This window comes from Adiantum capillus-veneris, chromosome 11 (assembly GCF_014529385.1).
Source record: "Adiantum capillus-veneris isolate H3 chromosome 11, ASM1452938v2, whole genome shotgun sequence".
In the NCBI taxonomy this organism is placed as follows: Eukaryota; Viridiplantae; Streptophyta; class Polypodiopsida; order Polypodiales; family Pteridaceae; genus Adiantum; species Adiantum capillus-veneris.
The window spans coordinates 158,089,087-158,161,175 of NC_140941.1; the positions used below are offsets into that span (position 1 = coordinate 158,089,087).

General features: G+C 43.4%; 1 protein-coding gene across 3 annotated transcripts; it reads right to left on the bottom strand.

Annotated features, from left to right (window-relative positions):
• Nucleotides 1-9,332: 9,332 nt before the first annotated feature.
• On the bottom strand, nt 9,333-44,820 carry POLD3 (DNA-directed DNA polymerase). Of its 3 annotated transcripts, none has more exons than XM_086524145.1 (9): nt 44,770-44,820; nt 44,220-44,307; nt 12,262-12,317; nt 12,049-12,173; nt 11,678-11,837; nt 11,151-11,587; nt 10,538-11,065; nt 10,288-10,405; nt 9,333-10,217 (listed from the first exon to the last, which is right to left on the bottom strand). In XM_086524145.1, exons 2-9 carry the CDS (start codon nt 44,283-44,285, stop codon nt 10,082-10,084), a joined length of 1,626 nt encoding a protein of 541 aa, XP_086380271.1. In that variant the 5' UTR covers nt 44,286-44,307; nt 44,770-44,820; the 3' UTR covers nt 9,333-10,081. The 3 variants fall into 3 exon arrangements, with proteins under 3 accessions (XP_086380271.1, XP_086380269.1, XP_086380270.1); XM_086524143.1 differs by lacking the exon at nt 44,770-44,820 and adding an exon at nt 44,407-44,725 and having other exon boundaries at nt 44,220-44,321; XM_086524144.1 differs by lacking the exon at nt 44,770-44,820 and adding an exon at nt 44,407-44,723.
• Nucleotides 44,821-72,089: the final 27,269 nt, after the last annotated feature.

A 72,089-nucleotide genomic window follows, 5' to 3' on the forward strand; every position in this document is an offset into this window, starting at 1 on the left:
TGTGTGTGCGCGCGCGCGCACGCGCATGCACGTGCATCTGTCTCTCTCTCTCTCTCTCCATTTAAGTGTTTGGAAAAAATCATTTTTAAGTTTTTACACTATTTCTCCTTTTCCCCTTGCTCTCAACCACCATTTTTAAAATTGAAAATCGCATGATATTAAGCTGAGACACATTTCTCCCGAATACAGACCATTAACATGTCAAATGTGTTCTAATAATCACTCAATTTATTATAGCAAAAAATGTTGCCTTCTTGAGACCATCGTGAAGTCTTCTCCTTATTTTCTACACCACTCAAATGGAGAATCAGACTTTATTCAAAAGAAGGAGATTTTTCTCCATATTTTCTTCTACCAAGGGATTCTTTCTAAGGGGGGCATCTTCACTTATCGCGACTTCTTGAGCTCACTTCATCCGTCGTTCCTCTTCTTTGTGCAAAAGTGGCAGTCAAGCTTATTGGCGCTACTGAGTCAGGCTCTTAGTTCATGGTTTCTTCACCTCGCACTTGTTACACCCAAAGGTGCATTGAGGGAGAGATCCAAACGTCCCCCATCTTCAACCAAAACCGAAAAATTCTAAGAGGGGGTAGTAGTCAACAAAAGGGGGTTCATTTCATCAAACTCAAGAAGTCTCTAGAGAGAGATCTTTAAGAAAATGGTCTTTGATAATTGTTGCTCGTAACATGATAAAAAATGTGAAAAAGGGTAAAACTTGTGTTGTAATAGGATATGATGAAGCAAAATACCATCATGTCTTCTTTATTTGAAGCTTTCAAGAGATTCTTTTGCCTAAAGTAAGTATGTAGTGGCAACAGACTTGAGTTGGGCTAAACTGTTGAGAGAGAGAGCACAAAAATAGAACCCCAAAGTGTGTAGAATACACACATGAGATGATGTATATATAGAGGGGACCTGGGTGCCATATATAGAGAAGCCATATATTGAGTAGCTTCACATATAAGCTCAACACCCCCGCTCAAATAAGGGTCCCTAACTGTGGATGAAAAAACCCATGGAGGATCAAGGGAAAAACCCACAGCTCTATATACACCCACCGTTATATTATAAAAATCATTGAATATACAAATGTTCATGAGGAGCTATATCACTCCTTTTACAATGAATATTTTATGAGAAGCTACATCACTCCTTTTACAATGAATGTTTTATGAGGAGTTACATTACTCCTATCCTATCAAATACAATAATGAATACAAAAGTTCTATAAAGAGGTGTAAAGACTATCGATTAGCTTGTAATAATCAGAAGTGTCTCCGTGAATCTGTTGTGTAGCTTGTCATCACTATCGCATCACCAAACATATCTTCATGTTGTCATCAATATGGCATCACCAAACATGTCTTCATAAATCTTTTATCGTCACCAAGTTTGTCTTCATGAAATCAATTCTTTGATCAATCCTACATAGATCATAGACTCAAAAAACATAGTCGTGAAAATTATTAGCATCGTTAGTGAAATAATTACGTTCACAATGCCATAAGAGATGGTTCGCGACGCCACTCTTTTGACGACATATATACGCACGACAACATATGTGGACATCAAGTATGAACATAAAAAGTACAAGATGCATGATACGTGATGCAAATGACATGTGTATATACTACATAAAATGGCATTTATCAATGTAGTGATATCAATGAGTATCATCAAAGTATTAACAAAATATCATCATTGTATCAACGAAAAGCATCATAGAATAATCATTGTATCAACGAAACAACATCATGGTATCACCGAAAATAAGCATGGTATCAACGAAACAATATCATGATATCACGAGAATAACCATGGTATCAACGAAAAAACATCATGGTATCACGGAGAATAACCATGGTATCAACGAAACAACATCATGATATCACCAAGAATAATCATTGTATCAACGAAACAACATCATGGCATCACCGAGAATAACCATGGTATCAACGAAACAACATCATGGTATCACCGAGAATAAGCATGGTATCAAAGAAACAATATCATGATATCACCGAGAATAACCATAGTATCAACAAAAAAACATCATGGTATCACCGAAAATAACCATGGTATCAATGAAACAACATCATGATATCACCGAGAATAATCATTGTATCAACGAAACAACATCATGGCATCACCAAGAATAACCATGGTATCAACGAAACAACATCATAGTATCACCGAGAATAACCATGGTATCAACGAAACATCATCATGGTATCAACGGAAATCACCATGGAATCAACGAAATATCATCATGGTATCACCGAGAATAACCATGGTAACAACGAAATATCATCATGGCAACACCGAGAATAACCATGGTATCAACGAAAATCACCATGACCAAAGTACTAACAAAACATCATCATGGTACCATCAAAATCACTATGGTATCAACGAGAAATTATCAATAAAACGACGTAAACTATATCTCTAGAAGAATAATTATACAAGAATCAATGAACGAGTATATCATATAACAAAAGATCATGTACCAACATTAGCTCAATAGAATTTGGACGATCATCATCAACGGCTCGACTGAATCGGAATGATATGTAACTGGCTTCTGCAGCAAAGTTATGTCAGTAACAAATATATGATTGATGAAGAAAAAATATAATTGAGAAGATTTCAATTATGAGGAAAATCAAAAGCAAAAAGTAAAATTTTGCTTTTCAAACATATTCGCAGTCCGAGACGATAACCCAAAATCGGTGCAAAATTTAGAGAAACTTTCTTCAGCAATGTTGTAGACCACATCGATTCCGATAGCTTGAGCGAATAGTTTCTGTAAAATCTTTCTCAATTAAGAGAAAAATCAAAAATCAAAAAACGAAAGTTGCTTTTCAGGCATGTACGCAGTCCGCCAACGATAACTCAAAATCAATACAGAATTTGGAAAAAACTTTCTTTTGCAAAGTTATAGACCACATCAATTTCCGTGCCTTCGCGGGCTGTTTCTGCAAAATCTTTCTTAACTAGGAGAAAAATCGAAAACAAAAAGCGAAAGTTGCTTTTTAGACATGTACGCAATCCGCCAACGATAACTCAAAATCGGTACAGAATTTGAAAAAAAATTATTCTGCCAAGTTGTAGACCACATCGATTCCAATGCCGGCACAGGCTAGTTTTTGCAAAATCGTTTTCAATCAGGAGAAAAATCAAAAACAAAAAGCGAAGTTGCTTTTCAGGTATGTATGCAGTCTGCGACGAACGATAAGTCAAAATTGGTGCAGAATTTGAAAAAACTTTCTTCTGCAAAGTTGTAGACCACATCGATTCCGGTGCTTGTCTCAAGTTGTTTCTGCAAAATCATTTTCAATTAAGAGAAAAATCAAAAAGATAAAAACGAAAGTTGTTTTTCAGGTATGTACGCAGCCCACGAGAACGATAACTCAAAATCAGTGCAGAATTTGAAAAAACTTTCTTCTGCAAAGTTGTAGACCACATCGATTCTAGTCCCTTTGGCGGGTAGTTTCTGCAGAATCTTTTCCAATTAGCAGAAAAATCGAAAACAAAATACGAAAGTTGCTTTTCGGACATGTACGCTGTCCGAGAACGATAACTCAAAATCGGTGCAGAATTTGAAAAAAAAAATCCTCTGCAAAGTTATAGATCACATCGATTCTGTTGCCCTCCTCGAGTAGTTTCTTCAAAATCGTTTTCAATCAGGAGAAAAATCGACAACAAAAATGTCCTACTCTAATACCATGTTGAGAGAGAGAGAGAGAGAGAGAGAGAGAGAGAGCACAGAAATAGAACCCCAAAGTGTGTAGAATACACACATGAGTTGATGTATATATAGAGGGGACCTGGGTGCCATATATAGAGAAGCCATATATTGAGTAGCTTCACATATAAGCTCAACATAAACAATAGTTGGAGGAGGTTAGGAAGGCAAGATTACTATCTAGAGAGATCTTCCTTTCTTCAGCCCGATGCAGCTAACCAAGTACACTTCTATAGGGCCGGCCTGAAAATCAAAAAGAGTCAGGGCCGGGTCACTCGCTAAGAGACGGGGATGGGAATATGATACAAGAGCAAATGAAATGGCTAAGTTGATGCTTGGTCGCTTAAGACAAGTCATTGGCCAACCAGAGGTCCGATCTCAGCAAGTGGATGAGGCCAGAGCGTCCTTGCTCACGAGTGTCAACAAGAAGATTCCCTAGTCTTAAGCCAATCTTCTCAAGTTGGCCTTTTCAGAAGATGAGTACTCGCTTGTGTTGCAAGCTCTAGGCAAAGAGAAGTCCTCTGGTTGGGATGGGTTGACTATTGAGTTCTTCAGGGAATTTAAGGGTGAACTCAAGTCTCCTATCACTCGAATGGCTAACCACCAAGCCTTGGTCCAAGGGTCATTGGATACAAGTGTCAAGAGAGGCCTCATCAAGCCTATACCTAAACAGGTTTGGTGTTTGGAACTTAAGCACTGGTGGCCCATTACTATGATGTCTATGGTATATAAAATCATTGCCAAAGCGATCGCCCTAAGAATCGCCCCCCTTCTCAACAGAGTCATTTCCCACATCAACACAGATTTATCAAAGGAAAGTCTATATATGACAACATCTTGGCAGCAATGGTTGGCATTGAATATGCAACCTTTACCAAGCAAGAGTGCATTTTGCTACAGCTCGACCTAGACAAGGCGTATGATAGGATTACATGGTCCTTCATAGAAGATGTCATGAACGCACTAGGCTTTGGGCCTCGCCTCTACCGTCTAGTTCACACTCTAGGTGCTGGTAGCCAGTCAGAACTCCTCTTCAATGATAGAAGTGTGGGCTCCTTCGAAGTCAAAATATCTATCAAGCAGGGGTGCCCCTCACCCCCTTTTTATTCTCCATCAGCTCGCATCCTCTGATGACGATGCTCAAAGCTAGTGCCGCACGAGGGAAAATCCAAGGTTTGACCTTGCCTGGCAACAACCAGTTTCTAGATAATCTATTCGCAAATGACTCCCCCCTTTTCTTGAAGGCTTGCCCTCAGATAGTCAGGAAGGCTCTGGAGATTGTGCAAACATTTTTCGTTGCCTCAGTGTCGAAATGCAACATTGAGAAGTCCAGGATAATCTCCGTGTCCGAAAACAATTCTTTTGACCTTTCTTTATGGACAGGTGAGATTGTTTCGAAAGGAAAAATAGTCGAACATTTAGGAGCTCCCTTGGGGGTAGTGTTGTGCACAAACAAAGATTTCAGTGGGTTATGGAAAAGGTCAGAAGTAGAATGAGAAGATGGGAGTATGTTCTACTTCCATTCTCAAATCGGGTGAAAGTGATCAATTCGTTTATGATTTTTAAGATTGCCTTCACTAGCCCGCTGCTCAAGATAGCCAAATGTAACTCAAAAGAGTTCTTGAAACCGGTGAAAAGATTATGTGGGAAAACAACACCGAACGATCGACACCGTGGCAATGGGAAAAATGGGAGACAGTTGCTCGATTGGCAGATCCTCAACAGACAGGGCCAATGGAGACAGGTGGCCAGAGCTGATGTCAGTAGATAGACGCAAAGTACTTGAGTTGTGGAGCATGCCGGTCCTTTCATATCATCAATTGGAGCTCTTAAGTGCAAGTTATAGTCAGTCGAAGATTTGTCGAGGGCCGGGTGTGTGCCCACCACTTGGTCACATTGAAAGGCGTGATGCCTCTTGTAGTAGAGATTTGAAACTACACTTTGCTCCTCAAGCAATCAAGCCATTAATCTACTATCTAACATCTTTCATTTATGCACAATTCCATCCACAACAACCTCTTGAAGCTCTCCATCGCTCTATACACTTTGCCTTCGCACCTCCTCATCGTGATGTAGATCTAAAGCATAGTGTGTTGCTAGGGTTTATCTCTTGAAAGGAATCACTTTCCTCACCACGTTTTGTGCTTCTCCTTTCCCATTTAGCTCTTAAATCATCTTCACTCACACTATCACTATATCTTCCCTTTGGAGATCGTATCTCTCCTTAAGCAATGAGTTCGTGGTGCACGCTAGTCACAGACATTAGTTTGAGGCCAATAATGGTTTTTTCTGCATTGTTTAGCAAGAACATTAAACTTCTTTCCCATTTGTAATCTGCTAAATAGCTTCATCATATGCTTGTCTTTTTGTTATTTCTTTCCAATTTACAAGAGGTGACATCTTTGTATGGATCTTCACTTCGCTGTATGTACAAACCTTGTTTTTTTTCTTTGTGCAGCCTCATGCTACCTTCCTTTTCATGGCTTCTCTAAGTTCTCAATGACCTGTTGGGGTCAGTCCAACTTGGGGGTCTTGTATGTGTGAACATGATGTGGAGAGCCTTATTTATAGGCTTAGAAGACCTAGTGAGAACTCTCTTTTCATTTTCTCTCCCTCTCTTCTATTCTCTGTGCACTCTCCATTGCCATGTCTGTGCGAAAAGCACTTTGCTTCCGTTGCGAGCCCTACAACTGGTATCAAAGCTTAGGGGCAAGCTCTTGGATGTATTGAGTAAGCAGAAGCATAAGTCCTCGCTCTTATCACCATCCCTCGTCTACTCATCATCATCGTGATGATGCTCGAGTGGTCACGTCGAACTGACCAGCCAGGTACGATGGTGGGCTGCCAGAGAAGTGTCCCAAGTATGGGGGTCGGTCTGTGCCATACCAAATGCTACCGAAGCTAGAGGCCTTCTTGGGAGGAATCGTCAGCATGCGGGCCTCCCCGGCTCCCACATTTCAGGAGAGCTCATTCACGGCTTCAGTTGGCAGTTTAGCAGTGGAGATGGAGGAGTCGAGATGGGCATGATGGTTATGACAGTGGTAAGGATTTGGAAAAATATTAGCACCCAGGAGGGTGAAGCGAGAAAGGCTGAGAAAAGAAAGAGGCTTTGCAGAAGCTAAAGCTGGACCCATCGGCAGATGGCATCGACGAGGGAGGTAAGGGTTGAGCAGATGCACAAGAGGTTGATGTGGTGCAAGAGCGCCACGGTGACAATAGGTAGAAACGGCGGCACGCCTGCAGACGGTAGGGATGATGCCAGCACACACATCAGCAATGACGAAGGCGTTGACACGGCAGCTGCTTTGCCAGCGAATTATATTTCTCGAGCATTATCACTTTTTTTTGTATTATTATATTATTTTTCATAAAAAATATTCTTTTATTTAAGAGGTAGTTCACCTGATCTCATTTATAAAGCTCATCTAATGATGGTCGAGCACATGAAATGTGTGGCAAGTGAGGTTAACGGATAAACCTAGACCCGAGGTTTGGGAGTAAACCAAAAACCCCGTGTGATGGTAGCTCGGGAGTAGCACCAGGTTGTGAGAAAACCTAAAACTCACAGCTGGCGAGTATACCAAAAACTCGTGGTGTCATGAGTGTAAAAATTTGTTCAAGGGGGTGCATGATTATGCCAAGTCTAGTTGAAGGGGGCGATTGTTAGGATCAGCCCAACTTGGACGCTTTGTTTGTGTGAACATGATGTAGAGAGCCTTATTTATAGGCTTAGAAGATCTAATGAGAACTCTCTTTTCATTTGCTCCACTCGTGTGTTATCCCCTCTCTCCCTCTCCTCTTCTCTGCGCGCACTCTCCATTGCCATGTCTGTGTGAGAAGCAATTTGCTTCCGTTGTGAGCCCTACACGACCTAGGAATGCAAAAAAAAAAAAGACAATGGTTGCTAGATTGTTATAGATTATAAAACGATGCACATGGGTAGCAATGCAGCCAAACTGAAAAGCTCCACAGGGTCTCTAGAAGAAACTTTTTGCTTCTTAACCACACCATTGGAAGGGGAGAATCCTTGAGTTCAAGAAAAACCAAGATGACAAGCAGCTAGTGAAGGTACAACATGTGTATAGCATCTCAATGGAAGCTTAACTTGTCCTTGAGTTCAAGAACCAAGATGACAAACAGCTAGTGAAGGTACAACATGTGTATAGCATCTCCATGGAAGCTTCATTTGTCTTTACCTCAACCAAGGTTTCCTACACATTGTAGATGCCCTACGTCTGGATGCTTCTTTGATCAAGCCCAGGTTGGCATGCAACTGGCACCCAACTAACAATTTTCTAGTCTTCCTTTTACTAGGTGAAGACTTACAAACGAAAGCAAAATGTAAAGCTAATGTGGCCCTTAAATGAAGGGACCCATTTGCTAACTAGACAAAGGCACCCAAAAAAAAAAGCCCCTACCTTCTCCTCTGGGGTGTGTTTTAACATGTTAAAAAGGGGCATGAAAACTGACCGGTATTAAAATCTAAGAGTCCCCAAAACTATGAAAGCAATATACGATGATTTTGTTCAAAAAAAAAGAAAAAACGTGAGCACTAATTGATCAATGTTAGACTCTTAAGTTCTGGAATTTAAAAGTCTCAATGACCTATGACAACAAATTGCAGTGATGTTGTGAGCACTGATGGCACTATTGAATGGAGACAATGGACCGAAAATTTTCAACAAGAATACCACTCTAGAACTCATCGGGAAAACATGTATTGAGAGAAGGGAACCAGTTTGCAAACATGTGTAGATCTTTGACCTCTTATGTGCAGGATTGGGCACAGAAAAAGGCGACCTCAGGATTATATACAACGCGAAACATCCATGAGAATGGAGAAGGTTACAACTTCATCAAGGATGTTCCATAGTTATCATTCCCATTGAGAGTCCAAAATGATGATATGCAAACATTTTTCGTGTGTTTTAAAGAGTGGGCCTGTTAGAATTCTTTGATGGCACCGTAGAAAAATGTGTGAATGCATATGACAAAGGGAAAGGGAAAGGGCAAAGGGGAGGCGAGGGGAGGAGGCTTCAAGAAATAATAACAAAAGCTAGGAGAAAGGTCTTGGTTTTTTCAACCTCAAGGTTCAATTCCAGATTTAACATTAGAGAACAAACAATAATTTGAAGGTATCCATTTAGCCATTATCACCTTATTTCCAAAGCTTAAAACCCAACCAAACACTAAAGCCTTCCGCACTAAAGGCCAAAAACGTAGTGAAGGTCAAGTTGGCAATCTAAAACCCGTCTCCAAGACCCATGAAAGATATGTGGTGACATTGTTTAAGGGTTCAGAAATGAAAACCTTGAGCACTAGAATTTACAAGTCTCAATGACCTAGGAAAGCGAACTGCAGTGATTTTCTTTAAGGGTTCAAAATTGAAAAACGTGAACACCAATGGCACTGTAGAATGAAAGACAATGGGCTGGAAATTTTCATTGAGCTGACCACTCTGGGACTCAGCGACAAAACATGTATATAGACCAGGGAGCATGTTTGCAAACATGTGTAGACCTTGGACCTCTTTAGTGCAAGAAAGGGCTTAAAGTTGAAAAAGGTGAGCACCAATGGCACTGTAGAATGAAGACAATGGGCTGGAAATTTTCATTGAGCTGACCACTCTGGGACTCAACGCAAAACATGTATATAGACCAGGGAGCATGTTTGCAAACATGTGTAGACCTTGGACCTCTTTAGTGCAAGAAAGGGCTTAAAGTGGCAGTCTATGTGTCTCCTTACGCAGCAAAAAGGCAAATCGAGGAGTTATATACAATGCGCATCGTTGACTGGGGTTACAACCTTCATCAAGGATGGTCCATAGTTATCACACACTGTGGGTCCATAGTTGTCACACTATGAACCAAACCATTGAAAAATGTCCTTAGTTGGGCTTAACAAAGGGTTAACACAGGGTTTGGTGTCTTAATAAAGGATGTAAGGGTATCTTCCTAGGCTGAACTCCACTCAAAACTTGATTAGGTTATTCTCAAACTAGTTTGATAGCTTCAAACTTGTATGCACACACCCAGCTATTAACTATCTCCAATTTACACACAACATTTCTGTCTTGGCTGGTTACATGAGGATTTATCAGGCCTGGAGTAGCCATACATCGTTTCACTGTTAGCGGCTGGACGTTCTGGCGAGTGCTGATGAAGAATATAAGTAGATGTGGGCTTGTTACCAACAAATGTGGGCAGTCTTCATCACTATCATGAAATGGACATGAAACTATGAAGCCATAACACGACTCTGAAATGCAAGTACAGCTCATCTTGTATGTAATAGAATCAAATCAATGTCCCATTTCCTCTACACTACACAGACCCATCAATTCTTCTTCTTGAAGAACGAAGAAATTCTCCCTTGCTGAGCATCTTTTGATGCCGCTTTTCCAGATGACCGGCCTCCGGGAGCTTTATTACCTGGATTTTGAACTGCAGCATTTGAAGCCTTGCCACTTGACCTGTACAACGTTTCAACAGCTCAGATAAGGTATTCTTGAAGCATACCTTACATCAAAAGGAGAGACTTACTTCATGCTGGGGATTTTCGTGGATGCCATCTGAACTTCAACATGAGCATTGGCACTCTTGTCTTCCTTCTTGCTATCATTTTCAACTGGATTCTCGAATTCCCAGACTACCTCGGTCACTGCAAAGAGTCCAGGAATTTATATGTCAAATTTTTACGGACCTCTTCTGTCTGCTTCAAAATTCTATCCAGAACGTTCCAAACAAGTATCCAAACGAGGGTGCAGTGCGCATGTGCTTTCTAAAATTTTACCTTCCCGGCCGCGCTCATCCATCTTAGTCTTGAGCACTTTCCTTTTCTTTGGTTCAGGTGCAGCAGCTGATGCTCCTTTAGTTGTGGTCCGAGCTGGACCACTTGTTTGGTTGTCTGCATCTAACTTTTTCTTTCCATTAGTAACCGTTCGAGCTGGCTCACTTGCTTGATTGTCTGCATCTAACTTTTTCTTTCCATTTTTCTTCTCTTTGTCTCTAACAGTGCAAATTGTATCCTCTTTCTCCTCCTTCAGATGTGCTTCAGATGCATGTGACCTCTTTCCATTCTTGTCAGGTAAAACTGAGGTTTCCTTTTTCTCTTTAGGCACCTCTGGAGAAGACAAACTAACGAAAGTCTCATCTGCATTGTCTTCATCTGAAATGTCATCATCAACAACCATTCGCCTAGTTCGTTTGCCTTTACTCTTCAGGTCGCCTCTCCGTAGGCGTGCAAAATTTGCAGCATCCTCATCGTCGCTACTTTCATTGATACAGGGATCATGCACCACTTCTGGAATCTCCATGGTACCTGTAACGAGAAATCTTTCTCTGATAAACCTATAACAAAAGGCACTGGACTGAAGGCAAAGCTTCAGGAGGGCATAGGCAACTACCTGTGTTTGCGGCTGCTTCTACTTGAGCTTCAATCTGCATTGCCTTCGACTTCGTGGATGCACGTCCCCATAAGTTTGCCAGGGAACCCGTGTCCCCAGTCTTTTTCTTGGTAGCAGCAACCCCTTTAGGTCCAGCCAAGGTTTCAGAGCCTTTCGAAGCTGTTCCCATGTCTGAGACACTATTCCCCGGTGCATTTTGCATAGACTGTCCAGATGTGGAAGCTGGAACTGCCAATACCTCAGCTTTCACAGTGGAAGGCTGTGTGGGAGGGGGACTAGGTGGTGGAACAGCTACTTTTGTTGCACTTGTTGATGGAGCAGCTACCTTACTTGCACTCACAGATTGAGCTACCTTGAATGATGCTGTCCGGATACCGCCAGTAAAACATGTGTCTGTTACCTTTCGAGTGACCAAACCACACGAGACCGCACTGAACCTGCACAAATAATAAAGTCAGACGCCTGAATAAATGTGATAACAGTAGACATAACAGAAACCTATCACAATACCAAGTTTAAAACTATACCGATTGTCTCGAAGGCAGTTATTGAGCTCGGAAGGCTGTTTGAATAACTCTTCCGATTGAACATACTCTGCACTCCATAATTCAGCTGGATCTTTTGGTATACATGGCTGAATACTGTAAACATGAATGGAAACATGACCGTTGAGCATATCCTTTGCCTCTGCAAACAGAAAGCTAAGTCATAACACAGAAGAGAGAAAAGAAACCGTAAAGGTAGAAAGACCAATAGTCTTACGACATTTCATGGGCATAGGACTGTCCACAAGAAACAGAAGAGGAAGAAAAGAGCAATCATCTAACAGCATTCATTGGTAATAGGACATAATAAAAATATTGCTCGCAGATGAATAACATGGGAGATTGTAGTACACCTTGCAATTTAGCCTTGGGCACGAGTTTCACAGAATAGCAGTTGCAATCTGATTTGGACCATCCTGATACAGCATAGACTATATCTAAGTCACCACCATGTTGCTCAGCAACAATTTGAAGCAACCTGGGCAATCATCAACCAATCATCAGCACGCACACTTGACGAGCACCATTGTCAATACAAAAGCTTAGCAGTATGAAACACCAAATACCTCTTGGACTCGTTTGAGCTTATTGAAAATTTTCTGCTCAACCACTTGTATGAGACCTGATTAGAAGAAAAAGTCCAAACTTACAAGGTCTGATTATCTCAAAAAATTCTTTAGAATGTAGCCAGTGGAAAGCTCACATCAATTCAATTAATAAAGCCGAGCTAACCACCTGTATACCAGTTGCAAGCACATTTGAGGAGTTCAAGCTTACAAGGAAAAATTAGGAAATAAAAGTGAATAGTATATTGCTTCATGGGGTCAAACTCAAAATAAGAAGCGAGTTCGCATATGTGAAAGTCATTGTGATTGCCAACCCTATTTGACACCACTACAACAGCTTTTAGCTAATGATGTAGAAACAAAGGGAGTTCATTGTATATACACCTATAGGGCAGCCCCCACTGCATGCCTAAACAAACCTTCCCAGCATGTACAACTCTGTCAAGGAGCATGTGAGAACAGGAGACCCAAGTCTCTTCAGTGCTTTGGACTTCCTTGGGGACCCGCAAGATGCAGGGGATCAGCCAACCCTGAGCTCCGCTTGGTTGGCAATACATTAGCTCTCCTACTCTCTTGATCATAGGGCTTTCTACCTTTAAAGTTGTCTACACTCACCCTCAGTAACCTCACAACAAATATATCCCTCAAACTGGCAAATGTCATCTCCTAGCTAGTGCAAGTAGAGAGTCACTCCGACCTGCGGTCTCGTGGCATTGTCCGTGTGGATCATGCTTTTACGGATTGGAGGTAAGGGGCAGCTCAGACGCTTTTGGCAGCCCACATTGCTTAGTCTGGCTTCCCCTCTTGTTAGAGGACGAGTGCAGCGCAGACATCTTGGTCTGCCCATCCCTCTTCCCAAAGAACGACCACAAAGTACTGTTCAGCCTCGGTCTCCCTCATCTTGGAGGACACTCTACTTACTACAGACAGGACACCACCCGATGGTGGTCCCATTTGGCCTATTGGTGATTGCTGCAACAAGGTAGAGAGTGCAGTGCAGAATGCCTATTCGGATGATCCTGGAGTGGCATTAGCCGCATTGTCTCATGGGGTTTTAGGTTCACCGACGACACTTTTCTATGCTCTCACTTGACGGTTCCTGGGCTTTATCCTACTATCACAATTGGACATTCGCAAGCCTACGACCGTTGGGTCTATTCACAAGAGTTGTTTCCACACACAGTTCACGGCCTTTTCTTGGTGTAGAGCACACACTTAGCAATGATGGAGTGCAGCAATTCCTTACACTTCGGATCTATTTAGAGATTTGCTGGCGGCTGGAGTTGCCTCCTCTAGTGGACATCACAACTATCACCAGCAAGCCACTAGGGAGGCAGTGAAAACACTACAACAAAACCAAACTGAACCAAAGCATTGAACACTTGACTTCAAAAAGAAAACATCACGATAAACAAAGCGACACGAATGGCAGAGTTACGCTCCCAAAAGCGTCAACTAGGCACCCTTCAGAGTATTTCTTTCTTCCATAAAGATCAAAGTCAGAGTTAACTCCTTGTAGAGCAACGCCTCCCCTTCAGAGTAGCAGTCCACTGGGTGATCTGCAATAATGGCACCCCTGGCCTTTCTTTAATAGGCACAAACCCAAAGGCAATCCCCAAAAGCGACTTTGAATATCACACTTATTTTTACAAGTGCAAAAGCACCAAAGGTCAACTCGTCATCCCGTCATCCCGTGAATGCACCAAGGTTTCTGCCGTGTTTCATGTTGCTGTCAACTCGAGCTTGGCTCTTCTATTCCGCTCCATCTCCATTATCTCTTTTTCCGGTTTGTAAGGTCACAACACATCATTGTGACATACCCACCCTTACAAGAAGAGCAGTCGCCCTCAATTATGCATGCAAAACCAACATAAAACCAATTCTTTGGTAGACACCGACTCCATGCAAACATGCTAATGACCATCCTCCGTAAGACAATACATTCAAAACACTTGCATCCGCACATATCCTAGTTCACACTAGATTTCAGATAACACTCTACAATCACATGGTTTACATTGAGCACTCAGATGCAAACTATCAATCTAGTCCTCTGTCACAAGACGGGCCACGTGCCAATAGAAAAGAGCATACTTAAACAGACTTTTAGCACTTCAATAACAATTGAATTGAGAGAGAGAGAGAGAGAGAGAGAGAGAGAGAGAGAGAGACGACACACGACATAGAGTGGCAGAATTCCACCCCAGAGAGTATTGGCCCCAAACCTTGGCGCCCCTTTCGGTATTTCTTTATATTGCACCAACACAATACAAGCCGATACTCCAGACTCTGCACCTTCTCTAAGAAGCATGCCAGAGAATGAGCCCTAACCTCATATTTAAAGGAGCTAGGCCCCAAAAGCAGTTTACAGTAAAAAGCCTTCAAACTTAAAAGCATTTGGTCCAAAAGCAAAGCCAAAAAGCTACCAACATAAATCACGGAAATCAGTACAACCTGCCACGTCATCAACCAATGCAAAACGCGAAAATCCGTATAGCCTGCCACGTCATCATGTCAACGCAATTTTTGAAATTTTGCCACGTCATCAGTTTGTGTGTGTGTGTGTGTGTGTGTGTGTGCAGGTCCTGCTTTATTTTAATCCTTTGTCACTTGGGGCCCCATCGAACAAGGTCCCCATAAGTTGGTAGGACTTCTTCTTCTGTTACTTGTTCTTCTTAGGGTTTAGGCCCCTCGGCCGACATCTGCAAGTTGGCTCCCTTCTTCAGGGCTTTGACACGTCAACAGTTTGTTACATCTCCCCTTCTTGAAAGAGAGTAATCGTCCGTGATTATAGCATATTTGCAAACCAACTCAAGTTAGCTCAAAAAATTTCAAGGGACAATCAATTTGCTCTTTTTATTAAGGAGTTAGCTTCTCCTTTCTGCTCTTTTGATCAAGGAGTTAGCTTCTCCTTTCAACTGTTTTGATCAAGGAGTTAGCTTCTCCTTTCTGCTCTTTTGATCAAGGAGTTAGCTTCTCCTTTCGTCCAGATCGGAACTCTTGATATTCCGGCGTAGTAAAATTAGCCATCACACCATACTGATCTTCCACGGTGTCTTGATGCACTAAAAAATTACATACCCAAGCAATCTCATCCAATTAGGAATATTCAGTAGCTGGCACATCACAATGCAACACAAATGCTTACATATGCATGTTACAAGACATAGAAACATAAAGTCACCGATGAACACTCCCCTCGCAAATAACCATCCAAGTCCGGGCCATAAGCTGTTCAACAACTCCCTCATCACTCCTCCCGCAAATAACCTAAAAAGGTCCGGGCCATGAGATATGGCCTTTTACAACCAAACGCCCCCAGACCGCAGCTTGCGTCGTTTGGAGGTGCTGAGAGTAACCACTGCTCAGACTTCTTAATACTCCTCTCGCATAACCGTCCAGATCCGGGCCGAGAGTCACAACAGCAATACTCTCCACGTAAATAACCACAAGAGTCCGGGCCATGAGTAAAAAAAACAGCACTTTCCAATCATTCAACACTCCCCCCGCAAATAACCACAAGGGTCCGGGCCATGAGTATGAACAAGCATTCTCAACATCTTTTCTCACTACTCCACCCAGGAGTAAAATCACCAATCATTGAAACCAGTATTAAAACCAGAGTCAAACAGTTCAAATCGGCACCAAAACAGGTTCAAAACAGATACCATCCATTCCAAACAAGATCATCAAACAAGATAAAACAGAAGTCAAACTTAAAAGCAATCTCGACATCAATCGAGTCCGAAAAGTCGATTGACTTTCTATCCTGGAACTTGCACCAAAAATTAGGATTAGGTTCATTCTGTAAGGTCATAGCCGAGCACAGCATGGTCCATCAGCTCTTAGACAGACAGTGTTTCTTTGGCGGCGATGGTAGTCCCAAGATAGCAATCACACTCGACCTCCAAGGTCATCTACTCGTGAAGAGACATCTACTGAGAGATGTCGAGAAATTTCAAGTTATAATCTGCTAGGGTTTCCATGGCAAGCATTTTAGGATACCCCACTCTACCAAAAGTTGCACTCCAAAGGAAGATGTCAGAAACCATATAACTTCGCACAAAAAAAAAAAAAAAAAATTCTTGAAAGCTTGTCAAGAACTTGATAGCTCTAGACATCAACATCTGCATGGCACTGCTTTTGAGAAAAACAGCGACTTGAAACAAATCTGGATCCTTCTCTTGCAAGTGATCTTAATTGGCTTATGCCCTGTAAGACATGAGAGGTGAAGATGGGAGCGCGCCCGATGCGCGATGAAGTAAGGATGGGAGTGGCTAATAAGTCCAGGTTGGAGGGCGAAGATCCCTCAAATAAAATTCCAGTAGCTCTGTCTGCCCTTTTGTAGGACTGGTATGCTTTCAGAAAAGCACACGCCTGATGCTCTGATACCACTGTCAGAAGACGGGCACCATGTGCCAATAGAAAAGAGCATACTTGAACAGACTTTTAGCACTTCAATAACAACTGAACTGAGAGAGAGAGAGAGAGACGAGACGCGACATGGAGTGGCAAAATTCCACCCCAGAGAGTATTGGCCCCAAACCTTGGCGCCCCTTTTGGTATTTCTTTATATTGCACCAACACAGTACATGCCGGTACTCCAAACTCTGCACCTTCTCCAAGAAGCATGCAAGAGAATGAGCCCTAACCTCATATTTAAAGGCCCTAGGCCCCAAAAGCAGTTTATAGTAAAAAGCCTTCAAACTTAAAAGCATATGGTCTAAAAGCAAAGCCAAAAAGCTACAAGCATAGATCACAAAAATCCGTACAGCCTGCCACGTCATTGGCCAGTACAAAACGCGAAAATCTGTACAACCTGCCACGTCATCATGCCAGCACAATTTTCGTAATTCTGCCACAACATCAGTTTGTGTGTGTGTGTGCAAGTCCTGCTTTATTTTAATCCTTTGTCACTTGGGGCCCCATCGAACGGGGTCCCCATAAGTTGGTAGGACTTCTTCTTCTGTTACTTGTTCTTCTTAGGGTTTAAACCCCTCGGCCGACATCTACATGTTGGCTCCCTTCTGCAGGGCTTTGACACGTCAGCAGTTTGTTACATCCTCTCATCTAATCCAAAACTCTCAATGCACTATGATCAATATATAGTCATCTCATCCTTTCAGAACTTTTGATGCACTAAGATCAATATGTGGTGATCTCATCCAAAAAGCAATGTTGATGCACAAGCCTCAAGGATCACGTTCATAAACCACATTCACATCTTTATCCCCTTCAAGACCTTGGACACAAACTGTGATTAATGAATCATTTAGCCATCACATTCAAATCAAACCAATCTCTAGCAGATGTCGAGATGCACTAAATTCACCATATCAATCCTCAGTATCACCCCTATCAATTACTAGAGACAACATTTCACCTCTTATACTCAAACAAACATGCATAATTGAAAGAGTAAGCATCTCAGTTGCTAGCATGCAAATAAGTTTCTAGGAAAAATACCATCAACCTCTTATACTCAAACACACATGCATAATTGGAAGAGTAAGCATCTCAGTTGCTAGCATGCAAAGAAGTTTCTAGGAAAAATACCATCAACCTACAGTATCCATGATTAACCTTGAACGAAATAACCATAAATTATACTCCCTTTGAGCAACATATGCTCAACCAGACTCAACTATTGAACACCTAAGAGCTCTACAAACAGAAACTCTTTAAGATCTATAGATTGCAAGGCAAAGATAATTCACCATATGAGAACTATCTACCAAGTCTCCCTGCTTCAATCCAAACTTCCAGAAACTCCACAAGTCCTATTTGCAGAAGACGAGAAGATCCCTCTATGAATCTTTACAAAAGTTCTAAATCTGCCAAGTCAAGTAGCTCACTACCAAGCCTGCATCTAGTGCACACAATCAATGAACTATGTCCAACTTATGATCTACACCTTCTCAAAAAGATCTTGCAAACAGCAACTTTTCGACTTGCACAAACTTAGAAATTCTGCTCATCCCTCTTTGAATCTGTTTGAAAAGTTCTCACAGCACTACAACTTTTCAAGAGATTCTACCAATCCCTTGTATCTTCTAAGACACAGAATCCGTTCTTGTTCATCTACATTGCATGCACAGTCTTTAGAGAAGACAAGAGCTTTCCCAGTCACTTTACATGGAATGGATATGTTCATGTTTTTGTGTTGCTAGTGGTTTCAAGAATTTTCAGCCTCGGAGATTCTTGAAGAAGGTAGACGCGTGACTATAGACGAAGTGGAAGCATTGAAGATGACTTTGTGTCACTTTCGACGCGGCCCAAAGAAGAAAGCATTGCAAACCTTTATGAAGTTCAAGTATCGCACGACCCATGCATCAGAGCGGGCCAACGAAGAGTCCTTTCCAAGATTTCGGATGCTATTGGCGACCTCCCTCGACGCCATACAGTTCGGTAACAGTACCTCACTTTGAAAAGGAGGGGATGTCACGTGACACATCCAACCCTATGTGTCCATGGACAAGCTACAGCATGACAAGGGTTCAGATCAGTCAAGTCAATCTAGAATAGGAAGTGATCTGGCACTTTTGTGAGTCTGTTCGCAGACTGTGCATGCCCAGACACTTAGAGTAGATACATATCCTCTGGTTGCACACAGCATGATCATCAACATTACCATCAAAATCCATCAAGGGAATTTTCCAATGTATTAAACCTATTTTTCCTGTTTTTTGACATTTTTCACTTATTATTTTTAAGTGACTTTTGTTGGAAAGTAGGTAGGGCAATTTTGCTAAGTTGTATAAATAGAAACCTAGCGCTAGCACTTTCTGGCAGAAGAGACAACAGAAACTAAGTTCAACAGGCACCTTCTCAGCAAGACCCCTAACAAGCCTAGCGTTTTTGCATCAACAGCAAGACCTAGCATTTTGCACCAGGAACAGCAAACATTTCCTTCAATTTGCAGATCAACCCAATGTTTTGCACTTGCAACAGCCTAGCAACAGCAGGATATAGCAGATCAGCCCTAGCGTTAGCAGATTCTTCCCGAATGACACCAAATCAGCCTAGTGTTTTTGGAGCAACATAACAGCCAACGTTTTTGCAGTTCTGTCACAACAAGACAACAAGACCAGCGTTTTCAGTTTTCAGCATAGACAATCCGCAGAACAAGTCCCGAACCTCACAAATCTCACATTCCCGCAGCAGATCCTCGCCGCACGATCAGATCCAACGTAGTTTGCAGTTTCAACCCAAAAAATGAAGATTTCAGCATCTGTGTTTTCAGCGCGTCGTCGTCGCATCGTCGCCGACATAGAGTCAGAATTCAGCAGATAAAGATTTGCAGATTTCAGCCCGTCTCGTCGTCGACATCGTCGGCAAGTCCAAAGCATTGTAGAGATTTGTGCAATCATAAGTAGACCGCTCTCGCCATAGAGAGTGGGGCCCTTGGAGGAGGGTTTGACAACTTCCCGGTGTCGTATTCTCTTCTCTCTTTATCTCTCAGTCTCAGCACCTTCACGTACAGTGTCTATTCACTTTGTTTGTGATCACTTGCACTCTCTCATTAAGGAAACGGAAGGCTCTCCCTTCCCTAAGTAAAAAGGAACCTTGAGCACAGTTCAGAGCACTCATCTTGAGCAAAGTTCAACATTCACTTCCGCTGCACCTTACACTTTTCTATCTTCAAATAACTTTGGAGCAAAAAACCCTTTTACTGAGTCTTAAATTGCGTTCCCCTCAACGTCCTATTCCATTTCGCCAGTTTCTGCAACTTCATCTAAAAACTTATGTTGCCACAATCAATCTATCCTCATATTGCTTGTAGGACACCTTTGCAAGAGGGGGCGCCCATTTTGAGTGTGAGGCTGATTTTTGCTCATTCAATGACCTACAATGTGTGTGTGAGTAGTGGGTGCAGGTTGATAGCTTTAATGGAAAGCTTGCCTTCTCCTCTGTCTCATGTAGCGCGATGATTTGCTCTCACGCATCTCTCTCCCCCCTTTGGCACATACGATAATGCCCCACTAGTTGGACTAATTAGATGAATATGTGCAGTTCAGAGTGTTTATGCGTGTTTGCCAAGGCAAGAGCCTTCTGAACAGGAACCGGATTAGCTAACTACTAATCCCCCACAAGTATGCACAGTTCCATCGCGAAAGATTGCGAGTTTGGAGAGTTTTCTCGCGTGAAAACTCGTCCAATTCACAGGGGAAATATCCCATTGCGTGCGGGCTTGGGACACGCATAGGCGTGTTCGCTCCGCTAAAAACAATCCAAAACAAAGAATTACAACCTGCTATGTTTTTCTGCAGGTTTAGGGTTTCCCACCTAAAACGCAAGGGAACACAAGGGGAGCTCCGTGAGAGCCTTGGGATGTGTGTACAGGGTTTTAAGCACCCGACAGCAGAAAAACAAAGAATTACAAGTCGCTGAAATTCTGTTACAGCTCATCAAAAAGCTTCTAAATTGCGAGGGAATCCGTCCTAGACAGGTGTTTTTGACCTATAGGGGTTCTGGCGCCGTTATGCTGCCGAAATCAGGTCGAAAACCTGCGTTTTCAGCCCTCGCCAAGTTTGAACAACTTTGTGAGACTTTGGCCTAAGTGTACGGATCGTCGATTGTTAATTGAATAAAGAAATACCGAAAGGGGCGCCAAATTTTGGGACCTACAAGGTGTCAGTCTCGTGTACGCAGTGACATTCTAATCGTTGGACGAAACTGAGTTCTCAATTCCCCAAAGTGTTGTGTAAAAGCGCGAAGATGAAAAAGCATTGCTTCGACAATCGATTTGTTAGGTGCAACGGAATGAATGTTTGCGCTTTGCTCAAGATGAGTGCTCCGAATTGTGCTCAAGGTTTCTTTTGTTCTTATGGAAGGGAGAGCCTTCCATTCTTAATGAGAGAATGCTATGATCACAATAAAGTGAATGGACACTGTGCGTGCAAGTGTATGAGATTGAGAGATAGAGAGAAAGAGAGATACGACACCAGAGACGTTATGAAACCCTCCTCCGAAGCCCCCACTCTCGTCGGCGAGAGTGATCTACTTATGATTGCACAAAGTGGTACAAGGACTGACGCAATATGGGACTATGCCGGTGACGACAACGGTGATGACGACGACGACTTTAGGGCCGAAATCTGTAGTCTTCTATCTGCTGAATTTCGGGACTGTTTCAATGGCTGAAAATGACTGTTTTGGCTGCGTTTTCGAGGGCTGAAAATGGGGGTTCTTCTGCAACCAACTGGGGCTGATTCTACTGCTGTCCCATAGGGCTGAAAACGCTGTTGTTCTGCTGCAGCAATGGCTGAAAACCACTAACGCTGGGCTGCTTGTATCCTTAGCCAAAAACGTTGGGCTTGATGCAGGTCTTAGGCTGCGTTTTAGGGAAAAACGCCAAGAAGGGGGCTTGTTGGCGATGGCTTGATGGGGGAGAAACGCCTAGGGTGAGAGAAGGTGTGGCGATCCCAAAACGCTAAGGGGCTGAAGGGGGTGGCCTCACCAAGCAAGCTTGAACAGGTTCTTGTTGAGAGAGGGAGGGAGTACATGTTGCTTGGAAAGCCTGTTGTGCTCCTTGCTCATCTGCCCAATGTGCTAACTTGGGTTTGCTTATATATTAACTTAGCAAAATTGCCCTACCTACTTTTGTTGGAAAGTCGCTTAAAAATAATAAGTGAAAATACCAAAAATAGGGAAAATAGGCTAAATGCACTGGAAAATTCCCCTAACTGAATCTGATGGATTCTGAAGGGAATATTGATGATCATGCTATGTGCAGCCAAAGGATATGCATCTACACTAAGTGACTAGGCATGCACGGTCTACAAATAGACTCACAAAAGTGCCAGATCACTTCTAATCTAGAGTTGACTGGATTGACTGAACCCTGATCATGTTGTAGCTTGTCCACAAACACAAGGTTGAATGTGTCACGTGACACGATTGCTATAGCTCTGGATCGCCTTGCTCTAAGAAGAACAATTGCCTAAGCTCTAATACCACTAAAACCGGCAAGCCACAAGCGAGGCGATGAAAACACTACAACAATACCGAACTGAACCGAAACAACAAACACTTGAACTTGAAAGAGAACATCACACAATAGACAAGAGACAAGGACTAGCAGAGTTTCACTCCCAAAAGCATTGGCCCCTCAACTAGGCACCCGTTCTCGGTATTTCTTTTTTCTATAAAGATCAAAGTGGCATTTACAACTCGCTCCCCTTCAAAGCTGATCTACTCTAATGACACCCCTAGCCTTTCTTTTTTTTGTAGAGGTTCAAAACCAACCCCCGAAAGCAACTTCACAATCATAGGTATTTCTATAAGTGCAAAAGCTACCATTCAAGAGATTCTTGGATTCCTCGCCTTGGAACTATTGTAACGCTCTTCACACATGAGTATATATTCTCTTGTGTTTGAGCTTGTTTGGCACAAAAGCACCAAAAGTCAATTGCTTACAAAATTTGATCCTCAAAAGCACAAAGTCCAACACTTTCCATTACTAGAGCCAAAAGGGGCCGCACTTTGTCAACTCGTGACTCCCGCAATGAATCCTACTACGATTCCCGCGAAGTTTCGGCCGCATCTCACACTGCTATTAGCTCGGACTTGCCTCCTCCATTCTTTTCCAACTCCATCTTGGCTCTTGATCTCCTCTACAACTCGGCTATGCTTTGATAGTTTTCTAAGGGATTTATACGCGACATTGTGGAAGCCAAATTTCTCATGCGTGCCATTTTAGTGCTTTATGATTGTGTTTAGAATTATCCTCTTTTTGCTTGACACTTTCAATAGTGGTTTATATCTTCATCCAAGGCCTTGCATCTTCTACTTCAGGCGATTTGGTGAGAGAGGGGGTGTTAAAGTTACACCACTCTGTTGCTTCCCTTTGGAGCACAAGCCAAAGGATTATGCCGGCTATTTGGGGTCGAAAATCTACTCTCAAGGATCTTGCAGCCAAGGGATCGAAGAAACACAGCAGACATGTCATTTTGAAGATGGATCCCAATTCTTCTTTGTCGTCTTCTAGTTCCAATTTGAGGATGAGAAAAGATGATCAAAGCGAAGAAGGTCTAGGAAAAATCCAGAAAAGCAAGACTAGAAAGCAAAAAAATCACTCTAGCACTGTAGCAATTCAGAGGTGGAAGAATACCTCAGATCAGCACATAGCATCAGAGTTTTCAGTTTTCAGCAGTTAGACTCCGCACAGCAACCCCCAAACCTCACAGACCTCACCTTTCCGCAACAAATCCTCGCCGCACGGTCGGATCAGCCAACGTTTGCAGATTCAGCCCACTATTTGTAGATTTCAGCGCATCCTCGTCGCGTCGTCGTCATCGCCGTCGTAGGGTCATAATTCAGCAGATAGCAGATTTGCAAACGTCAGCCCCTAGCGTTTTCAGATTTCAGCCCGTCTCGTCGTCGTCATCATCGTTGTCTACATCGTCAGCAAGTCCATTGCAATTAGACCATTGTACAAGATTTGTGCAATCAATAGCATAGACCTCTCTCGCCATAGAGAGAGGCCCTTGGAGGAGGGTTTGACAACATTCTTCTCTCTATCTCTCGGTCTCAGCACCTTCATTCACAATGTCATTCACTTTGTTTGTGATCATTTGCACTCTCTCACTAAAGGAACGGAAGGATCTCCCTTCCGTAAGTAAAAGGAACCCTTGAGCACACTTCGGAGCACTTATCTTGAGCAAAGTTCAACATTCACTTCCGTTGCACCTTACATTGGTATCAGAGCTTTGGAAGTGTTCTGTATCACTCAAGGAAAGAACCACAATAAATTTTTTTTGCTTGTTGTGGTCGCACGTGACCCAAGTCTGCTTGGACATGTCGATTCCTAATCCTGTTTTTGAAGAGTGACAGGAAACCCAAGAAAGAAGGGCTTGTCTAGTCTCCCCTCGTTCCTCTTTTCACTCATTGAGAGTGGACCGTGCACTTAGCGGCCGGCCAATTGACGTGAGGTGGGAAAAAGCAACTTAGGTGTGAGCACAAGGCCGCCAAGGGGTGCGCCAGCAAGGAAGAGTCGAGCTGCTTGGGTAAGAGAAGATCTTTCTCTAACACAGATTGCAAACGAAAGAAAGAACCTCAAGACCCCCAAGAACCTCAAGACCCTCAAGAACCTAAGAACCACACGAACCCAAGTTCCTCGTGAACTTAAGAACTGAAGATCTCAGTTTATGGTCATCACCTGAAGCGGAATGGATACTTTGTATGAAGGTGATACGCATGGAGGTGGTGAAGAAGAATTTTCCCGGCAGTCTAACCCTCCCCCTTCCCCATCTACGCCACAGTTTGCACTGAATCCTATGGAGGCTTTGGTCAAGTCGATGATGAATATGATGCTACAACAAGAGGCGCAACGCACCACCTTTGATCGCGAGCGCGAGCAAGCGCGATTGGCGGCCGAAGAAAGAAGGGTAGCCATGGAGCGTGAGCGTGAGTAAGCGCGCATGGCGGCCGAAGAAAGCGGAGCGGCCTTGGAGTTAGAGCGTGAGGCACAGAGAGATCAAAGCATGCAAGAGTTGGTCCTGCAAGTACTCACCTCGAAACCCAAGTCGGTCAAAGATGTTGGTGGTTCATCAAGTGGCGCAAGCCGAGATTCGGACTCCAACAACACCGTCACCAAGAAGTTGACATTTAGTAAGTATGCCGATAAGATAGATGCTAATGTTATTCATTCTTGGTTGCATCAATTTAATGCTTATTTTGCAATCGCTAAGAAGACAGGAAATAGCAAAAGTTGCAGCCATGTATCTTGCCGGTGATGCCATTAATTGGTATCAAGCGTGGCAAGAGGAGCAATTGGCCGCCCACCTAGAGGAAGTCGTGGACGGCGTGCCCCTTTCTTTCAATTGGGCCAACTTCCAAGACAAGTTCAAGGCGCGATTCTTGCCACCTCACTACCTAGCGCGATTAAAAGAAGATTGGCACAATCTTAAGCAGAATGATACTCCAATCATGTCTTTTTCTAACTGTGTTTTGCAGCTTGGCACCCAATTACGCAAATCGGATGCAAAGCGTAGAGGCTTTTATACTCGGGTTGGACGAATATATCAAGTTGAAATGTCGAAGTCCTCGACCCCGTAGATCTGAACAAGACGGTAGCGATTGCTCTCGCACAGGAGATGAAGCACAATAAGGGAAAGCCGAAGGAGAACCAAGACTTCTCAAAGTACCTCTCAGACTTCTCAAAACCCACAGTACGGTAAGAACGGTACGAATGGTAACTCTTCTAACCAATCTTCCTCTAGTCTCTCGGAAAAGAACTCACACAATGAATCTAAGGGTAAAGCTAACACACTTGCTAAACCTAAGCTCACCCCAGATAAAAAAGCAACACAAGGAATTTTAGAAGGATACAACACGTCAGAAGAACAAAGATTTTTTTCTAAGCAAGATCGATGTTATCATTGTCACATCAAGGGTCACATAAAAAGAACATGTCCTAACATTGAATCTAACGAATCTACAGAACCCAAACCTCTGTTTGTTCCAAAGTGATGACGTTGTGAGTGGGATGGAAACACACAGAACGCCTTTATAATTACCCGACACACACTCTTGGGATGATACACACACACACTATGGGGCACCACTCGGCTTACTCAATCCACCTGGCCGAGACAAGGAACACGTTGATGGAGTGAAAGGAGAGAGATTATTCATTTGTCCACTCAACACAAAGGTGCGCACACACACACCTAAAAAACTTTGCTTAAAAGAGGAAGATTTCCGATGATTAGATACAATTGAGCTTGGGCCAACACCAATGGGGCAAATAGCTCACACAATATGGATGAAATATGCCAGATACAATCACAAAGTGGAGCAGAGACTTCGCTCACAAGAGAAACTTAGCCAAAAACAGCAAGAAAAAGTGAGCAATTTGGCAAAATGGACAGCGCCATTGCGTCCAGAGCGGCCAAAAACCCTAGTCTACAATATCAAAGTGCTCAAATCCGACCTCGGATGAACAGTTTATGGCCAAAACAAGCTCCAAAAACAGCAAAAACTCAATTGCGGTTGTCATCACAAGAAAACACCCACATTGTGTCCTCGCTTACCCACGTGCAAGTCTTGACTCCATTCGACCTCCCGACACCACTGGATGTCATCTGAAGCACCTGCCTATCTCATGGCCTGCGCCCGCGGATAGCTTCCTCGAGAAGTTTTATGCGCTAGCAACTCCTCATTAGTATAGGAAAAACACACTGGTACTGGTGATAGTAAAAATCAATGCACTATGTACATGATGTCCTACATGTACACATGTGGGCCCCACGCAACCACCTGGCTCTGGAAAATGGACAATCCTTTATTTGATGCACCATGCATGTGTATGTACATGTACATATGCTTCCAAAACACTCCTAACGTGTCTGCTTGAGAGCCGAAACCCTAACTGCTGCTGAAAACCCTCATTCTGAAAACCCTAACCCTAAAACTTGCAAACCCTAAAATCTGCCAAAAACCCTAACCCTAACCCTAACCCTAAAAACTGCCAAAAACCCTAACCCTAGGGCAGCAAGCTGAATCCCGAAAATTGGAGGACATGATGACGTGGCACCGTACGGCTGAACCCGCTTTTCGCGGCGCATTTCACGGCAACCAACGTTGAAGCTTTTTTTCTACGCAATTTGAGAAGAGAGAGAGAGAGAGAGAGAGAGAGAGAGAGAGACTTTGCTTTGTTTTCAAAAGCTCAAGAGAGCTTGTGAGAGAGAAAAGAACCTCTGCTTTATTTTTAAGCTTTTGGGGCTCTGCTTTTGGCATCCCTTATAATCATTAAAATATGTGGATTGGGCTCCCACTTTGCGGAGCATTTGGACACAAAGTCTGAGAGTGAGACCCGAACCACTCTTGTACTTTGAACATTGATTAATACATAAAGAAATACCGAAAGGGGCGTCAATCTTTGGGGCCAATATCTCTAGGCACGGAACTCCACCGGGCCAGTGCAAATTTTTTGTGAACTGTTTTGAAGTGGTTAATTGGTGTTGTCGTGATTGATTCTTGACTTGGAGTTTCCAAGTCTGTTACAACGGTATCAAAGCACGGCCGATTTCTCTTCTACGGGAAATCCGATCCCAATTTTTTTTCCGCGGCACCTATGGCTTCACGCAAGGATCAGTCAACTCCCTCTGCATCCAGAGATGCGGGCAAGAATCACAACGAAGATTCCGGCAAAGAGTATGGCCCGCCTCGGCCTACTCAGGCGGAGCAACGAGAGATGAAGCGTTGTCAATTGATTGGCGATGCAACAAAGATAATGCTCAGTTTTGCGAAGGATCCGAAATTGGCAAAATATATGAGCGAGACTTCTTTCCAGGAAGTGCACGAGCAGTGGCAATGTCACGTGACCATAGTTACATGGGACGGCGGGTCGGGGTCGGGAACGGGGTCGGGACGGCAAAAGTCGGGAAACGGGGACGAGGGTCGGAACGGCAAAAACAAAAAAAGAGAGTTTTTTTGGCATTTTTTGACCTACACATGCCACACACATAGAGCATCACTTTGACCATAAATTTACACTAAATAGACCAAAGAACACGAGTCATATAGGCTGAAATGTGCTAATAAAACATCGATGATCGATGGATACAAAATGAGAAGTGCATGCCACAAGGGCTCAAGAGTCAAAAAGCCTAAAGGACTTAGGACAAGCCTGAGGCCTCAAGGATAACAAAAAGTACAAAGGGCTATGTAGTAGGTAGAGTCGTAGACTCAAGAGTCTAGACTCGAGAGTCGAGTGATCAATGATCATCAAACTCAAGAAGTGCTCGCCTGCTGAATCTCCACATCGTCGTCGTAGTCGAGGTCGTCAGCAACGTATGAGGGCTCCGGCTCGGGAGGCTCGCATTGAGGCTCGAAATCCTCCTCTAGCTCCTCCAAAAGAGTATCGGCCATAGATGGATTCTCTTGTGCCATCTCCCACTCAGTGAAAGGATCTGCCTTGTGTGTGATGCTCTTGGCAAGCATGCGCAAGTTAGCGCTCACAAACACCAAATCATTGGCCCTCTGATCGCCAAGGCGATTCCTCTTCTTAGAGGCAATGTGGCTGTACACACTCCATAGTTGCTCCAAGCAACTAGTGGTACATGCTTGGCTAAGGACACGAACAACCAAGCGCTGCAAATGTGGGCCATCTCCTCCATAGTCCTCCCACCACAAAACCGAGCCAATCTTGTTGCGATCAAGCTGTGCATCTACACATCCATAGGAGCCCTTCTTTTGCCTATAGTTGAGTAGCTCGTCTCTAATCTTGCGCCTAATGTCACTGCTAGGCTCAAGGCGCTCCAATGCAAGCCGCCATCCTTTGCTCACCTCCTTGTCGGTCTCTTGACGCCTTCCTTGAAACTCAGGGTCAAGCACATAAGCTGCCGCATGAAGTGGAGAGTAGTATCCATTCCACCTCGACTCACACAAGCCATGAATCTCCGCATACTGAACAGGGTCAAGCACAAGCTTCTCAAGTGCCTCTATCATCCGATCCATGGCTTCGTAGACTTTGCCAATGCATGGCTGCAAGCCATCCACCACTCGAAGTAGGTGTAGAATAGGCTTGACCATGGCGTCAAGAGTCTTCACCTCCTCCCACCAAGCGGCGTCGTCGGCCCATTCTCGGCATTTCAATCCTACTGTTGATGTAGACTCCGGCATGGCCTGGAACTCATCACTGAGAAAGAGGCCCCTTAAGGCTCCGCCACATGTAGACAAGCGGCCTAGCATAAGCCAATTGAATGCAAATCTTGTCTCTGAATATTTGAGCAAAGACAATTGGCTCCTCTTTGAGAATTCATGGCGCACTTTTTGATGGTTGAGCACAAAGGAGACAATTCGAGAGGCGTCACCAATGGTGGGTGAAATCCATGACAAGTTCCCTATGTCCTTGAGGAGGTTATTGAGGCAATGCGCCATGCAAAATGTGACATGGATGCTCGGATACATGCCCTCAATGATAGCTCCGGCTGCCCTACTTGACGCCTCTCCATCTGCAACCATACAAAGGACATTCTCCGAGCCGGTGATCTCTATGGTGCTTGTCCACTCCGCAGCAAGCATCTCGGCGGCCTTGCCACTATCGGATGCATCATGTGACTCCACAAAGTACATCTCCCCCCGAGAGTAGGCCACCACCCCGTGGATGGACCGCTTGCGGGTGTCGCTCCATCCATCTACAAGAAGAGAGACGCCATTGGTCTCCCACAAATCCTTTGTTGCTTGGGCCGCTTGCTCCACGGCAAGCTTCTCTTTGTCAAGAAGGGTGGTGCGAAGCCTCTCCGATGAAGGTGGCACATAAGAGGAGCCATATTCCCCTATTTTCGTAACCATGGTTCGAAAGTATGGAGACCTATCCACACAAAATAGAGCATGTTGCGTTAGTATGGAGAGTCGAGAAATTATAACCCATTATAAATACAAAATGGAAGATTGCAATGTGCATATGCCAAGGGAAACTCACCGCGAAGCATGGAAGGCAATGTGGTCGTGGAAGAAGAATCGGGCAACCGACCTATCTACCTCTTCCTTCAATTTAGGATTCCAATTCTCGTTGAGAGTGGTTTGGCGATGCGGAAGGGAAGAGGACGGTGTAGATCCATGGCTCTTGAAGGTTCGAGAGATGTCGTCAAGGTTGGCTTCCCTTTGCTCTCGCGGTGTCGCCGTGGCGGAGAGATCAACGGCAATAAAACGGCCCCTCTTGGCCGCTTCCGCAACCTCATACACCGTGAGTTTCTCAAGAAGATCCAACCTCTTCTCGGGAGCTACATGAGGGCAAAACTTCACCTCGTGACCGGGTTCATGAAGAAGATGGGCTCGCACTTTGTTTGAACCACCCGATCTCTTGTATGGACATAGCTTGCACGTCCATGGTCTTGCACCGCCACCTTTGCCACGCGAGCTAAAGTCGACTTCATCCCACCACGACCACGTTTGCACGGCGGGCCTCCTTCGAGAAGAAGCGGCTTGAGAAGTGGAGTTGGCTTGAGATGACATGATGGTGGAGAGACTCGAGAGAGTAGAGCTTAGAAGTTAGAAGGGTTAGAGGAGAGCTAGTGTGGAGAGAGAGTAAAGGAGAGCTTCAAAGTGGATAGAAGAGGGAGAGGAGAGCTTCAAAGTTCAAACTTGAGCCTTGAGCTTGAGGGAAATGGAATGAGCTTGAGCCTTGAGCTTGAGGGAAATGGAATGAGCATTGAGCATTGAGACTATGAGTATTAAGAGGCCCAAGGGAGCCTTTTATAGCCTCCCAAGGGCCAAGGCTTAAAAAATATGGCAGTTGGGGCTGCACAGAGCCGTTGCAAACGGTCAAAAACGGTCACTTTTTTGAATCCGACCCCGGCCGACCCTTGCCGTCCCCGTCCGGTCCGTCCGACCCCGTTCCGGCCCCGGCCGTCCCCGATCCGTCCCCCCTGCAACCCGCCCGTCCGGCCCGTTTTCCGTCCGTCCCTCGGCGTTCCCGGCCCGGTTACGGCCGTTCCCCGGCCCTAGGGCACGTCCCCCCCATCCGCTGTAACTATGCACGTGACACATCCAACCCTATGTGTCCGTGGACAAGCTACAGCATGATCAAGGTTCAGTCAATCCAATCAGTCTAGAATAGAAAGTGATCTGACACTTTTGTGAGTCTATTCGTGGACCGTGCATGCCCAGTCACTTAGTATAGATGCATATCCTCTGGTTGCACACAGCATGATCATAAGCATTCCCATCAGAATCCATCAAAATCCTTCAGGGGAATTTTCCAATGCATTTAACCTATTTTACCTATTTTTGACATTTTTCACTTATTATTTTTAAGTGACTTTTGTTGGAAAGTAGGTAGGGCAAATTGAGTAAGTTTGTATATAAGCAAACCTAGACTAGCACTATTTGGCAGAAGAGTCAACCGGAGCCAAGCTCAACAGGCAACTTCTCCAACAAGAACTTGGCGGTACTTCCCTCCAAGCAAGAACCTCCCCTAGCGTTTTCTCCATCAAGCACCCTTGCCAAGATCTGCATCAGCATTGCGTTTTCAGCATTTGGATCATCGCCAGAAGACCCCAGATCCTAGCGCTTTGCATCAGCCTTGCCATCGCCAGAAGACCCCACATCCTAGCGTTTTCTAGAAACTGCAGCCCTAGCATTTTTTAACATTCCTAGCGTTTGCAGATCTCAGCCTTAGGCAGTTTTAGGCAGCGTTTTCAACAATGAAGCATCTGCCTATTCAGCCCCTCAAAGAGTAGCAGATTCAGCCCGGATAGACCATCAAATTCAAACCTTAAGAACCTCAATTTTCAGCCCTAAACCTGCAGATTTTCAACGGCAGGGATCCACAGAGACAACCCCCAAAATCAGCGTTTTTGGACTGTAGCAGATTTCAGCCCATAGCGTTTTTGGACAACAGATAAAGGATTGCAGATTTCAGCCCTAGTGTCGGCCTCGTCGTCATCATCGACATAGCCTAGACTTGCATCAGTCTCATGCATCACCATTGTACCAGATTGTGCAATCATAAGTAGACCACTCTCGCCGATGAGAGTGGGGGCTTCGGAGGAGGGTTTTACAACGTCTCTGGTGTCGTATCTCTCTTCTCTCTCTATCTCTCAAGTCTCATTCACTTGCACGCACAGTGTCCATTCACTTTGTTTGTGATCATAGCATTCTCTCATTAAGAACGGAAGGCTCTACCTTCCATAAGAACATAAGGAACCTTGAGCACAGTTCGAAGCAGTCATCCTGAGCAAAGCGCAAACATTCATTCCGCTAGACCTTACAAGCAAAAAACCACACCACCCCCGAAACCCGCTCTCAAGAAACCTTCTGCTCACAAGCAATATTCAAAGAAGGAATTAGAAGAGGTGGTTGATGCACAGATTGCTCAGCTTTTTGACGCGCAAAACAAAGTCAAAAAGCACGGCAAAAAGCAGAAGAAAGGCATTGACTTCTCGGGTTATTTGGGTCGTCAGTCGACATTTGATAAGGCAAAGAAACAGAAGAAACGCGTTCGATTTGAAGGAGTACTTAGTTCTTCTTCTTCTTCTTTTGACAGTTCTTCTAGCTCTTCACATTCGAGCAAAGAAGACAGAAAAGGTAAAAAGCGAAGCAAGAAACGACGCTTCGGAAAGGGCAAGAAAAAGGCAAAGTCTAAATCTCGCCCAATGAGTGACAGTTCTACAGAGCACTCGTCTACAGATAGTTCAGACTCTGATGACGGCAACTTTTATGCGAACAAGAAGAACTTTTATGAAGCCAACCAGTATGACTTTTTGGAAGATAAAAGCAAGAAAGCCTGAGAGTTTAAGGAAGGTGGACAGTCGAACAAATTTGACACTTTTTCAGGATATAAAGATGCTTCGAAGGCTTTGTCTTTTATACAGCAATTTGACATCGCTTTCGCGGGAGGACGCTACTCAGAGCACTCCAAGATTCGAGGAGCTGCCTCTCACTTTAAGGGGAATGCTCGAACTTGGTGGTCCACGCTTCTTTTAAGCAAGACTACGCCAGTTAAATGGTTGAATTTTAAGAAGCTTTTTATTTCTTCTTGGTTGACGCAAGAGTATGAACGCGATATACGAGCTGCTTGGAACCATCTTCGGATGACCAAAAGAGATACAGTGGATACTTATTGCGAGAGATTCTGGAGCTCTTTTCTACCCGCCTCTTCATTCAAGAAGATCTCGTTCAGAGAACAGATTGAGCGGTTTACCTTGGGTCTACCTGCAGAGATCCAAGATCTTTGCTTGGAACAGAAGTCAGCTTCTATTCAGGAGTTGATGAGTCATGCGAAGCGGGGTTTTGCCATTCACTCTGGCAGTCTGACCCACCCCACCGATGAGGTCATGACACAACGAGCCGAACAGACTTCAGTGAATGAAAGTAGAAAGAGAAAGAGCAACCCAAAAAAGAAGGATGCACGACCCAAGCTTACTCTTGAGGAGAGAGCTCGCTTCATCAGGGAGGGGAAGTGCTTTGGATGCGGGGAACATGGACATATCTCCGCGAAGTGCCTTGACAAGGCACCGAATGAACAAGATGAAGAAAGGCCAAAAAGTTCTAAAGCATCTGAGAGACGTGGCAGAAAAGGCAGACAAAAAGCAAAAATGGTACCACATGGCGTGGAACCTGAATCGAATCAAATGAATGAAAGTACAAACTTTGCCGGTTTTGGGGTAAAGTGAAGGATCGGGAAGCTCTTTTGAAGGACCCAAGGCCAACTTCTTCTCACTTGGAATTGGCGGCTCGATTTGGAACTACGCGCGACAGGCTGAGGCCACAGGCGGAGGTAGTTCGAGTGGCACCCAGATGGGATGTTGCCATTACACCGAGCATTGGAAAACTTCGTTTGCAATGATAGAGGTGTTCAAGGCACGCGAGTGACGTTCTACTCGAAATCCCTTGGTTCCACAAGAACTACACCGTGGTTGACTACCAGGCCAAGAAAGCGACTTTGACAAATGAAGGGCTCAAAGATTGTACTTGATGAACTTCAGTTTCTTTACTCATTCTTTTGGGAGAGAACTGAACGATAGATAAAGGTTGAATATGTTTTGACCTGAACAAAAGAACACCAAGATTTTTCTCCACACTCATGCCGACTGCTTTTTAGAGGACCTGAAGATCATACCATTGATCTGATACTTGGAAGCACACCACCGAACCGGCCACCTTACCGTGTGAGCCGAGCACAGAATGAAGAGATTATGAACCAAGTGAAAAACCTCTTGGAAAAGGGTCTTGTCCAGCCTAGTACTTCACCGTATTGCTCTCCAGTGTTGTTGGTTTTGAAGAAAGACGGATCTTGGAGAATGTGCATCGATTATAGAGCTCTTAACAAAATCACCATCAAGAACAGATTTTCGATTCCTAGGATCGATGATATACTCGACAGATTACAGGGATCCTCGTGCTTTAGCAAGATTGATTTGAAGAGTGGATATCATCAGATCAGAATCGCACCGGGAGACGTCTACAAGACAGCTTTTCGATCGACTTTTGGGTTATTTGAGTTTTTGGTGATGCCTTTTGGCTTAACAAATGCTCCTACGATATTTAATCGGATGATGGACAGGATTTTTCGAGAGTATAGGCTATTTGTTGGCACTTTCTTTGACGATATCATTGTTTTCCCAAGAATGAGGCAAAACATAGAGATCATCTGCTTCAGGTCTTTCAGGCATTACGAGATCACAAGTTAGTGATTAATGCGAAGAAAAGTGAATTTTTCCTACCAGAGATACACTTTTTGGGACACATTGTCTCAGCAGCAGGAGTGCAAATGGATCAAGCTAAGATAGAGACTATCCGTGATTGGGGCCCGATTTGAAGAATGTCCATGAAGTAAGAAGCTTTTTGGGACTGTGTTCGTACTACAAGCGGTTCATTCGAAAGTTTGCAGAGATTGCTTCCCCTTACCATATCTTGACACAGAAAGGAGTCCCTTTCTCCCTTTCTCGTGGGGACCCACAGAGGTGACTGCCTTTCAGACATTGAAAGAGAAATTGACTACGAGACCAGTTTTGACTTTGCCGGACTTGCAAAAGTCATTTGAAGTATATTGTGATGCTTGTGGTCGTAGTCTAGGTGTGGTCTTAATGCAAGACGGCCATGTCATTGCTTACGAGAGCCGATTGTTCAAGGCCGGAGATGACAGCACAAATTTATGAGAAAGAGCTTTTGGCGGTTATCCATGCTCTTACTCAGTGACGGCATTACCTACTCGGAGCGGATTTTACTGTCTTTACAGACCATCAAAGTTTGCACTACTTCTTGTCACAAAAGCAGCTTTCGAAAAAGCAAATGCGGTGGGCGAACATCTTGTCACAGTTTCACTTCCAGATTGTCTATGTTCAGGCACAGAAGAATGTGGTGACAGATGCTTTGTCCCGGAAGCAGTTGGTTCTGGCTATTTCCGCGATACATCATAGGAGCTTCGAGGATATGGTCAATCAGTATGCCACAGATACAAATTTTGCAAACGTTTTCACACGGATAGGGGATGGGGAGACAATAGCGGGATATTCCATTCGGGATGGCTACTTGATGAGAAAAACCATGTTGTGCGTTACACAACCGTTGAGGGAAAAGGTTATGACTGAATGCTATTGTCCACCTATTACAGGTCACCGTGGCATTGCTACCACCATGAAAGGGATAGAGAGATACTTCTTTTGACCGAGACTCAAAAAGGATGAGGAAGAGTTTGTGCGCAGTTGCTTGACATGCCAGAAGGTCAAGTTTGACGGGCATAAAGCATAGGGATTGTTACAACCTTTACCCATACCCAACCGCCCCTGGGAAAGTATTGCAATGGATTTCATTTTTTATCTCCCGAGAACACAAAGGGGTCACGATGGTATCTGGACTGTTATAAACAGATTTAGCAAACAGGCTCATTTCACTCCAGTGAAGAAAATAGTCAAGCCGGATCACTTGGTGAGATTGTTTGTTGCCCAGATTTTCAGATTACATGGCATGCCTGAGACGATTGTCTTCGAGAGGGACCCCAGATTTACGAGTTTGTTTTGGAAGGCAATTTGGGAGAACATTGGCACGCGGCTGCAGTTCTTGTCATCGTTCCACCCGCAGATTGACGAGCAATCTGAGATTGCCAATCCAGTGATTTTAGATTTATTGAAGTCTTATAGATCAGAAGACTCAATGGGAAAAGTACCTACCTTTGGTGGAATTTGCCTACAATAACACGATACACTCTTCGACGGGGAAGGTGCCATTTGAGATTGTTGAAGGTGCTGTGAAGGGTTCGCGAGACTTTGTAGAAATCTCGAGAACGACAGAAAAAGACAATGGATCGCCATTGTCGCGACTTGAAATTGAAGGAGGATGATTGGGTGCTCTTACGTTTTGAGAAGGCACGCCTGAGAAAGAAAAAAGGAAAGGAGAGGCTTTTTCCAAAGCTTAGTATGCGATACTACACACCTTTCCAAATATCTGAAAAGATAAATGATGTCTCCTTCCGACTAAAACTGCCTGATACTTGGAGATTCACAATGCATTTCCTGTGAGTCTCTTGAAACCTTTTAAAGGTGATGTGCCTGATGACAGGGAGCCTGATGAGCAACCCAAAGTGGAAGAAAACGAGGAGATCCTTGTTCCTGAACAGATTTGGCACATAAGGATACGAAGAATAAAGGTAAAGTCCGAAGGCGGTTCTTGGTTAAGTTCAAGAACTATCCTGCATTGGATGCGAAGTGGATGGAGGAGGAGGACCTAGCAAAGACTCCTTAGATTGTGAAACTTTACCTCGAGGCTTTTGGTTTAGCATAGTCTACTCCAAATGGAAACCAAAATTCAGCTTGACCGGAGATCTGGTGCAGTGGGATGCACAAGAGGGGAGTTACTCCGCTCCTTTGTCAACAGATGCCTTGATTTTGATACTAAAGTCACTAATGTCTCTTTGAACTTCCGGGATACTGAGAGCTGACAGTATTCTGCTAGATGACTTTATGAAATGGAATTCCTGATTATGATATTGATTTGTTCTTGACTTCTTTTAAGTGCAGGAACTGATAGACGAAATGACTACAGCATTTTGGTCTGATAGATCTCGAATTCATGGTTGCAATAGGGGTTAGTCAATCGGACATCGATGAGGTCCCGATTGGATCTAGATGCGATTGCTAGCTACATTGCCGATAAATCATGGTCTCAGATCCGAATGAATGTAGAATGTCATGTGATGTCTAGTGATGTCCAGTGATGTCGTGTGATGTGATTGTCGATTGGTACATGTGCTAGATGTGTGTTCCTAGTACGTAGGTACTAACAATCAGTGTTTGCTAAGACAGTTTATGGTCTCTGTCTGTTTTACAGGCGTAATCGAGGGCAATTACAATGCTTTTAAGAGGGGGGTTTGTCACAAAGTGATGACGTGTCTGCTTGAGAGCCAAAACCCTAACTGCTGCTAAAAACCCTAATTTTGGAAACCCTAACTCTAAAACTTGCAAACCCTAAAATTTGTCAAAAACCCTAACCCTAACCGTAACCCTAAAACCTACAAACCCTAAAAACTACCAAAAACCCTAACCCTAACCCTAGGACAACAAGTTGAATCCCGAAAATTGCAAGGACATGATGACAGGGCACCGTACGGCTGAACTCGCTTTTTGCGGCACATTTCACAACAGCAAGCGTTGAAGCTTTTTTCTACGCAATTTGAGAAGAGAGAGAGACTTTGCTTTATTTAAAAAGCTCAAGAGAGCTTGAGAGAGAAAAGAACCTCTACTTTATTTTTAAGCTTTTGGGGCTCTGCTTTTGGCATCCCTTGTAATCATTAAAATATGTGGATTGGGCTCCCACTTTGCAGAGCATCTGGACGCAGAGTCTGAAAGTGAGACCTGAACCACTCTTGTACTTTGAACACTGATTAATACATAAAGAAATACCGAAAGGGGCGCCAGTCTTTGGGGCCAATATCTCTAGGCACGGAACTCCGCCGGGCCAGTGCAAATCTATTGTGAACCGTGAACTGTTTTGAAGTGGTTATTTGGTGCTATCGTGATTGATTCTTGACTTGGAGTGTCCAAGTCTGTTACACTGTTAATGCCATAAATGAGAGCACGAGTGTGACCCAAGTTTCTCATGATCCTCTCATTCATGAGTCTCCAACGTTTTGTCATATTGTTTGATCCAGGCAGTATACATGATGTGATAAGTGACTCTCTTGTCGAAAGAGACCGCTTGGAGGTTAGCAAGACATCTCCTTTCGAGGTGTAGGGCTTCGCTCTCGGTATGGACTCTCGCATCACGCAAGAGTGCCTTGATGTGTTGTTCATTGTTCAACAAGCGTCCTTCCGCAGAAAATTTGTAGTATCTCCTCTCAAGATGTGATGCTTTTAGGCATTCGATGGTTTCGTGAGCATAACTCTCTCATTGATTGGGCGGAAAATGCTTTCACTTTCAATGCAAGAAGTGACTCCCATTGTCATTCGTGAGGAGAAAGTTGTTTATTCTTCATCTCTCATTTCTAATGTGCAAGCAAAGATTGAAAAGAATCAAGAGAAGGAGACTCTCTCCATCTTGTCTTCTCCAAAGCACGACACACATGATTTATATGATACAGATGTGATTATTCACAATGATGATGATTGCAAGATAAAGATGTAATTGTTCACAAGGATGATGGTTTAGTTGATGCTTTTTCTAGTGAAGCTAACCTCATTGCAGATACAATCAATCACGAAGAACCGATCTTGGCTCTCGAGTTAAGATCTAAGGAAACCCCACCGGAAATATTGTGTATGCGCATGATTAATCAATACGCATTGTTTGAGTTTCATTCGTGATGGTTTCTTGTATTTTAGTCACCGTCTTTATGTGTTCCCTTTTCATAGGCATGCCATATTGTACAATGAGCACGATTCACTGATGAATGAGCACGGATGTATGCGGATTTCTATCGAAAAGAACAAAAGTTTGCATTCAAGGAATTCACATTCCATGTCTCTACCTTGGCATGACACAATCTCAGAAAGAGCACAAGAAAGATTGGCCATCAAGCATCGGCATTTTCTTCGTGATTTGCCACAGTTGATAGATTTAGATCAAAAAGTCAAGATTCGACCTCATTTTCTGCGTGTGTTTGATAAACGGTTTGGCACTCCGTCACTTGGTTCATCTCAATTGCATGCACAGTCATTTAGGAAGCATAGTATTTTTCCAATCAATCTACATGGAATAGGTATGTTCATGATTTTGTGTTGAAAGTGGTTTCAAGATGTTTCCTCCTCGAAGATTCTTGAAGAAGGTGGACCTACTACGTCCATAGCCGAAGTTGGAGCATTGAAGCAGCCACAGATCCCTTTGTGTCGTTTTCGGCATGGCCCATAAAAGCAAGCGTTGCAGACCTTTATGAAGTTCAAGTATCGCACGACCCACGCATCAGAGTGGGCCTCCTTCCTAGGATTCTAAACGCTATTGGCAATCTCCCTCGATGCCATACATTTCGGTACCAGTACCTCACTTTAGAAAGGAGGGGATGTCACGTGCACATCCAACCCTATGTGCATGTGGACAAGCTACTTCAGGACCAGGGTTCATGTCAGCTTAGGAAGTGTTCTGGCACCTTTGTGAGCCTGTGTGCAAGCCGTGTATGTCCAGGCACTTAGAGTAGTTGCACATCCTTTGGTTGCACACAGTATGATCATCAATATTGCAATCAGCAGCCATCATGAGCAATTTACAAGACACAAAACCCAATTTCCCTATTTTAGTCATTTTTCACTTATTATTAATAAGTGACTTTGTTGGCAAACTAGGCAGGGCAAATTTGGTAAGTTAATATATAAGAAACCTAGCGCTAGCACTTTCTAGGAGAAGAGGCAACAGGAGTCCACCAACACACGTACCTACTACCATCTCAGCAAGACCGGCAGGAGCCCTAGCGTTTCCAGCTAACAAAAGATCAAGACCAACGTTTTGGCTCAGGACCAGCCTAGCGTTTTTCAGCAAATCGGCCCTGGCGTTTTGCGGTTTGCAGATCAACCCTGGCATTAGCAAATCATAGAATGAGCCTGGCGTTTTTGCAACAGATCAAGCCTAGCGTTTTTGCATCTTGCAGATACCTAACGTCTTGCAGATTCTCGACGACGGATAAGCACATAGCAACAACGTTTTCAGTTTTCAGCAGTTAAGACTCTGCACAGCAACCCCCAACCTTGCAGATCTCACCTTCTCATAGCAGATCCTCGCCGCACGGTCAAATCAACCAGCGTTTGCACATTCAGCCCGCTATTTGCAAATTCCAACATCTATATTTTCAGCGCATCGTCGTCACCGACATAGAGTCAGAATTCAACAGATAGCAGATTTGCAGACTTCGGCCCCTAGCGTTTTCAAATTTCAACCGATCTCGTCGTCGTCGTCATCGTCGTCGACATCATTGGCAAGTCCATTGCATTTAGATCATTGTACGAGATTTGTGCAATCAATAGCATAGACCTCTCTCGCCATAGAGAATGAGGCCCTTGGAGGAGGGTTTGACAACATTCTGGTGTCGTATTCTTCTCTCTCTATCTCTCAGTCTCAACACTTTCATTCACAGTGTCATTCACTGTGTTTGTGATCATTTGCACTCTCTCACTAAAAGAACGGAAGGTTCTCCCTTCTGTAAGTAAAAGGAACCCTTGAGCATACTTTAGAGCACTCATCTTGAGCAAAGTTCAACATTCACTTCCGTTGCACCTTACAGTAGAGCAATGGGGAGAATAGACGAGAGAGAGAGAGAGAGAGAGAGAGAGAGAGAGAGAGAGAGAGACTGTTGAACCAACCAACCTTGGCAATGAATTGATGATTATACAATGGAGGCAAGGTGTACTTATAATAGTCACCCTAGCAAATTGCACTAACCAAGCTTTGACAAATAAGTAAAATAAATACCTAAAAGCCAAAATAAATACACGAGAGAGAGAGAGAGAGATATTACTGTGAACCAACCAACCTTGGCAGCGAATTGATGATTATACAATGGGGGCAAGGTGTACCTATAAAATCACCCTAGCAAATTGCGCTACCAAGCTTTGACAAATAAGTAAAATAAATACCTAAAAGCCAAAGTAAATATTGGATTCACATTGAGCAGTTCACTTGAGATGCCATAACTTTAACATTGACGACCTCACCCATATGTGAAGAAAGACGCATTGATGCTGCTCTGCTACCTTGGAGGAGCCGATTGAAGAATCCCACTGACCGGAAGTGTGCGCAATAGCTCAATCCAAATGGCTATCAAAATGGTGGACATAGGAGAGGACTGTGAGCCCAAAATGTGGGCACATCGAGCCTTGCACAATGGTCCAAAGTGTGATGCTACATATCGTGGTGAAAATTGTCTCGCTGACATAAATCCAACCGATGACTTGCATCTCGGATCATCTGTGTAGAGTGCCCAGTCTATATCCTAAGGGAGTAAGCATGAAGACCAGATCTATCGACAAGCCCTGAAAAAAGGTTTGTAACCCCAGAAATTGCAAAAGCCATGCACGCCAGGAACCCATCATTGGTGGCCACTCTAATCAACAAACAACAAACTATCATCCACACTGGCTACGCATATGGACAAACCCAAAAACAATGCCTCAAAGACTTAGGTTTTGAAGTACATCTCTGACAAGTCTACAACCAAAGATAAATGCAAGGATGACTAATGACAATTTCTTCGTGATAGATTGTAGTAGGGGTGTAGACTACTGCTCAACTGACACATCAATGACATAGAACCCAAATATCTTACAAGTCTTCCCTCGCCAAGTGAAATTATCCCACACCCCCCACTGACAAGCCTCATCCACTCCTACAAGAAAGCCAAAAGACTTGTGCCGATTGATGAGGACCACTGGATAAGTACAAGGTAGCAAGAGCATCTTGTAGACTATCCAAGGTGGGTGCGTCATATCGCACAAAGCACATTGTCATCTGCATACTCCTGATCCAACAAATCTGGCGAGTCAGTCAAAGGCATAGTAAGACCTTGAGTCAAAGGCATAGTAAGACCTCGATTCTGGGGTCTTGTAGGGTTAGATGCATTCATGGTTAGTCATAATAGATGCAATAACACTAATCCACTTGAGAAGAGCTTGAATGAAGCGTAGACTTTGATCAACTCAACTCATGGAAGTGCATACAAGCTTGCTCTTATAAATAGCTTCGGAAAGAGACCCTAAGTGATATCATCTATGATGCAGATAGTGCATTAATTGCACAAGGCTCTTCTCATGCTTCTTGTCATGCTCCAAGATAGGCATGGCTCATGTTGTGCTCATTTATGAGGGTTTAGGGGTAGTACCCATGGCTAGGGTTACTCCCTACAAACTCCCCCGTAAACCTAGTCATGGAACTTCTAGTCAAGTGATTGACTCCTAGGGTTATGTGATTTGCTAATACATCATGAGAGGTTCAAAATGATTCATCTCTTCATGGTTCACGAGGTGATCACTTGTCATACCCAGGTTCAAAGCTAGAGTACATCATTCAAAGTGATTTTAATGTAGATGATTCATCATCTTGTTGTGCAACAATCATGTGATCCGGTTCATTTGTTTTGTTATCGTAAGAAATGTCTCTTTCTTAGATGTTTTTAGCTCCCAATATCTGGTCCAAGAGAGCCCATGCTTGTGATGTCATAGAGCACTCCTCCAAGTGATGGAGGTAGTTGTCGTCGAGAGAGGTGACAATGATGCCATAGGCTTGCCTTTCCTTCTTTCTACCCATCTCGTGCTCTCTCTAGGGGATTTACAACATCCCATAGATCCTTCATTACAAGATAGCATTTCACCTTGGATTAAGAGCAAAATCCATGGCCTAAGAAGTTTGCAGTGCTCTTTCTTGCCATAGTACAAAATATGAATATTTTGTGAGGGAAAGGTCTTACCCTCTAGTGTCGAGATAGGCAGTGTCTAGTTCCCTTACAAATTTAGGGCTTAGTGGAGGTGAATGCAAAGAGGCTCTCCCTACCCAATATGCTATGCAAGTGCCAATTGATTACAGAAGATTGGGTCGTGCAGACTACTAATGGGGCAACACTCCTTCTTGACGATGATCTCCCAACTAGCGCCAGTCTTGGCCAAAGATTTAAGTGTCAAGCGTGAGTGAAGTGGCGGTTCGACTCGTTTTTCTTTATCAAGCTTGCACGAAGAATACTTGAGCAGCTCCAAACGGTGAATATGCCCGAGAGTGAACAAATTTGCAAGCTATGCTAATGATGAGCTTGTGCTTGATGACAAGCATGAGGCCAAAAACTAAATTGGACGCTGAAGCCTTCATTAAGGAGCAAAAAAAAGGACACACAGCAAGTAAAAACGACTTGATTGTCTGCAATAGCTTAAGAAAATGGTCAAGTTAATGGACGCGGATGCGAGCTAGTCTTCTGCAACAGGCTAAGATTCTCTTGTATGTATATATGTGTATGTATGTATGTATGTATGTACATACATACGTCTATATGTATGTATGTACATACATACGTCTGTATGTATGTATATTATTTATTTATTTTAAGGGCTAAATTCACTAAGTATAAGGAAGGAGTAAAGGTGGTCATGTGTTGTGCGTTAATTCATCTTGTGTCAGGTCTACTGTCAGCCATGCATGACAGCCACACACTCATAAAGAAGTTTCATAATCAATTCCCTTAGTCTAACTCTCACACAAAATTCTTTTAGTATAAAGCTCATTAGTTGAAGCCAAGCTCCTGCTATTAGTATACCAATCATTTGCAAAATCACATTGCAAAGAAAATAGGAAAACTTATGAAGATCAAATATTCTGAAACAGTCAGGTAGCTCCACCCTGTGTTGCACGAAACGTTTCTGAACTAGAAACGTCCACCTGCAAAAAGAACATGAAACGGAATTCTCCAGGACAAGGAAACGGCGGGGGTACACCCAATTGAGAGTAGTAGCCAAACACAGAGTTCAAGCGCACATGGAAGAATCGTCGCTTGCAATCATGCCAAGAAGAGAATTCTGTAAACTTATGGAGCTCTCTTTGTGTTGTGCAGAGGACTCCACTCTTTGTAAAGCTTGTCAGGCAGGCTTAGTTTAGCCTGACTTTTTTTTTAATAATTTAACGCAAGCTTTACTTTTTTTCAAAGAGAAAAGTGGACGCAGCACCGTTTCAACGCGTTTCAAGGCAGCTGGAAACGTGCAGCCCCACCAGAAACGCAGAAACGCATTTCCAGAGGCTGGGGTGTCGTTTCCTGCAACACAGGCTCCACCTTTCCACAAGGTATGCACATAAAATGGTCTGGACTCTACACAGCAGATTTAGGCCACAACTACATGGTGACTGCTCAAAAAAATTCAAAAAAAGAAAGCAAGAAGGTCAAAAGATGAGCCCAAAAAGGCACAGTTCCTTGAATATTCCCACCTCTCAGACAAATCCAGATTCGGTACATTAACAAAACTACTGAGGTGGGAGGTTCCATGACTGCATTTGTCATCAACCAAAGTGAGTGGAAAACATCAACCAAAGTGAGTGGAAAAAAATTAGACTCTTACCACTTGGAGACTGTCCAGTACAAATGCCAAGATTTGAGAAGTTCTTTCAATGCCCTCAGCCATCATGTCATTAGTTTTCCAGTTAGACCTGCATAAGGGTACCTTCAGGCAGCAACAATGTCAAGCCACCTCTCACTCTACCACTGAAAGGTGAGCAAAGAGCAAGGACCAAGTTAAATGCTCATACAAGTCGTGACAAAAAACCAGTTTTAAAACGCCACGGTTTTAAACAAAGTTTCAATCCACCGTCCATGCGGAACCCTTTAAGCTCCATCCAAAGTCTCATTCCCCACCAAGTCTTAAACAGATAGAGGTCTGGTTCTCTTCAAATTCTTGTTTCCCTCTCTCTCTCTCTCTCTCTCTCTCTCTCTCTCTGTGTGTGTGTGTGGACTAGCGCGAAGTGAGAACAGCAGCTTCCGGTCTCTACAACATCTTCGAGATTAGCTTTTCCCGCCTACACTTTTGACGAGACAGTCGAGACGAGAGGAGAAGGGGGGGGGGGGGAGAGGGGGGGCCAAATGGTGTGAGTTTAAAATGGACGATTGAAAACCTCAAAAGCCGAGCAGGGGCTACCAGCCGGAGGAAATTCCAAAAAAGCCAGTTGATACGATTCGAAATGTTGCGAAAGCAAAAGGGTATAGACTGTTGGCTTGGTAGTACGCATGGAGAGGAATTGGCAGCAATGCATGAGCCACGTGCGAGCCGAGCAAGCGTTGTTGGGGCCGCGGGGAGGGGGGGGGCCTGGGTTTGGCATTGGAATGTCTGTTTTTATTTTTAGTCTTAGAGAGATGTGTCTATCAATGAATTGGGAGTGTTGGAGTGGTCTACGATGATGATAACTAGGCCGCGCTCGTAGGTGGTTGGGTTTCGACCTCATCCAAAACGCTTTTTGAATATGAAGCCTTCAACTTGGAACCCTTGGGAGTGGAAGCATCTTGACAGTAAATGAATAAACAACGAGTGGAGCCAATAGGGGGTACCGAGTAGGGCCCACTAATCTCAGAAAAATAAAAATTCTTTCAAAACATTTTAAGCACATAAGTGTAGGGCCCACTAATCTCAAAAAAATAAAAATTCTTTCGAAACATTTTAAGCACATAAGTAAAGGGTAAGTATAGGAAACAAAAAGCCCCTATCCAGGGACCCACCTCCTATAGGTCCATCATAGTCCATTTCTCACAGAAAACCAGCCATTTAGATTTTTCAGACCAAACAGACTAGTTGAGATTGTTCTATCCTTACTCTTCTCCACCATATTGCAGTCACCTATCAGTAGCCACTCCCGAAGGCAATAGGGGGATCCCTAAGGTGCATCCACAACTTGGCTCTATCCTTGGCATTGCAGGGGCCATATGTGTTTATTCTGGTCATAGGTTGATCTGTCCAACTGACTCTCACTCCTAGGACTCTCTCAGAGGGGTGATTTAGGACCACTTTGGGCTCTAGGTCCTTGTCCACAATAGAGAGGACGCCACTGAACCCGTCCACTCCCTCTCCATAGAAAACCACCTTCTTCCCCAATGCCTGTTTTCTTTTACTACGAGCATCCAGATGATGTTATTGTATGGCCTATCAATTAACTTCCTTATCCTTTCTAACTTCCTCCCAGAAGAGGGCGTGCTTCTTGCGGGTCGTTAATCCTTTCACGTTCCATGATTAGATAGCTAGACCTTCCATCATTGGGAGAGAGTCCTCAACATCCACCAATCCCTGCCCCATTTCTGCATCCCTGAATCTAGGAGAGTCAGGAGGCTCTCCAGCAACTCGAGGTTCCTTCACTTGAAGCACTTCAAATGGATTGTGGAGCGGGAGGACACAAGTCCCTCCCTTAAGTTGAGCCCAAGGGGGAGGGGGGGGGGGGGGGGGGGGGGGGGGGGGGGGGGACTTTCCCTTTCAAGGCTCCAGTATCCTTCAATGATACGGATTCTCTAGCCACCCTTTTTATCCTCTTCAGTCGTGGGACTTGCATAGCCAATGAAGTTGTTACTATCTTAAGTTTAGGTGTAGAAGCATGAAAAACTATCAGATTTTCCTTACATGGGCCTTTGGGGATTTGCAATGTGAGGCTCCGCTTTTTCACAGGCTTCTCCTGCAAATTGGTGGCTTCATTATCGCACATCATAGCCTCCTTTTCCTCCCTTGCTCTTGTCCCTACGTTACTCTTCATTTGTTTCTCCTTCTCTTCCACAATTGCTTCCTTCATAGGGACTTGGTTTCCTAGCTCTACACTCGAATCTTGCATTGTGGGATCGGTATTCCCATTAACCTTCATGAGACAATCCTTGGCAAAGTGCCCAAATTTGTTACACTCAAAGCATGCCCCAAAGTATGTCCCGAAATTGAATAAAATAGTAATGAGTCGAGCTCCAGCATTGATCACCATTCCTCTTAGGTGGTGACTTAGAAATATTTCAACCTATACAAACCCAGTCAGAGGATCTGCCCAGTCCCATCTTGTTAGGAAAAAACAAGGGGACCTAGCTTACTGGCCAACAACCTGATGTTATCCCAGAGCCAGCTAGGCAGACTCGCGAACTCGACCCAGACAGGATATATCCCTTGGATGGATTTCGCTCAGTCAAATATTGATTCCCATGGCACTACACACACAGTAGTCCTGTTAAATATTAGGGGGCCCTTATCCAGGATCTTTAACACGTCAGAGACCTCCTTGAATCTAGCTGAGCAGAAGCCCTTGGCTTGGTAAGTGGTGTTTTCGATTGCCCCCCCCCCCCCCCGACCAAGAATTTGTGGTCTTTGAGTTTATTGGATCAACTCAAATCTATTAAGGACTCTCCTATTGAAGCCAAACACGAGCGTAATCTTAGTTTGCATGGCTAGCTGCTTTTTTATAAGTGTTGGAGGAATTGCGTTAGTGATAGCCTCCGTGACCTCCACTTGCTGCTATAGCAGAGACTTCTTTAGAGCACTATAGGCTCGATCCGCCATCCCGTCTTCGAAAATCCCATTCACTATGCTTGGGAGCAAGTTCTTTTGTTATTGTTTGTGAAAGGGCGGTGGTAATGCGTGTGTTAGTCTCCACCCAACTGTGCTATCTTATAGCCTTCCCCTAGCGTACACATTGTCCGGCCGTGCCGGTGGCCTTGCCCACAGGACCCATGTCCTTACATTACCCCCCCTTGGAGAATCGTTTTCATCCTCGAAAACGAACGTAGGAAAACGTTTCTTAAGTGCGGAGACATTCTCCCATGTAGAACCTTCTTCAAGTCTATCTGGCCATTTTACCAACACCTGTCGTCTGACATGATGTCTTGTGCGAAGTTCATGAGAATCCAAAATCTTTTCGGGCTCATGAGGAATGCTTGGCGATTCGATAAGGTCAACTAACACACCTGTGTCAATGACGTTATCATTCTGTCCTAGCTGTTTTCGTAAACGGCTAACATGAAAAACAAGATGAACTCGTCAGTGCTCTGGGAGAGCTAACTTATAGGCCACTTGACCTATATGTTTGAGAATGGTAAACGGTCCACAATAGCGTGGTGAAAGTTTAGCAACTTTTCCCGTCTTCAGACTTTCTGAATGCTCTGGAACTTTGAGGAAAACCTTGTCTCCTTCTTCGAAAGTAGCAAGACTACGATGCTCATCTGCGTACTTCTTATATCGATCTTGAGCTTGCTTAACATTCTGTCGAGCAACTCGAAGCATGTCAAAATGGTCTTGGAGAAATCCTTTGCTTATTGTATCTTCTTCTTGGCCAACCCCACCGTAAAGGGTGATCTACGTTGAAATCCATATAAAAGCATAAATGGACTAAACCCCGTAGTCACATGCTTTGAACAATTATAAGCAAATTCCAATATAGGTAAGTAGTCTTCCCAATTGGGCAGTAGTCTTACAATCATAATCTTGAAGGATTTTTGCCCATCTAGCTTTACGGCCCTTCAAGTCTATTTGAGTAGTAAACCATTTGATACTCTCATGGTCAAAAACTACTTCAAACTCGGCACCATATAAATAGTGTCTCCAGTTTTGTAAAGCGTGAATTATGGCATAGAGATCTCTCTCATAAACATAATAATTCTGTTGAGCTCTATCTAACTTTTTACTTTCAAAGGCTATAGGTCTTCCCTCCTGGGGAAGTACCGCACTAATGGCTTTATCACTAGCATCAGTCTCTACCACAAACGGCTTAAGTGGGTCGACTATTGCTAGGATGGGAGCAGTGGCTATAGCTACCTTGAGCTGTTCGAAACTGCGTTTTTGGGCTTCTTCCCAAGAAAAGGTCTTACCTTTTACTTTAAGTCGATCGGTCATAGGAACAGTGAATCAAGCCATGCCTAAAAATATTTGAATCTCCTCAACAGTGTTGGGATGTGGCCATCGAAGAATGTCAGTGACCTTGTCAGTGTCCATCTTGATGCCAGAATAAGAGATCACATGATCGAGGTAATGTATCTCTATTTTAAAGAAATCGCACTTGCTTTGCTTAGCATACAGCGCGTTGTCGTGCTGTGACACGTACATAGTGGGAACGCATGCTACAAGATCTATCTTGTAATTTTTTAGATACATAATTATATTTTCTATAATGTACATATACATATTTAAGTATAATAATAAGCCTTCTATCTCATCCTATTATTTTTCTTAAGGGTAACCTATTCTTACTTTACCATCAGAAAATACTATGGGAAAAGCGTCAATAGCTCCGCCTCTTTAACTTGGGGCAAAAAGCATTGATTCTTTATTTCTACTATCTCATTATCATCTCACACCCTAGCTAGATCCTATATCTAGGGTAAACTCCAATATATATATATTCTATGTATTTTTTATATTTTTCTTATATTTCTTTTTAAATAGCTACTAGGAGGGAATCAAATCCTGGTGGGACACTAGGTGGCATGATTTCAAAGATACACTTATTTTAATGCATTATTGCAAGCATGATTCCAAAACTTTGTCAAGGAGCAATGTCATGCTTTCATATGGCATGAGGTGTCCTTTGGAATCAAATGAAAGTCTAAGCTAAGGGGACTACAGGAAGACTTTTGCTGCCAGAAATGGATCCTATTTTGATGATTTTTTTGCACAAGGTTCCAATCCAAATTGGAAAATGCATATAAAAAGGTAGTCGTAGGTAATGAGCTGAAGTTTCTGCCCATATTTTTACTTTTTTATTTGGAGCCACGGTTGAGGAGATATGATCAAAGTACTGGACCCCAGTCTGTCCACATCATGCAGGGATAGCTCATTTCCAACTTTTTCAATTTCTGATCACACTGGCTCCTCTCTTCTTGTGTAAACCCTTGGGGGTTCCCTTCACCTATAAAAGGGGACCTCTTCTTCCTTGAAAACAACTCAAGCATTCAAGCCATTGATGAGAGGAATTCATGTGGGAGGGAGTAGTAATGCCAAATTGTACTTAGTCATTAACATAAGCCTAAGCCTACACTTTCTCCTAGAAGAAGACTAGCCATTCTTGCAACAAGCTAACCTTGGAAGATCAACTCTAATCAAAGAAGGTCTTGCACTTGGTGTATCAATCAAAGTGGAATTATCCACTCTTCTTCTCTCTCCATCAATAATGGTGCCGAAGGGTTTGTCAAGTAAGATGTGTTCTACATTGATGTTTTCTTGATTTCTTGTTGTTTTATTTTTCATCTCTAATCCTACATATATATATATATATATATATATATATATATATGTAATCTCATCTCCTTAACCAAACTTATCTCTCTCACTCTTAGTAATTCATCCTCTCTACAAATTTTAGGTTCTCTTTGCTACATGTACATCTCTCCCCGCAGTATCCTTATTGCCCACGGGCAAGAATAGGGTTTGGGAGGAAAACTTCTGACCTCTTCACTTCTCTCATATCTACATTTCTCACATACTATCCTAGATGAATAATCCACATGATGATAATTTCTATCGCTTTCACTCTGTACGATCTATTAGAATTAACGTATGGATTAGCCGTAAAATACACTTTCAACAACGTATAGTGTTTCTCTTTGGCCCAGAAAGGCTCAATGAAATACTTCTATCATCGGATCCCATCATACTACCTCTCATAGACTATAACTTTTCTTTTGACGTAAGCGTAGTTATCTTGCTATGAACCAAGAGGATTTGTACACACAATTAATCCCAATCACTAGACAAAATATATATGTTATGGTAAGCACAAAACTACAATTCCAAAGAACAATTCGTAGCCTATTTGGTCAGCCAAGATCGAATGCCATTAACTCATCTATTAACCCTTTCATATTACCCATGATACGATATGACCATAGCCTTGATGTTTTCATCTTTGTGTTGTTTTGACACTCTCTTTTGTGTTCTTTCTTTGTGTGTGTGAGTGCAAGAGAGAAAGAGTGGGGCTTCTTTGATTGCACTTCTTTCCAAACCCTAGTCTTCATGGCATCTATGGTTTAACTCCTTCATATAGTTTTAAAGTTCTCTCACGAACTCTCACAGCCAAAAGCCCGGTGATTTCCTAGCAAGACCGCAAATTTATCGACAGCGTGAGCTCGTAGCTGTTCGAACACTAATCGTAAGTGTTCTATGTGTTCATCTTCAATCTTACGTTAAATGAGAATGTCATCAAGGAAAACCACAACAAATTTTCCAAGATAGGGACGTAAGACACTATCCATGAGTTTCATAAATGTAGTTGGAGCATTGGTTCGACCAAAGGGTATAACCAAAAATTCAAAATGCCCGAACCGTGTTCTAAAGGCAGTTTTGGAGATATCTTGTAAAAGGATACGCACCTGGTGGTATTCTGAACGAAGATCTATCTTTGTATAGCCCCATGGAGTTGATAAAAAAACTCATCTACTCTTGGCAGAGGATACTTGTTCTTGATGGTTATGGCGTTTAATCTGCGATAATCTACGCACATGCGCATAGTACCATCTTTCGTTTTTACCAATAGAATTGGTGATGCCCAAGGCAAAGTGCTAGGTCTAATGAAACCACGGGCGAGGTAGTTAGCCAATTGACTCTCAACCTCCTTGGCTTCTTTAGCACTCATACGATAAGGTGGTTTACTCACCGGTTTAGTGTCTGGCAAGACATCTATGCCATGTTGCACATCACGTGTAGGGGGTAAACCCGGTGGTAAATCACTTGAGAACACATCACTATACTTCATGAGTAAGTGAGTTAGCTTTTGCCGTGCAAAAGGAGAAAGTAAACTAGTGTTATGCTGGGATGGAGAATCTTGTAATTCCTGTGATGTTTGTTTTACAACAGTTGCACGTTGCTCTATAGAATTAAAATTGAGAGCACTTTGCTCGTTAGATTTGTTAACACTTTGTTTATCAGTAGAATTCATTTCACTTTGCATACCATTAAAATTCATTGCACTTTGCGTACCATTACTAGAAGTCACCGCACTTTGCTCTTCAGAATTCACAAGACTTGTAGACAAGCAGTAACACAAAAAGACTCATCTATTAAAATTGCTTTCTGCAAAATAGAAATCTCGGTTGTATATATGAGAGGTGCATATGTTATATTTTTCTCACCAAGCAAAAGCACATGTTTACCATTGGCCATAAGGATAAGGAGTTGTGTTCACAACTAGTGTGCATTGTGTTTCCTAAACCATGCAGCCACTCCCGTCCTAAAACTACATTAGCACGGTCCATGTTCATAACTTGGAAGTCAAGGGTCATCGTATGATCTTGAAAAATAAGTTCAACCCCTTGAACTACCGTGTCCCATACTTCTTTATCATTCCCATACATTTGCTCCACCACATACTTGTGAGAGCAGGGAGTCTATGTAAGCTTCAATTTCTTGACTAGCTTATAGTTCAAGAAGTTATGAGTTGCGCCATCATCCACTAAAATACGAACACGTTGTTCGTTAATAGTGCCATGCATGCGAATCAAATCATGGGGTCCAAAAGTGGTCTGCCACATTGAAGCAGGCACACAACACTTGTGCTTTTCTTCCATATGAAGAACCTTTACAACACAATATTTAGGAGATGAATCTAATGTGAGGCGTTGCACCGTGTGCATGGCCTTTTCTTTGCCTTGCAAAAGAAGACAATCTTTCTTGTTATATTGGTCCAAAAGACATCTAAAACACAAATTGTGTTTCTTTGCACGCTCAAAACCAGCAGTGCTGAGAGACCCACGTGGAGTATCTCGTGATTGCTTAGGCTTCTTATTCTCTTGTGGACGTGGAGAGGTAGATTGTCTCTTATTCCTCTTGGAACGTGTGGGAGATCTACCTCGCCATTGGCTCTTAGCCACATTGCTCTTAGCAAAAGTATTCTTAGAGTAGGGAACATTTCCTTTTCTCTCTTGGTCATCATCATATCTTTCCGCATGACTGATGGCTTCTTCCAAATTTTTTGGATGTTGAGTCTTGACATGAAGACGATAGTCTTTGTCAAGACCCCTATTAAAACCCCGTATCTTTTGGAATTCATCTAGACCTTCTAGTTTTAATATGATTTTCCGATACTTCAAAAGGTATTGTGTGAGAGAGGCCAGACATACGGCATGCATCTCATGCTAACCAATTCTTATCTTCTTCATTAGAGTCAAAAAACTCTTTGGAGAAAGAAGCTTGAAACGCAGCCCAAGATGGAGGACGAGCATCTATTGGAAATTTCATCCATCACTTATAGGCCTTGCCTTTAAGAGATAGACTTGATTCCACAGCCGTCTTTATATCCGGGGTATGTCTCAATCTATGAATATCACTCCATTTGTGTAAGAATGTATTGACGGCATCCTTGTTTGCGATTACTCTCTTCCCCGTGAAACTCAGGAATGGTGATATTCTTAAGTAATGCATTGCTACCTTCTGCATCTTCTGCAGCACTTGTCTCTTGGACTCCTTGAGTAGTGCGAGCTTGGTTCCCTTAAACTGTGCCGCTTGTGGCTCCTTGAGTCATCTATGAATTCATAAATTTTAGAAGTAACTCCGTAAGATTGGTAACATTTGCATTGAGTGCAGAGAGGTTGCTTTCAAGTACGCTTTGGCGATGTTCCAAAGTCTTGAAAGAAGCCATATCTACAAGCCCATGATCTCCTAAATCATCATCATCATGCATATTAGTGTCAGCAGCATCCCTGGTGCCCTAATTTTGATCTACGTGCTCAAAATCAAATGTGTGTGTAGGTGGGATATCCTCACTGGCCATGGTAAACACACACTAATGCAAGGAGAGAAAAAAAAAAGACAACTTGTACGTTGAGAAATTGAAGTCTTTGTGTTTTGTATACTCCGCGATTTGCGTTGCATACGAACTTAGCCTTGCGAAAATTTGAGCGCTTCACTTGTCATTTGTTGTAAGAACACCTTTGATGATTCTTCACAAAAACCCGTTGTTTTTGTGAAGGCTTTTGTTCATTTGAAGCTACCTCTTTGAGGAAAAAAGAATTTTTGGAGGAAAACTTGCCTTCCTCCAAGAAGTGAAAAGGAAGGGTGAAGCTACTTCCTTGAAGTTTGAAGCTTTTCCTTTCCTTCTAGCTTTCCTTTCAACACAAGTAGGCTATCTTTCCTCGTTATACACAACAAGGGTCAATAGCTTGATGGTAAAGTGTTGGCCTCTTACCCTCATGGGGTGGGTTCAACCCTCCTTCATGCAAGGGTTAAGTGGGCCTTCCTACGTGCATAGCCAACGGGGAAGCCTTTGGAGCCTCAGTGTCGTCGAGTTGCTAATTAAGTTTGCCTTGATAGCCCACCTTAGTCACCCGTTGTGGAGGGCGTAGATGGGGCGGCCACGGTCGGTTATTTGTCCACACGTTGTGCACAAGAAAGCGTGCCTATCTTCTTTTGCTGCACAATGGAGATGTTGTTGTCTGCGGAACGTGGGAGAGAAATAGAGTGTCGCACGCACATGCAAGTTGCTTTCAGCCTCCTCCCAAAAATAGCTCGGATACTAGTGAAAGAGCGGTGGTAGTGCGTGTGATAGTCTCCACCCAACCGTGCTATCTTATAGCCTCCCCTAGCCTACACACTGTCCGGCCGTGCCGGTGGCCTTGCCGGTGGCCTTGCCCATAGGACCCATGTCCTTACAGTTTGGGCCATCTTCTAACTGATTGTTTACTTCTTTAAGTTCATGTTCGAGTTGAGCTTTTACATTCCTCAAATTTTCTTGGCCTCTCTCACTTGATGCCTCAATAGTTGTGTCTTTAGCGCAATCCTTGGGGTTTGGACCTTTCAGAATGCTTGTGAATGAGATGCATGGTTTGAGAGTAGCAAAAGTTGTTGATCCCTTGTTCACATTCGTATCGATCTACCCTTGGGGCACTCCCGCCTTGAGTGTCTTCGCCTCGAAGTTAAATCCTTGAGCACTATGGAATAGGTATGTTCCTTTTTCTTTACCCAAGAGGACCTTGTCTTCTAAAAGAACATTATTAATCATCTAGGTCGAACCCCTTGTCAGAGCCCCACCCTTCGTTATGGCGTCTTTCAAAGGTCGTGAACTCGTCCCTTCCTGCTCATCCATTGGAGCGACTCCATCATTCATTGATGTTTTTTTGGCCGCTAGCAATTGCGAAACTTAATGATCCTCCATAGGCAAGGCCTCGGATTCCCCTTTTAGCACTGTGACGGAGCTAAAATCTATGCACAAAAGAAGGAAGGGGGGGGGGGGCACCAAGCACCCTAGGTTAGGTGGGGGCTAGGAGCACCGGGGGAACAATCCTCAGTAGAGAGAATACAAACGAAAAAAGAATGTTGAAGATAGAGCATTGAATATAAATTTAAAATGCGCACATTATAAATATAATACGCGTAGCAAAAAATCGTTGATTACAGCTTAAGTGGAGGTGCACTGAGTAAGGCAAACACATGAAACTCAGGAAATCCAAAGGGGAGGGACAGGCCCCCAGAGGGAGTAAGAAGCTGCTTGTCTCACTGGTGCACACATGTTCAAAGACCCTCTATTTAGAAGGCTTACCAAGAAAGCTTTGAGTAAACTCAATAAAGATATTAAGCTATAAAAATCTAAAGCTTGGGACCTCTTTGCTCAAAGTATACAAAAGGTGATCAAAAGCTTCGGCCCTTGGATGAAAAAGGCTCGGAAAGAGCATTGGAAACAACTCGAAGAGGAGGTTGCTCTTCTGGCTTCCAAAAAAGCTGTTAAGCTGGCCTTCAAAGAAGAACACAAAAGGTGACTGGAAGCTAAAGCCAACCTGGCCGAGCAATAGCTCGAGGAGGTCAGGAGGGCGAGATTGATATCCAGGGAGACCTTCCTTCAGCCAGAGGCTGCTAATCAAGCACACTTTTTTAGGGCCTTGAAAATCAAGAAAAGCAGGGGCTCAGTCCACTCGCTCGCATATTAGAATGGGAATGCTACGCAAGACCAAGATGAAATGGCTATGATGATGCTTGATCATCTAAGACAAATTATTGGCCAACCAGAGACCCGCTCAAGAAGTGGTTGAACCCAGAGCAACCTTGCTCGAGAGTGTTAATCAAAAAATTCCCCAACCTAAAGCCAACCGTCTTGAGATGGCCTTTTCTGAAGATGAGTGCTCACTTGCATTGCAAGCTCTTGGCAAGGAGAAGTCCCCTAGCTAGGATGGTCTGACCACAAAATTCTTCAAGGAGTTATGGGATGACCTCAAGGTCCCAATCGCGTATATGGCTAACCAAGATTTTGTCAAGGGGTCATTGGATCCTAGTGTGAAAAGAGGGCTTATCAAACCTATCCCAAACCAGGTTTGCAGCTCACATCTTAAGCAATGGCGTCCCATAACTATGATGTCTGTGGCATAAAAAATCATCGCTAAGGCAGTCGCTCTTAGCCCCCTCTTGGGCAGAGTCATCTCCTCTCATCAACACGGGTTGATCAAAGGAAGGACACTATATGACAGTATCTTGGAGAAATCGTTGGCATCGAGTACGCAACCTTCACAAAGCAGGAGTGCATCCTGCTTCAGCTAGATCTGGACAAGGCATATGACATGATTATTGTGGTCCTTTATTGAAGATGTCATGAAATCATTGGGCCTTGGGCCTCACCTTTGTCATCTTATACACACTCTGGGAGCAGGCAGTCAATCTGAGCTCTTGTCCTAAAAAACAACAATTCTCGCTCTGTGGACATACATAAATCATACATATAGAAATATACTTCAAAGCCTCAGTCAAACATGTCCCCTTTTGTGTTGATGAGGTCGAACACAGCATTTTCTAGATCGGGCAACTGAGCATCCTTGTTATTGGGATCTTCAATCCATGAAACACAAAGGACACCAAGATCAAACACTAATGTTGTTCATGAAGGGATATCAAATGATAGCAATGCGATGGTTTTTGGAATATAGGGTGGTGGATCTTTGATGATTATTTCTTTGACAGGCAATTTGAGAGTCCCCTTTTCTTTTGGTATTGTGGGCTCCTTTGAAGCCAAAAGACCTATCAAGCAAGGATTCCCCCCTAGCCCCTCTCTCTCTTTGCCATTGGGTCGCATCCTCTAATAACAATGCTCGAAGTTGCTACTACGCGGGGTGAAATTCAAGGTTTAACTTTGCCCGGCAACGACCAACTCCTGGCCAAGATGTTTGCAAATGACTCCCTTCTTTTTTTGAAATCTTGCCCTCATGTGCTCACGAAGGTGCTAGAGATTGTGTAGAAATTTTTTGTGGCTTTGGGGTCAAAGTCTAGTATTGAGAAGTGTAGACTAATACACCCATCACTCTAGGGCTAACTTATCTTTCCATTTCACACTAAGTAATATACTCTTTGTTGTGTGCCTTGAGCTTCCTTCATCTTCTCCAAGCTGTGTGTGTTTTCGTGCAGCCCTAATTCCAACAATTGGTATCAGAGTAGGTTGCATCCTCCCGAGTTTAGCCGCAAGCAACTCCAACACATGCCTACTTACTTTCTTCGATTTTTGTGAGCTTTGGCGAGTGTTCGCAGGTTGACAAACATTTTGAAAAGCTCAAAGAGCTTTGTCTGCTCAGATTTTTTATTCGGGCTCATTTTGGCCTCCGTTTCCACTACAGGCAATACTACACAGGCTATTTTGTCATTTTGTGTAGAATTTTTATTACTGCCTTTTTTTTGCATAACATGCCCCTTACAGTATTCTATGATTTGTGTTATATAGCACGTGTTGTTCCTGCTTTGTTTCTCCTCTTCTCGGGCAGTTTTCACATCAGGTGCAGACATTCGTTGTGGCCGACAACAACACAGACGTGTTCAAGATGTTTGCTGCTGAGGACAGATTGGATGGGGACAATTACCCTATGTGGGCTTATATGATGAAATATGTTCTTGTGTCAAAGGGCGTCTGGAATATTGTGCAGGGCATTGATGTACGTCCTGGTTCCATGGATGTAGGCAATGTTGAGGATGTTGCAGGTCTTGTAGCAAGGATTGTTGTTGTTAGAGTTGTTTTGCCTACAACAGAACACGCTCGTTGGGATGTAAAAGATGCACATGCTCATGCATTGATTGTGTTGTTTGTGAAGCACACTATTAATCCTCACATACGTTCAACAAAATCTTGGAATATTCTGGCTGGTCTTTATGCAAGTCTCAATGAGAAAAAATAGTGTTGCTGTGTAAAGAACTGGAGTCGAAGATTATGCATGAGGAAGATGATATGGACACTTTTCTTGTTGGTGTCAAGGATATCAATGAGCAACTTATTTCTATAAGTAAAGTCATTTCAGACAGTTACCTTGTGCAGACTGTTCTTGATGCCTTATCAGATTCTTACAAGACTTTTGCTAGTACTTGGAGACTTATGACTCAAGAAAAATCCTGAAGTTGTCAAGTTTGATGCATTATGCACATTCTTGTTGCAAGAGTCACTTTCCATAAAAAACAGGACTAGACAGCGTGCAGTTGAACAGGCCTTTATTGCTGCTCAAAAAAAAGGTGGTAACAGTAATTCAACCACTTCTTATGGTTCTTCTGCGAGTGGAATTTCACATGTCCCTGATGCTTCTGTTGGCAGCAATTCGTTTAGAAATTCTGGTGATAAGGGCAAAAAGAAGACGCGTTTCCATTATTGTAAAGCTAAGGATCAATTGATCAAGCAATTTCCTAAGTTGAAGACCAAGGAGTCTAAGAAGAAAGAGGTTGGTTCCACTACAAATGCAGCTATTGTTAAGTCTTCTGAGAAAGGAGATTGTGATGTTGATGTTGATGCAGAATGGGCTTTTTGTGCAGAGTGCACTTATAATCTTGTTGTCCATGATGTATGCATGTCAATTGTTGCAAATTCACATGTGTGGTATTTTGACAGTGGTGCTACAAAGCACATTACCTCACATCGTGATTTGTTCACCTCTCTTGAGTCTGTCCCTCATGGGAATTAATTTACTTATGCCAACAATGCCTCTTATTCGGTTCAAGGAGTTGGAAAGATTGTGTTTACTGCTGCAAATGGTAGTTCTTTCACACTTGTTGATGCACTTTATGTACCTAGATAAAGAAGAATCTTTTGTTTGTATCCACACTTGCTAGACTTGTGTTAACCCTCACGGCACACAGACACCCTATGATCTATAAACGTTGTATTATTTAGAGTCAGGTACCGGGCTTGTCGGACCAATAGGGAAAGGTAGAGTGATCGCCGATGAGAGGCGCACTCTAACTGGGACATTCAAGGGATTAGTTGGCTAAGCATGGGCGCCCAAGTGTGAATGGGGTGAGCTCCTATAAAAGCCAACTAAACCTAATTTTTACTCATTCTCTCATTTGTGCAATAGAAGAGTGCTCTTGCTCCATCTCCATCTCCATCTTCTTCTTCTTCACCTCCTTATGTGTGTGTGTGAGAGAGAGAGAGAGAGAGGGAGAGTGTGTGTGCGATCGAGCATTACGAAGGCATGACGGCGGCGAAGCGGTTGAGCGCGGCACGACTGCAGCTTCTTCTTCATCGCGGCGAGGAATCCACCACAAAGGCGAGCGTAGAGCGGTGAGTGACACACCCTTTGCTCTCTTGAGCTTGCTAGTTTAGGCTTGTTGTGTGCTTGGAGCCGTTTGTGGCTCGCACACGGTGTATTGGCAAGTCCCTTGCTTCGACAGTGCGGCAAGGAGCGCACATTTTTGGCGCCGTTGCCGGGGATATGTCCTACACTAAGCTCGGTTAGCACTTTACGCTTCCTTGTGGTGCAATTTCTATCATAGGAAAGGCAGGGAAGGAGTGTGTGGAGATTTCTGTTTTTTTGCGTTTTCTGCATTTTCTGTCAAGTTTCAATTTTTGCTATTGTCTGTGCTTTTTCAATTTTCTGCATTTCTTGCGTTTTTTCAATTTCTGCATTTTCAATTTCGGCGTTTTCAATTTCTGCAATTTTCTGCATTTCTGCGTTTTTTCAATTTCTGCAATTTCTGCGTTTTCAATTTCTGTATTTTCTGCATCAAAAACAAAAATTCTGAAAAAAAAATGTGATTTAAAAAAAAAAAAAATCGGGAAAAAAAATTTTCTGAATTTTTTTAATTAAAAAAATCGGAAAATAAAAACGCGAGTGAGCGGGCGATGAAATTTTTCGAAAATAAAAACCGAGAGTTTTAAAACGGACGGGTTGGTTTGTATAAAAGATAGATCGAGATCATTTCCCCAAGCCCAAGCCCAAGCCCAGGCCCAGGCCCAGGCCTCAGTCCTATGATATATACTAGACTCACTCTTATATATATACCCTACTCCCTCAAGAGGGAATGAGAGGATGTGGGACAAGTCCTCCACTCTCCTCCTTTCTCTTCCCACTTGCACCCTTAGACTTTCTAGTTTGGGCCTAGTTCCCTATTGGAAATTGACAGTTTTAGGGATTCCGAGGGCATAGAGTGACCAAACGGAGGGCTGTAAAGCACGGCGCATCCCTCCTAGCGATACGCTCGTTTCGAGCTATCACACGGCCCATTCCACGACACGCTCTAAAAAATCTAGCAAAAAAACAAACAAAAAACACGCTAAAAACTATTCACAAGGCCTCCTAGAGCAGCTTTTTGACACCTTAGGGTATCAAAAGCACATGCACTTACGCTCTGGGCGGGTGCTAGAACACGAGCATATTGAGGGTGCCTCTGTTCATACGGACACCCATTACCCATCCACGATAAGCTCTAGACCCTCAGCGGGGACACAAGGTAGCACCACCTAAGACCCTAAAATAGCCGCTAGTGATTCCTCCTCCGACTTAGAAATCATGGAAGCATACCCTACCCAAAACACTGAGAGAGAAGGCCATGCACCTCCCGAAGCTCCACAGCCTAGTACTAGTATGTTTAGCCGTTTCATGGAAACATTAGGTAGAGCTACTCGCTCGGAACCTGATGCAAATGAAGCACACGAAGGGGGTGGGGAAGTGGACTCTCCTTTCACATCGCACGTGGACCCCACACCCCCAAAGAGTGTCCATGTGGATATCCTACCAACTTCTTACCAAGAAGGCCCTGTTGAGCTGCCTCCTTCAGAAGTTCCCTCTAGAGTACCATTGGTGACAAGTAAAACCACGGGGAGCAACATTGCTTCTACCTCACAAGAAACCATTAACACGTCGACTCTAGAAGGATTGTTCATTAATGATCATTGGACATACGACCTCCACACTGAGGTGTTGACGGATCTACACTCTGGTCACGCCTACCATGTAGGATGGATAGAGATTGTACAATCCACCTCTAGTGCCACGAGCATCGAAGATCAACAGAAAATGATCTGTAATGTTATCCATGGCATTATTCAATCAGAAAGGCAAAACCAAGGGGTAAATATACTCTCAACTGGCCCCATGAGATTTCTGGATACGAGCAAGGCTCAACAGCCTACTCTATCACAAATGGAGACTCCTCTAATGAGCCCCATGGACCCATCTTACGTCATTTCACCTGGGGTCTCTATGCAATCTGAGCCTCCGAGCGAAAACTTTAGCTTCCCTAACTTGGCTCAACCCTCTATCAAGGAAAACACAGTGCTCACTCCAGGGATAAGCCTGACAGAGAATGTACCGATGACATCTACGGTTAGCGCAATGCCACTACCTAGTGTCGTAGTACCTAATATGGGGCCTCGACCATATGTGCCTCTAGCCCCTTATGCACACATGGCCCCCCCACCTCCAATTGTACCACTTGTTCATGCTCCTCGAGTGCCGCTCCCTAGCCCTTATCCGAGTGGACCTATGCCCGGTTATGTTCCATATCCTGCATCATCCACACATATGCCAAGACCGGCACCCGTCCCTCTCCCACATATGATTCCAAGAGTACCTCCACCGGCCCTGCCTCCTCACATAGGTGACTTGGCAGCGTTTGCTCAAACCATAGGTCGATCTATCGCGGAAAATATGCGTCACGCATCTGATAGAGAGCCTAGAAGTAAGGCAGTACAAATTGCCAAACTCACGCAAAAATTCAATGGGGATGAAGATGCTAGGAAACACATTGAAGTGTTTGAACAAGTATGTGATTCCTTAGGGGAACGCAACGAACTACATAAGTGCAATGCCTTAAGCTTGACATTAAGTGGGAAGGCTGGAGATTGGTATAGGACCCTAAGGGTGGACGAGAAAACAATCTACCCTACCCTTCGAAGGTTGTTTCTAAAGGAGTACATACAAGAAGGTGTGCTTTGGGGTGTAGCATCTCAGCTACAGAAGGCCGAACGTAAGGAAGGAGAGTCAGTAAGGGACTTCATTAGTCGTCTAAAGCACTTAAACTCTCGTTGCCCTGTAAATGAGCGCTTCAACAATAACCAACTGCTTGATCGATTCATTCGAGGGTTGAGGAATGAAGGAATCTATAATGGACTAGTGATTAGAGGTATCACAACCTGGGAAGATGTCACTGCCAATGCAATCCAATTAGAGGACAACTTGATGATAGCAGGCATGAGGGTGTCTACTGACACGAGATCCACTAGCTCACAAGCCATTGAGTATGAACCCATGACTGCAAAGCCCATTGCCAATGAGCCAAAGGTATTTGAGACATTCTTGACAGACCTCACCAAGGCAATCCAAGAGTCTCTTAAGGATAATCGACCCCCTCAAAATAGTCACATGTATCCAAGAAGGGAGCAACAATGGTGTTCCATTTGCTTAGGTCCACATAGCACTAGTGAGTGCCCTACATTTAGAGTAAAATTTAATGGAACTTGCAACGCATGTGGTAGGTATGGTCACCAAGCTAAGGATTGTTTAATGATCAAACGTATGATGGCAAATAGACCACCTGTAGCCTGGACGGATGCACCTCGAGCTCCTGTATTGATGCCTACTCCACCTGTTGAGCAACTACCGCAACACATGGTCCCTAGATCTCAAAATGTTGTACAAGCTACACCGCTACCACCTCCTGTGCTAGGACCGCAGCCCCCGCATCCAAGAGTCACCCCTATGAACCAAGTGGGTTGCGAGCCATCTAATGCTTATGCAGATGGTTGTGAAGAGGAAATAGACACTAGTATTGCCTACGGACTTGATACATTGGAAGAATGTCCTATATACTACATGGAAGATTGTTGGGGACAAGTCAAGCCGGTTTATCAAGCTGCTGCTCTCGCATCCAGAGGTCAAAATATCAACACCCAGGCTAGGAGGCCACCTCTTCAATTCTACGAGTGTGGGGGACCACATCGAGTAGCGGAGTGCCCTATTAGGCTGCAAAAGAATGCTGCACAGATGCAAGTGAATCAAGGGAGCACGTCTGCAATGCCAATACTCACATGTAATCGTTGTGGCATAGATCACTTGATTGCCCAATGCCCCTATAACCCAAATGCGCCTAAAATCACACCCCTGAATTTGGTCGAAATTGCTACTGTGACATCACCAATACCACCCGTCGCACCCGCTTATGCGATTACACGGTCCATGCTTCAAGGGCCAGGCCATATCCTCGAAGAGAGAGATACCGCGTCAATTATCCAAGCAAAGAAAAAGAAGACACGAAGGAAGAAGTCGCAGAATACGGAAAATTCAAAGTCAAGTTCCAAAACAAACATAGGAACAGGAGATGACCCCGTGTATATGAATGACCTCGAGGATGATTCAGATTCAGTCGAGACAATGGAGACTAGAACCAATACCACAAAGGGAAAGACCGACAAAGAAAACCGTAACATGGAACCAAATGAAAACCGAATAAGAGAAAACCATAAAGAGCCTCTGAAAACACCACAAGTGTTTCCAAATCCAATCCAAGACCCCCAAGATAAACCGCAGGGGCAAAAAGGGAAGAATCGTAAAAAGAAGATTGGGACGTACCCAAACCCAGTAGATGAGATTGAGCAGGTGAAACATCTAAGAGGTTTAGTGGAGGAGACTCAAAGGAAACTAGAACCAGAACCCATGCATATCAAAATTCATGACACAGTGTTTCCCACGCAAGTTCATCCATCCCAAATGAACCATAGACCGTTAGCCATATCTAGTATCATCCAAGAAGGGAGTGAGGACAGGACATCAGAAAGTGAGCATACACCCTTCTTGTTGGAAAGGATGTTTAACGAAGGAATACCTGATCCCATTGAGGAATATGAGATTCCATCCTCACCAGTTCCTAGTCAAGGACCTACACCCTGCAAAACGCCAATGAATGTTGCCAAACTAGTGGACTTCATGTCTTCTGAGGTCCGAACCACGATCATAGCAAAGCTGTATGGAGATCCTGAGTTATTCCTTGCACTTCGAGCATTCCTTAACGGAGAGCTACGAACGGGATTACCGCAGTTTGCGCAACCAAATAGGCCTGACTCGATTATGATTGATGAGGAAAATCATGTGCAATCACTTGACTTAGATGGACACGAGTCTGTGATCGAGGTACCCATTAACGAATTAGGCCAGTATTTTGAAGGCGACGAGTCTAATGCGACCCTACCCATCACTACCAAGGGATTAACTATAAAGGGAATTCTTGATGGTGGTGCGGGAGTTAGCATCGTTACAAAAGATTGTTGGGAATCCATGGGAAAACCCCGCCTCAGTGTTACTAACATTGTGGTAAAGATGGCAAATGGTACCATAGCCAAACCTATGGGGATGCTCAAGGATCTTAAGATCAAAGTTCTAGGACACAAGGAACGACATACGTTCATTGTAATGGATTTCTCTAAACACCTTATGTCATATGAAATGATTTTAGGACGACCATTCATGAGGGAAGCACAAATGGTTCACGATTGGTCTAAAAATCATGTCTATTTGCAATTCCAAGACTCTGTCCTTAGAGTGGATTTGGTGACTGGTAAGGTACACCCCTTAGGGAGTAAAACCATTATTGATCATCGCTCTGACACCACAGTTCACTCGGCCCCACTACAATATTGTTACACTTGTAAGAAGGATACAGACATTGGCCAAGATTCTCCTTACATGGATGTGTTACCGGGTATGACGGAGTCGGACAATGTGGATTGGGTCCACCTAGCATCAACCATAGACACTTGGGGAAATAGGGGGACGACCTGGGTAACACCTGAGGGGGATGAAATGCCTATACCCTTAAATATGCTACAAGCAATGCATATCGCTTCCGACAAGACTCATCCTAAGGTAACGAAGAAAACATACAAGTGGGTCCCTAAAGCTTCTTTAGTGACCATAGCTAGTGCTAAAAAACAGAAGCCTTGTAAGAAACGTACCACTCGCTCCAAGAAAAGTAAGAAAATGTTGCGATGGATCCCTAAACGACTATTGGAAGCCCAAGGCTACTATCAAGGAAATGATCAAATCTGGGTGCCAAAACGTAGATTGTGCTCTTACCTATCACCTGACCCAAGTGAGCCCAATCCTGTAGCTCCAAAACGAATCAATAATCGTGGAAAGGAAAAAATCACAGAATGCTACACACCCGCTCCCGAGCTAGTTTGGGTACCAAAGAAAGAACGATTTGTTCCACCTAGCTCAGGAAGGGGGGAGTCCCATGAAGATTCTAGCTCCTCATGTAATACATCCATAGAGGTAAAAGCTTCTACACAGCCTCCATCTATAGACGTGGACCTCCATGAAGCTACAAAAGAATCCACACCTCCCAGTGTTCAAGAATCACCTGATGAACCACTTCAAGTTCGATCCTGGGAGAGTACCTTACCACCCTTGCAACTTGACGAGGCACCTAGGGTAATAGAAAACTACTGGCAAAAATCCTCACCCATTACCAACTGGAACAATTGGTTTCAAAGGGTGACAAGCTCATTTCAAACGGTATGATCTACCCAAGGAAGGGGGGAGTGTTTGTGGACATCCATCATTCACTTGTTTCCCTCTCAATCTTTTTCCCTGACCTCTCAATCTCCGATTTTAGGGAATGTACATATAAAGCTTTATACTCACAAAAAAAAAAAAAAAAAAGGAGCAAGAGCAATTAGCAAATGAGTATGCACATTAAAAGTCAAAACATTGACTCATACCTACACATGTCACATCTGGTACAGTGAAACAGAAACCTATGCCATAAAACACCTTTGATCCTCATCACTTGAGTGATGGAGGGTAGGTAAGATTAGTACGATAGGAGTGTTTCTGTTTTAGAGTTGAGAGATTAGCGAAGTTATCTTTTCCCACTAATGTGTCTCCTGGAGGTATTCCTTTTGTTTCCTAGTGTGTACAGGAGCGTGTTGCTATTGATAGGATTTGGACCTTCATGGAACCTTTCTCTCGTTCACACTTCAGATCAAGCGCGACCATCGACACAAACAGGTGTTTTATGTCCATTAGCATTGCCCTTATCTTTTTGCAATCTATGATTGTCTGCTTTGATTGTGATTGGTAGCATAATATTCAGCGCATTTGCTTAGTATCAAACATTTAATTCAATGTAATGTTTTGTCATAATCACTTGTTTAGGGGTAAAAATCAAGCAGTCAGACTAAGCTAGTTTGACCAAGCTAGGTATTAGAAATCTTCTCTTAATACCATGGGGAATGCCTTCCTAATAAGCAATGGTTACTTAGGTTCTTAATCCGATTTAGGCAGCATTGTGTGAAATGTACTAGGGCTTTCTAGTGGGCTTAACCCTATTGACCTTTAGCTTAAGTATTATAAAGGGAGTTTACTAATGTGATGAGCCTGGGGAGGGTAACAGTGTTATATGACCCCCCAAAGTTACAAAATTTAAATGCTGAAAATGAACAAACAAAAAATCAAAGTGCCACAATGTAAAATTTTAAGCTGGAAGAGAAATCTCAGCTTGATTTGGTACTTCACTCACATGTATCGCCTATGGTACTAGAGCCCTAGAGGTTCCCGGTGTGGGCGCTTTTCCTTGAAAAGCAAAAAACCCAAGGCATACAAAATAAGCACACACATCATAATTGAATCACTGTGAAAAGACTTTGGGGGGTCAAAGAAAAAGTAATCAGTCAGGCGATGATTTCATGAGAAATTCCTTTTATGGTAGCTTAACTACAAGGTTTTCTAGGTATAGCCTCTAGTCAGCCCTCGAACATGAATACTTGGCTCTCGCGATTAAACAACTTAATTGACCACAGATAATTAAGAAGCTTACCCATGGTATTAATATTCGATCTCTAGTGCCTTTCGACCGTCAAATTAGCGACCCCAGACTTGTTTAATTTTCTACCTTTACATCTGTTTATGCATTTGATTACATTGCAATTTAATGTTCATTGCTAACAAATTGTTTGAAATTCTTTGACCAATCAATTTTTCTACCTAAAACTGCATATGCTTTTTAAGAGAATGCAATTACTGTGCCAATGTTGTTTGATTTTGCAGTGACTGAAGAAGGCTAAGGACATTCATCTCAAATGCTCTTCCACCTCGACGACCCAGCTTCAACTTAATAGCTTCCGAGGACGGAATCTACATCAGGAAGGGGGGCATGTTAACCCTCACGGCACACAGACACCCTATGATCTATAAACGTTGTATTATTTAGAGTCAGGTACCGGGCTTGTCGGACCAATAGGGAAAGGTAGAGTGATCGCCGATGAGAGGCGCACTCTAACTGGGACATTCAAGGGATTAGTTGGCTAAGCATGGGCGCCCAAGTGTGAATGGGGTGAGCTCCTATAAAAGCCAACTAAACCTAATTTTTACTCATTCTCTCATTTGTGCAATAGAAGAGTGCTCTTGCTCCATCTCCATCTCCATCTTCTTCTTCTTCACCTCCTTGTGTGTGTGTGTGTGAGAGAGAGAGAGAGAGGGAGAGTGTGTGTGCGATCGAGCATTACGAAGGCACGACGGCGGCGAAGCGGTTGAGCGCGGCACAACTGCAGCTTCTTCTTCATCGCGGCGAGGAATCCACCACAAAGGCGAGCGTAGAGCGGTGAGTGACACACCCTTTGCTCTCTTGAGCTTGCTAGTTTAGGCTTGTTGTGTGCTTGGAGCCATTTGTGGCTCGCACACGGTGTATTGGCAAGTCCCTTGCTTCGACAGTGCGGCAAGGAGCGCACAACTTGGTCTTGTAGTCAAATTTTTGGATGACAAATGTATAATACACGATCTCAGTTTTGGTGATGAAATTGTTGCATTTGGCATTTTATGCCGTGGGCTGTATAAGCTCACTTTGTATGACAATTGTGGATTCAAAAGCTATTTCAGATGCAAAACTTTGGCATGCGTCTTTGGTCATTTGAATTTTGCCAGTTTGATGCATCTGCAGAAATGTGATATGGTTGCATCTTTGCCGCCTCTTGAAGCACCTGTTAAACATGTTTGTGAAGGATGTATTTGTTTCCAAACGATGGTTCAGTTAGGGCCGCATGCAAGTTGCAACTTGTGCATAGTGATGTTTGTGGGTCCATGTAAACTCGGTCCTTGGGCAATCATCTTTACTTTGTGAATTTTATTGATGATTACTCCAGGCATGCATGTATATATCCGCTTACAACGAAGTCCGAAGTATTTATGTGCTTCAAACAATTTCTGGCTATGGCTGAAAATGTCTCGAAATGTACTATGGGCACCCTCTGTTCCGATCGAGGGGGGAGAATATGTCTCATGAATTTGATGCATTTTTGGCTAGTTGTGGGATAAAACACCAATGTATAGTGCCTTATACGCCTCAACAAAATGGTGTTGCTGAGAGGAAAAATAGGTCACTTACAAAAATGGCATGATGTATGGTCAAAAGTCAAGCTTTGCCACATTTGTTTTGGCTTGAGGCCATCATGTGTGCCACTTATGTACTTAACAGGTGTCCTACAAAAGCTTTGCAGTCTATGACTCCATATGAAGCACGATGGCATGATAGAAAGCCTTCTATATGAGCACATGTGTGTTTTTGGTTGTTTGGCATATGCTTTGGTGCCACAAACACAACGCAAAAAATTGGATGATAAGGCTGTCAAATGTAATTTTGTTGGTTATAGTGCCGAAAGCAAAGGTTACAAGTTGTATCATCCACAAACAAAGTGTATTCTGATTTCACATGATGTTGTGTTTGTGGAAGATTCTGCTCAGCCCTTGCTATCATGTACTAGAGATAGTAATGTAAGCTCACATGACATTTATGACACTTTGTTGCCTCTTTTCAGTGGTGGAAGATTGAATGTAAATTCCAATGAGGCAAATGTACATCCTATGGGGATTTCTGAAAATTTTACAGATCAGCCTATTACTGATGCAGATGTACATGATGTACTTGATGAGGAAAGGGCTGAAAATGAGCATGCTAGAGGTATGCCAAAATGGCAAGTGCATACATTGCATGGTAGTAAATTGGATGCACCTTTGTCTAGTCACACTCGTTCAGGCTCTCGCCATGCATCTTATGCATCAGATTGTTATGCTTTGGTTGTGTCTAGCTTACATGATGTCGAGGAACCTCTATCTTTTGATGAGGCACAAAATTCAAAAAATTGAATCGCTGCAATGCAATTAGAATATGATGCACGTATAGAAAATGACACATGGACTTTATGTGATTTTCCTCATGGAAAAAAGGCCATTGGTATGAAGTGGGTTTACAAGTTGAAATGCAAGCCGGATGGTGAGATTGATCACTATAAAGCTCGACTTGTTGCAAAGGGTTATGCACAACAAAAAGACACAGATTATGAAGATACTTTTGCTCCCACTTGTCGTACGTCTACTGTGAATTTTCTATGTGCATTGGTAGCTCATTTTGGTTGTGATGTACATCAATCAGACATTGTTACTGCTTTCTTGAATGGTGAGAAATTTGAGGGAGTTTATGTAACACAGCCTCGTGGTTTTGTCAAGAAAGGACAAGAGGATAAAGTGTGCAAATGTAACAAATCTTTGTATGGGTTGAAGCAATCTCCTCGTGCTTTGTATGAGAAGGCTGACACTCATTTGGTCAAACGAGGCTTTCTTAATAGTTCAACAGAAAGCACATTGCATGTAAAGCATGAGGGTAATGTACTTCTCATTGTGGTTCTCTACGTGGATGATTTGTTGATCACTGGACCAAATGAGAGACATATTTCTGAATTTAAGACTAATTTGAATGCTACTTTCAAGATGAAAGATTTGGGACCGTTGCATCATTACTTGGGTATACAATTTAAGCAGTGTGATGGTGATATTATCTTCTGTCAAAAAAGTTACATAGGAACATTGCTATGTAAGTTTGGACTTGAGGATTGCAAACCTATTGCCACTCCCATGGAAACAAGTTTGAAATTGAGTCTTCATGATGTTGGTGATCCTGCAGATGTCACTCTTTACCAAACTGTTGTTGGATGCCTCATTTATGTATGCAAGATGAGGCCAGATATTCTATTTTCAATCTCATAGGTCAACAGATTTATGCATAGCTGAGGGTCTAAGCATTGGCAGGCTGTTAAGAGGTTTTTTCACTACATGAGTGGCACTTTACATCTTGGCTTGTTTTATCCCAATGGGGGATCATTGCCGCCAGATTTGCATGCTTTTTCAAACTCAGATTGTGTTGGTTGTTTTGACACACGAGTGTCCACAAGTGGTTTTTGTTTCAGCTTGGCAGCTCATGCATATCATGGTTGAGCAAGAAGCAACCTACTGTGTGGCCACTTCCAATTGTGAGGCTGAGTACATAGCAGTCTTCACAGGTACGGTTGAGTGTGTATGGCTCAGACACCTCATGGATGATTTGGGTGTTGGAGAGGACACTGCCAACACTATCTACACTAACAGTCAGAGCACATTGGCAGTTGTGAGGAACCCAAATTTTCATGCTCGCACAAAGCACATTGAGGTGCATTATCTAATGGAATTGGCCTATTAACTTGAGAGTAGCAAAAATTAGAGAGGGTACTTTTGAGAACTTACTTTGTGAGAATAATGGGTGAACATAATTGAAGTTAGCAACATAAACATAGCATTTAGTTAACTTGGCATGAACAATACTTTTGCAAGAGAGAGAATTTAGAGTACATGATAGTAGTTGAGGACCGGATTTATGTGAAGCCGGCGGTCCCCTCTCCAATAGGCATTTGTATTATGATTTCTCTCATAAAGAGAGACTTGTTACAATACAATCTTTGTGTTCCTTGTGACATAGGTGATACAATGAAGATGGAAAGCTTCATGCATCACGAGCATAACATAAACTTTGTGGAAAGCATTAACTATCCCAAGCCTCAGTCTCAAGACCTCAAACACCTTCGAAGGTGGAGAGAGCTAGTAGGGAATGAGCGTAGGGAAGAGGAAGAAGAAACATTTCATAGGAGAAAGAATTAGTTCCTCACTTATCATCACTCTTTTTGCTAGCATACATAATAGCATAGTAATGAAGATGGAGAAGATGGCAAGCTTAAGCATTGAAGCATGGATCTTGGTTGGATTTGCATTCCATAGCCAAGAGTATTGGTGTAGGCTCTCAACCTCTCTACTTGCTTGGAGAAGGAGAGGGAGCTCTTGCACTTTGCACTCACACAATGAGAGTGTGTGTGAGTGTGTGTGGGAGAGTAACCCCCTAAGCAGGCTCCCTACTTGCTTTGGTCGACCCCCACTTGTAGCTCATGCTTGAAGCTAATTGGACCACTCTAGGCCTAGCCACTCATAAGCAAGAGTCATACCAAGCAAAAGGGTAGCCTTGGGACAAGTGTCCCCCTTTCCCCTTTGAGAGAGAGGGTTTGATAAATGCTAAAATTATTAAATAAATCCACTAAATTATCATTGGACCCCTTGGAAGGCCAACCAATAGGCTTTAGAAATACCATGAAGGTAACCTAGCTAGGGGCTTGACATGTGTCCTACTTGCCTCTTGGGCAAGGGGTTCCCTTTGGGAAGAGAGTGGTCAAGCAACCACCTCCCCTTCTTGCATGGCTCGCCCCCTCCTTGTAGGGATTCACTTCGACTTTTGTGCCACCTCAAGCCCCTCAACCTTGGGCCTAGTTCTCACCACAAGCTTGGCCCTTAAGCCCCTCAAGCTTGGGTTGGGTTCTCATCTCAAGCAAAACCCTAGCATTTCAAGCATGACAAGCACCTCAAGCATCTCAATCATCAAGCGTCTCAAGTATCTCAGTCATCAGGAATGTCAAGCACCTTAAGCTTGGGTCAGGTTCCCACCTCAAGCACAGCCCTAGCTTACCTAAGGTCAAAGGACTTTTAACACTAATTATTGGAGGTCTCAATGAAGTTAACCCTAAGGTTTTTATGCTCTCGTTGTTTCATGTAGACATCTTCATCTAGATCCTCATGAAGAAATGCTGTGTTCACATCCATTTGGACAAGTTCCATGTCCTGGATAGCAACCAAGCCAAGCACAGTGTGAAGTGTAGTCATCTTGAATGCTGGAGAGAAAATCTCATCAAAATCCACACCTTTTTGCTGCTTGAAACCCTTCGCAACTAGATGAGCCTTGTACTTAGGCTTGGGATCCTTTGTTGTATATTTCTTATTGTATAGCCACTTGCAAGGTAAAGCATTTTTTCCTTTTGGTAATTCAACCAAATCCCATGTCTCATTAGCCACAATTGAATTATATTCTGATTGCATAGCCTGCTCCCACTTAACAAATCGTCCATTTGTATAACTTCTTTGTAGCAAG

Bases quoted from the DNA above. Each gene is read 5' to 3' on its own strand.
- POLD3 (XM_086524143.1), bottom strand. From the start codon at position 44,505: ATGAGACTTTGGATGGAGCTTAAAGGGTTCCGCATGGACGGTGGATTG. The intron at 12,174-12,261 runs GTATTTGGTGTT...ATGATTGCCCAG, and splicing joins AGCTCAAACGAGTCCAAGAG to GTTGCTTCAAATTGTTGCTG. The intron at 11,066-11,150 runs GTAGTTGCCTAT...TTCTCGTTACAG, and splicing joins AGAAGCAGCCGCAAACACAG to GTACCATGGAGATTCCAGAA.